This window comes from Arachis stenosperma, chromosome 5 (assembly GCF_014773155.1).
Source record: "Arachis stenosperma cultivar V10309 chromosome 5, arast.V10309.gnm1.PFL2, whole genome shotgun sequence".
In the NCBI taxonomy this organism is placed as follows: domain Eukaryota; kingdom Viridiplantae; phylum Streptophyta; class Magnoliopsida; order Fabales; family Fabaceae; genus Arachis; species Arachis stenosperma.
Window position 1 is genome coordinate 55106793 of NC_080381.1, and position 72089 is coordinate 55178881.

General features: G+C 36.8%; 1 protein-coding gene across 4 annotated transcripts; it reads right to left on the reverse strand.

Moving 5' to 3' along the window:
• Nucleotides 1-24414: 24414 nt before the first annotated feature.
• On the reverse strand, nucleotides 24415-33425 carry LOC130983142 (uncharacterized). 4 transcript variants are annotated; one of them, XR_009087263.1, is made up of 16 exons: nucleotides 33118-33424; nucleotides 32365-32693; nucleotides 31423-31500; nucleotides 30810-30865; nucleotides 30427-30546; nucleotides 29910-29980; nucleotides 29254-29347; nucleotides 28908-29111; nucleotides 28125-28376; nucleotides 27690-27798; nucleotides 27418-27485; nucleotides 27169-27238; nucleotides 27009-27083; nucleotides 26824-26915; nucleotides 24900-25185; nucleotides 24416-24825 (listed from the first exon to the last, which is right to left on the reverse strand). XR_009087263.1 is itself a non-coding variant. In XM_057907328.1 (15 exons), the coding sequence occupies exons 2-15, from the start codon at nucleotides 32680-32682 to the stop codon at nucleotides 25176-25178; spliced, it is 1617 nt and encodes a 538-aa protein (XP_057763311.1). In that variant the 5' UTR covers nucleotides 32683-32693; nucleotides 33118-33424; the 3' UTR covers nucleotides 24415-25175. The 4 variants fall into 4 exon arrangements, 3 of the variants coding, with proteins under 3 accessions (XP_057763311.1, XP_057763310.1, XP_057763309.1); XM_057907328.1 differs by having other exon boundaries at nucleotides 24415-25185; XM_057907327.1 differs by lacking the exons at nucleotides 24416-24825; nucleotides 24900-25185 and adding an exon at nucleotides 26027-26401 and having other exon boundaries at nucleotides 32365-32735; nucleotides 33118-33425.
• Nucleotides 33426-72089: the final 38664 nt, after the last annotated feature.

Genomic DNA, 72089 nt, shown 5'->3' on the forward strand with positions numbered 1-72089 from the left:
CTTTCCAATGCCTTTGGAATCACCTCATTTGGAATTTTGTGGCGCAAGTTATTCTTGTTTGAAGAAGGCATGGTCAGGCTGCCAGGTGAAACTTTTGCCCACGTTAGTGTCCACGTTAGTGTAACTAATGTGGCCATTAACGTGGGTCTTCCTTTGCTTCACAAACGTTAGTGTGGATCACCTTTTCTACTAACATTGGCATCTCCCCTTCCTTCCACATTAGTTCCCACGTTAATGTAACTAACGTGGAAGCTAACGTGGGTCTTCTTGCTTCACAAACGTTAGTGGCACTCACTTTTTCCACTAATGTTGGCGTTTTCCTTTCCTTCCACGTTAGTTCTCACGTTAATGTAACTAACGTGGAAGCTAACGTGGGTCTTCTTGTCCCTTGCTGACGTTAGTGGTGCTTACTTTTACCACTAACGTTCCATGCTCTCCTTCTTCAAAGTTAATGCTATTAACTTTCTCACTAACGTTGAGGCTTCTCTTTTCCTCCACGTTAATGGCCACGTTAGTGGCACTAACGTAGACACTAACGTGGCTCTTCTCTGCTTCTTGTTACCTGAAATAAATCAAACAAAGTGCATCAAACTCTTGCTCTTAATCATGGGATCATGCATAATCCAATTTATCATTCAATTCATGCATAATTCTCATGAAATCATTCAAAATTCACAATGTTTGCTTGAATCATGGGGTGAATGCATTTTCAACCAAATACTTGCTTATTTCCTAAAAAAATGTATAAAACCAACCTAAAGCATACAAAAAATGGCTAGTAAAACTAGCTAAGATGCCTTGGCATCAACTCTGAAAACACTACTACCATTGTCTCTTGTAGAGAACAGTTGAGGAAAAGGGATGAGAATCTATGGTTTCCAATAGGGTACTAACAGGAGGGGTAATAAGGCAACTCATGTGCTAGGGTTTATCAGGACAATCTTGTCTATTGTAGGCTATCTTTAGGTCTACAGTCTTTGTCCTTTTATTTTATTCGCCTTATAAAATCAAATAGTGGTAACAATCAAACACAAACAAGCTATAGAATAGCATCATGGAGAGTAATCACAGAAAATATGCTGCAAATAATATGATGCATGTCTATTATAGGCAGACCATGAGCTCAGGTGTTGGTTAACTACCTGCAAACCGACATTATATGGGAATAAGGCCTAGATATAACTTTTCAGTTATGTACGTTTTGCATATGTGTCTAATGGATAAAGCCATGTATATTTTGACAATCAGCAATCATCACAGAACTTGATACTATAATATGCTAACAATTGAAAAATATTGTTCAAACAATCAATGGGTGTTCCCACATTCAATCAAGAACTAAGCAAGTGGGATAAACCACTATTCTTGCCAGACATATGATCAGAAAGGATGCTCATTCTAAAATCTTAATTTTTAACTCTCTTTTTTAATAATAAAGATTTTAGGTTCATTTATTTGTAATGAATTCTTTCACTTTCTTCAAAGAATCCTTTTGTCTTTAATCTTTTAGAATTATACCAATTCAATCATTTCTTATTTTTAATTATCATTTTGTCTTCAGTCTTTTATAAAAATAATGGTTATATCCTTTAAATTTTAAAATTATCATCTTACCGCCCAATCTTTTATAAAATAATTTTTATATCATTTAAGCTTTAAAGTTATTGATTTGCCCTCAATCATTTATGTCATGATTTATGTTCTCAACGTTTCAAAAATTACTTTTTTGTCTTTGATCTTTTTTTTTTTTAATTATTGTTTTACCCTTATATATCATAGTTACTTTCTTATTCTAATCTTTTATCCTAATAATCATTTCATCCTAAATTTCACAATTACATTTTTATTCTTGAATTTTATCTTAACCACTATCTTGTGCCTATATTTTATCATAGTATCAATCTTTCTCCTAAACTTTATCATAATTATAGTTTTGTCTTCAAACTTTCTATATTTATATTTTTATCCCAGAACTATTTTTAATTATACTTTTGTACCTTTTTTTCTCTAATTTACTCTATGTTATCTATTTAGGTCTCTACACCCTTCTCACTTCTATTTCCTTTCTCTTTTTGGATGCATCACTTTTTATTCCTAAATCTTTCTTATTTTAACCCCTAAGTTATATTCTTAAGGATTTTAAGCATTTTTCTTAGTAACTATCAATCTTGCTCTCACTTTTCACTTTAGGACATATTCATAAAAGTTTTTCTCTTAATATTTGGAATTTACCTATCTTGATTTAATTTTTCTTTATTTACAAGTTAGCCCAAAATGTCTTAAACAGATTCATAAAACTTTCATATTCATCTTAACAAACCAAACTATTCATTTAGACTGACTTTTCAAATTCTTTGCTTGTTATATGGCCATTAGCATGGGCAGCCATTTCTTGGATAAGTTTATGAGAATCTTCTGAACTAACTTAGCATTACTAATAGTGTAACTTTGATTTCTTTTAGTTAACAATACTCATAAATCTAGTGAACATCTCATCAAATGTTTACACCTTTCTTCATCTTGCAATCTTCACATTCTCTAAACAAGATGTTGATAGTGGTTTTCTTGACTTGTGTTCTTTTATGTTGCATCTTTATTCTATCCAAAATCTCTTTGGTAATATCAGTACTCAGACTTGGGCAAGAGCTAGACCAGGAGATATTTTCACCTAGAATTAAGTTAGACCTTTGTTTTATGTCAGACCAGCTATCCTTAGAAATTACTATTCTGATAGATTTTCATGCTCACCCATAGTTGAGTTGGAACATTGTTCCCATTCTCAGCTATGTTTCACATGTCAAGATTAGTGAACTCAATAAAGAGTTTCATTTTGTCTCTTTAATATAGATAGTTGCCATCATCAAATAACGGTGACATGTTGAGAGATTATCCTTCAGTAAGGTGATTAGAGGTTTTCTTCATCATGGATTTTTGTCGCTAAAACTAAAAATGTGGATTGAATTGTGCTTTGAACACCTTTTATAAAAAGGTTTACTATATTAGAGGATAAAAAGGTTTACTATATTAGAGGAGTTTTAAAAGAATTATATGTTTTAGAAAATTCTTAATATTATTTTAATTTACAAAATTATATACTAGATCATAAGTATATATTTTATCCTTAACCCTAATATTTGGTTTTAATTTTATATTTAAATTTCATCATATGTTAATTATATCTCTAGATATTGACGTGTGACATTGCAATCGTACGCTAATGTATGCGTAGAATTTCTAACACACTCACTACTAGACCGGATGCGCTACTCTGATAGCAAGAAGTATTACGACTACTTTATATACTTAAAATTAAAATAGGAGCCTATGACTCGACACCGTATTGCTGATTTTTTTGAAAATCGGAAATAAATACTTTACCTTAAAAAAAAACAAACAGACATAGATCATATACCAAACTTCTTGCATAATAGCTTATAATATAATATACATATAAAACATATAACTCCTATCCCTCTTATAAAATTGCAATAACAAAGATGAGGGAAGAAAAATTATCTAATTAATACAATATCATATAAACCAAAATGCAGTATAACTCTTCATAATGCTCCTTCATCCGATTCCTGAAAAGGTAATGTTGTAAGGGGGGTGAGAACCTAACCACACGGTCTCACCACGGAGTTCCATAATTGTCATAAGAAGATATTTAATAAGAAAACTATTTTCAAGCTTAGTGATTATCATTGCCTTATGAATCTTTTAAAAACCAATAGCTAATCATTCAAAACCTTTTCAAAGAAACAATATTTAATCTTTTAGAAATACAAAACCTTTCTTTTCTTTTCTTGTAAGAAGATCTCAATCAAAAACCAACCACGCAATCAATCAACACAATCATCCATTCAGCACCAAAGTTCATTCTCAAAAGTAGCACACCAGAACAAACACAGGCAAAACAGATAAGGAAAACACAAGTTTAGATAACAGTTACAGCAAATAGTTCAGGTAGCAGTTAAGAACAGTTTAACAATTAGGCAAACCAAAACAAAATTCAAACCCAAGCAAAGCATACAAATGCTTATGATGCATGCCTATCCGATTGCTAATGAGCTCATCTGTCGGTTATACAACCAATCCGACAATTCCTGTTTGCTAAACCATTGGACTGTCCCCCAACGCGCATCCCTATGAGTCTATGCATAGTTTTTTCTCATATATATATCATAAACTATATGAATAATTCATTGAACATTCATCAATATCTAAGTCATTCTCAATATCATCATCATTCGTCAATCCATATCTCATTTCCAAAGTCATTCAAAAATCATATTTCAAAGTCAATCCTCATCATCCTTCCTTCCATTCCGTTTATCAACAATCCCAATTCAAAACATAATTCTTCCTTTGCTAAATAAATCAAACTTAAAACATATAGTATTTAAAACCAAATATTTTTAAATAATTACTTCAAATGAAACTTCCAATTTTATAAAATTTCGACAACATCTCTAAAACTCTAAAACTCGGATTCTGCCGCCCTTTTCGGATCCCAACCAGCAACCAAACCAAACGCCTGTTGATCATTCAAATCACTTCCAATTATCATTATCACAACAACAACACTCAACCCAAGAAAATTACAAAATCCAGAATTCAATCAACCAATCCTATAAATCGCAATTTAAACCAACTTCAATCAACAGCATCAATCAATAATTAAGAATTCTCGGTCTTCTCAAACAGTTTCAGACCAAACCATTCCTCGAACCCTTTTCGAATCATTTCCAAAATAGCAAATCATTCTCAATAAACAAACCGTTTGCAAATATCAAGTCCTTTCCAAATTTATTTTAAAATCAAATTCCAATATCAAATCGGGTTTAATATCAAATCAAATTTCAATATTAAATCCTTTCTAAAATCAAATCGTTTCCAAAATTAAACTAAATGCCAATATTAAATATCTCCCAATAATTCAAGAAAAAACACTTTAACAACATCAGTCAACTAATCAGAATATTCAACTTTCTCAATCGATCAATCAATCAATCGAACTAATAATCTCATTCATCCAAAGCAACTCAATTCAATTCATAAGACTTGAAATCACAAAAATGTATTTTACGCATTAATATCGATTTATAACAACTTTGGAAAGAAAAACAAGTTTAAGAAAAGCGCCCCTACCTCAAAGTCGAAACTCGCAAAACCAAAACACGTCAAAAACCCCTTTTCCTCGGCCAGCGACAACAGTAGCCGAAACCTCAGCTTTATCCACTATCCGTAGCAGCAACTGCAACTCTAAGCGCGACAAGCAACAACCGGAACTCGATCCTACGTTACCATCATCTCAGAATCTTTATCAAATTCATAACAGAGCAGACATACACTAGCGGTGAGGTTTTGAAAAAGATATACTTACTTAACAAAGGAGAAACATGGAGACGAAGCAATGGCAGCAGCTCCGAACTGTCCCCACAGCGGCTCCGGTGATGGCGGAAAAACTCAGCGGCAGCTGCAATAACATCGCAGTGATAACAATACCCCGAGAAATTGAAAGGATGGGAACCGAGAGCAAGAAAACTCTTTACCAACGGTAGTGGCGGCAACTAGGAACTTTGACAATGGCTACGACAGCTCAGGAGTGGCTCTGTTGGTTCAGCAGTAGCGGTGACTCCCTTAAATCTCTTCCGTCTGCATTTCTGTTTCCCTCTCCTTGCGTCGGATCCTCGTGGTGGCCTGACAACTTCAGAACGGCGATGGCAGTGGGTGACCCAGCGGTGGCAGAAGATCCCAGCCCCAACCGCGACGCCGTTCCTCTCCTTCGCATGCGATAGCTTCGACCTCCCTTTTGCACGCAACATGATGGCTCTCCTCCTCCTCTGGTTCGTGCGATGGCGGCAACGGGGTTTCGGGCGGCAGAAGCAGCGTAGAGCTCCGGCGAGATGGACCTTCGCGAAGGTGACAACGGAACAGAACGCGGCGATGACGATACAGATGACGGTGGCAGAGACCCGACGAAGCTGGCAGCGGCGGGTTTCTTCCACGCCTGCGAGTACAACAGTGGCGATGAAGAGGATCTGCAACGGCGACGCTGGCGGCGCTGGCTTCCCTTGGCGATGATGAAGACGGCATGGACAGCAATGACAGTGCGATGCCCCTCACGGCGCCTTCCTCTCTCGCGCTGCTCTGCTCCGGCGATGTGCTAAACGGCGAGACGGTGGTAACACAGACAGCTTCCCCCTTCCACCGGCGCCCCTCTTCCTCTTGGATCTCCTCCCTTTCTTTCTTTTTTTTTATTTCATCTTTTCTCTCTTTGTTTTTCTAAAGCAAAGCAATGGGTTTAGGTTAGGTTTGGGGAAGGGAAGGTGGTGGGGTAGAGGGTTAGAATTAGGGTAGTTTAGGTAATTTTAATAAAATTAGGGATATAGAATATTAATTAAAAATCTAATTTAAACTTTTAAGATTATTTTTAAAATATTATTTAATTATCAATTTATTAATTGGTTTTTAATCAAATATTTTAATTTAAAATTAGAGATAATATAATTAATTTTTTTGTTTATAAAATTAAAGTATTGTTCCGGGGCTTACCTAGAACCGGACGGTGGTTGGGCTTGTTTGTGAGGCCCAAGCGTTGGAGGAGGGTGGTCTCCGACTTGGTTTACGTCTGGGAGCCGCCTCCGAGTTGTGTATGTGAAAGAATGGGGGGTGGTACCTGCAAAGACACTCCGATGCCTAAGTCAGCAAGGGTGTAAGCAGGTCTAGAGAGTATTGGGACTTATGAAATACCTGAGAGGTGTCAGTGTATTTATAGTGGTGAACCCATAACCACCGTTGAAGTAGTTCCGCCATTTAAGGTGGATAACCGTCCCTTTATCTTAGGGAGGTTGAGATATGGCTCCTCGAAGTGGGTAGAGAGATTTTAGGGGCAGTTACTCATTTGAATGAGTGGTTATCTGCCAGCTAATCTTCGTCTCGACTTCTTTAGGATAAGTCGTGGTAAGAACCGACTTCGTAGGGAGGAGGTCGGTACAGGGCGAGGCTCAACCCTTTGGATTGGGCTTTTCATTTGGACCTGGGCCTTATCGTTGGACCAGGGTATGAACAGTGCCCCTACTCGAGCCCAATTTCTTTTAAGACTTGGGTTCGAGTATTCTACTCGGGGTCGTGGTCAACTTGTGAGGGAACCGACGTGATCGTTCGCAACCGACGTGACTTTTCGTGACTTTTGATTTTCACAGTTACGTCTAATCAAACGTCGCGTCCGTTAGGGGTTTGCGTAGGTATTAATTACCTTGGTAACGGTGCATTCATTAATGACCGCTTCCATTTTTACCATTATGCCCCTAACGTGCTTATAAATGTTTTCCCCTTCTTTCGTTGTTTTGTTTCTTCGATTTTTCAAATTTTCTTCTCATCTGTGGAGCAGTTTCATATCTGTTCGTGGAACACTTTTGTTGAAGGCTTCCATCTTCCTCTACCCCTTTTCAGGCAAAGGTTGGTTCTCTCTTCTCTTCTTTTACTAAGTGCTTCTGTTTTCATGCTTTTTATTTTTGTTTTAGAAAGAGAGAAGGTGACGTCGTAGGCTGCTTAATTCTATGCCCCCTTAGAAACTCTCATTTTTTATTCTTTTTTCTTTTTCCTTTGTAGGTTTTCATCGTATCTTTAGGAAAAATGTCTTCTATAGAATTACTTGCTCAATGGGTTGATGTTACGGTCTTGGGGGAGAAACCCTTGGTCGATACCGAGTTTATCACCCACCTTTGCACTCACCACCGAATTTGTACCTCTGAGGAGGACGAGCCAAAGTATGAATTGGTGGTCCCAGGTCTGGAAGACCGGGTTTGTTTCGGGAGGGACACTGAGGAGGTCCCTCATTTTTTCTATATGTATGAGAGTATGATTACCCGTTTGGGTGTTTTTCTTCCATTTTCTGATTTTGAAATAGCTGTTTTACGTCACTGTCGAGTTGCTCCCACTCAACTTCATCCCAATTCCTGGGGTTTTCTGAAAATTTATCAGTTTGTCAGCCATGCCTTAGACTTTCCGACTTCTTTGAGGATTTTCTTTTTTCTTTTCCACATGACCAAGCCCTTCAGTGAGCAAAATAACAAGCAGCAGTGGGTGTCCTTCCGAGCCATACAAGGTCGAAGGGTCTTCACCCTTTTTGATGAATCCTTCCATGACTTTAAAAATTACTTTTTCAAAGTTCAAGCCGTAGAGGGTCACTACCCCTTTTTCTTGGATGAGAATTCTTCTCCTCGCTTTCCTCTGTACTGGTTAGAGGCCTCCCCCTGTGAGAAATATGGTTTGGACGACCTGGATGAGGTGGAGGCGGCCGTTGTGGGGTTCCTCCGAGAAGTGTGGGGGAGGGCCCCATATTTGGATACCAAAAAATTTCTCCAGGGGTCGCCGACCTTTGTCCAGACACAACTAGGTAGCTTTTTTTATTGATCTACTTTATTTCCGACTTGTTTTTACCGACTTGTTTCGCTGACTTTTTGGCTACTAATTGTTTTCTTACAGAGATGGCGAAGAAGAATTCCAGTGAGTCTTACCAGAGAGTCCAGGAGGCCAAGGCGAGATCTCGTGCCAGGACCGGCGGTGCCAGGGTAACTAGCTCCTCTCTTCCTCCTCCTCCTCCTTCTCAAAATTTGGGGACCCCTTCTCGACCTATCGTTATTTCCTCCTCGGCTTCTTCTCAGTCGCCCCCTCCCCCCGACCTTCTCCTGAGCCAGAGAAGAAGTAGCGTAAGACTTTAGAGTCTAGCTCTTCTTTTGAAGGTGAGCCTAAGGTGGATGCTCCTGCATTTATCCAAAAATACATCTATCCTCATACCCGTATAGGTATGGATGATGTTTCTATCCGGAACCACCTCACTATTTTGGCTTAGGAGAGTGTCAGGGCGGCGGCGGTGTGGACTAAGTTTCTTGATATTTTTGAGAAGACTCCTCTTAACTCTCTGGGTTCAACCTCGAGGGTTAAAGAGTTGGAGGAAAGGCTTCTCATATATCAGAAAAATGACAAGGAATTGAAGGAGGAGGTCGCTAAGTTGAAGGAGGAGAGGGATGGTCTTCGGGAGAAGGAGAGCAAGTTACAAGCCCAATGCAATATGGAGGAGGGCTGGAGGAAGAAGGCGCAGAAGAGTTATTCGAGCTTGTTCAAGGACCTCGTGGAGGTGAGGAAGGACTTGTTGAATTCTCGGAATGCTTACGCCGAGTTGGAGGACTCTATTGCTGAAGGAGCCGAGGAGGTCTGGAGGATTTTTAAGGAGCAGGTCGGGGTCCTTGCTCCCGACCTGGATCTCTCTCCTTTAGATCCTGACAAGGTCGTCATTGATGGTGCCATAGTTTCTCCTCCTACTCCCGAGGTTGTCTCTGAGTCAGATTTGAAGACTCGGGGGCAGAGAATCATTGAGTCCCCTTCTCGTCCAAAGGATGCTCCGAGTTCCTCAAGGTCTCACAGAACCTCCTCTCCGTCTCCTATGGATACTTCTCTCCCTGGACCTGATGGCGCTCCGTCTACTCTTCCCGACTCTGGTGGTGATCCGACTACTCCCTTCGGCTCTGGTGGTGATGTTCTCTAAAAATTTATTGGCTATATGGGGGCCTGGCCTGTGGGTCCCCTCTTTTTTAAACTCTTTTTATATTTGTTGTGGTAGTGGTATGCTGACATTACTTTTGGTCTTTTAAGGCCGTAAACAAAATATTTATAAATATCCCCCTTTTTTGGATAAGGGTTCCCCTTTTTTGGATAAGGGTTTAAGTTACCTTTTGTGTGCATGCTTTTTTGTTTTTGACACTTTGGAAGATTTCTGTGACCTTTTCTTTAAAAACCTTTTTCTTTGGCTTGTCTGTCCTTTTTGAGCTTTTTTGCTTTAAGGACTTAGGACAGTCTTTTGGCCTTTTAATAGGTTTTTCTATCTCTTTTTCACTATTCCTTATACTCAACTTTGTGGTTTATTGAGTTTCTTAGGTTATTTTTGCGATTCGTTTTTTCTTCTACTCGGTTTTTCATTTCGACTTATGAGTCGAAGTGTTTCCGAGTATTTCTACTCGGTTGTTCGTTTCGACTTATGAGTCGGAGTGTTTCCGAGTTTCTCACGATCAACTTTTATAACCTCTTTACACCGACTTGTACCTCGTCGTTTTATCCTGATGACCATCTAGGTCGGTTCATGGGATTTTCACGCTTTGTCGAGCTTAAGTCGGCGCGTTTCGTAGAAAGAAAGAGAAAAAAACGAGAAGGAATTTATAAGAGATATTGTAAAAGATCTTTATTTATTTGGGAAGGTACTTTACTACTACTAAGGGCTTTTGATAGTCTATTTTCCCTTAGCCTCTACTGTGATGCCTTGTTAAAAATCCTTCTTCAGAAAAAATCCTTTGATTTTTGGGGAAAAATCGTGAAGTTAGGAAAAGAATACATCAGGGAGTAGAGTTTACTTTTAACTATAGTACCATTTTAAGTTACAAGCATGCCACGACCTTGGTAACTCGGTGCCGTTTAGGTCGGTCACCTTATAATAACCTTTTCCTAAGACCTCACTAATTTTGTATGGTCCCTTCTAATTAGCAGCGAGTTTTCCTTCCCCTGATTTGTTGACTCCAATGTCGTTTCTGATCAAGACCAAGTCGTTTGGGGTGAAGCTTCTTCGAATGACTTTTTTGTTGTACCTGGTAGTCATCCTTTGTTTCAACGCTGCTTCTCTTATCTGGGCTTGTTCTCGGACTTCGGGGAGCAGTTCAAGCTCCTCTTTGTGCCCTTGTATGTTTCCGATCTCATCGTGGAGAATCACCTTTGGACTTTTTTCACTGATTTCTACTAGTATCATGGCTTCTACACCGTAGACGAGTCGGAAGGGCGTTTCTCCAGTGGCAGATTGTGGCGTCGTCCGGTAAGCCCATAACACTTGTGGGAGCTCCTCAGCCCAGGCTCCTTTTGCATCTTGTAGTCTTTTCTTTAGTCCTGCCAGTTTGACTTTGTTGGCTGCCTCGGCTTGTCCATTTGCTTGTGGATGTTCCACCGAGGTGAACTGGTGTTTAATCTTCATACTAGCCACCAAGCTTCTGAAGGTAGAGTCGGTGAACTGGGTTCCATTATCTGTGGTAATGGAATATGGTATCCCATACCTTGTGATGATATTTTTGTAGAGGAACCTCCGACTTCTCTGGGCTGTGATGGTGGCTAATGGTTCTGATTCTATCCACTTTGTGAAGTAGTTTATTCCCACAATCAAGTATTTGACTTGTCCTGTGACCTAGGGAAAAGGACCTAACAGATCCATCCCCCATTTTGCAAAGGGCCATGGAGAAGTTATACTGATTAGCTCCTCGGGGGGAGCCACGTGGAAATTTGCGTGCATTTGGCATGGTTGGCACTTTTTCACAAATTCTGTGGCATCTTTCTGCAAGGTCGGCCAGTAGAATCCAGCTCGGATTACTTTCCTGGCTAGCGACCTGGCTCTGAGATGGTTTCCACAGATCCCATTATGAACCTCCTCTAGTACTTCAGTGGTCCTTGAGGTCGGTACGCACTTCAACAATGGTGTTGATATTCCTCTTTTATAAAGGATATTTTTCACCAGAGTGTAATGTTGTGCTTCCCTCCAGATTTTCTTAATCTCTTTTTCCTCTTTGGGGAGGATGTCGAATTTTAGGTATTCGACCAAGGAATTCATCCATCCGAGGTTTAGCCTAGTTACCTCTAGGACATCTCGTTTGTCCTCTACTTTTACCACAGAGGGTTCTTGGAGAGTTTCCTGGATCAAGCTTCTATTATTCCCTCCTGGCTTGGTACTTGCTAACTTGGATAGGGCGTCTGCTCTGCTATTGAGATCCCGGGCTATGTGCTTAACCTTAGGTTCTGCAAAGTGCCCGAGGTGCTCCAGAGTTCTTTCCAAGTATCTTCTCATGTTCGGGTCTTTAGCCTGATACTCTCCATTTATCTGAGAGGTCACCACTTGAGAGTCACTGTATATCATCACTTTTGCTGCACCGACTTCTTTTGCCAGCTTCAATCCTGCAATCAGGGCTTCATATTCTGCCTGATTATTTGAAGTTGGGAATTCAAATTTGAGGGATACCTCTATTTGGGTTCCCCTTTCGTCCGCCAGTATTATGCCTGCACCGCTTCCTGTCTTGTTTGAGGATCCATCTACGTAAAATTCCCATGCAGTTGGCTTCTCTTGATCTCCCGCGTATTCTGCTATGAAGTCGGTGAGGCATTGGGCTTTGATCGCTGTCCGAGTTTCATACTTTAAGTCAAACTCGGAGAGCTCTATTGCCCATTGAACCATTCTCCCTGCAATATCCGTCTTTTGGAGGATTTGCTTCATGGGTTGGTTCGTTCGGACTCTTATCGTATGAGCTTGAAAGTAAGGCCGTAGCCTCCGTGAGGCTATTACTAAGGAGTAAGCAAATTTTTCTAATTTGTGGTACCTTAGTTCGGGGCCTTGTAGAACTTTGCTGATGAAGTACACTGGATGTTGTCCGACCTCGTCCTCCCTTATTAGGGCTGATGCGACAGCTTTGTCTACTACGGACAGATATAGGACGAGATCTTCCCCAACTAGAGGTCGGGTCAGGATTGGAGGTTGGCTCAAGAACCTTTTGAACTCCTGGATTCTGGAGTCCACTCAAACTGGCTTCCCTTTCTTAATAAAGAGAACAGTGGAAGGGATTTTAATGCTGATCCTGCCAAGAACCTGGAGAGGGCCGCAAGTTGGCCATTTAGTTGATGAACCTCCCTTAAGCAAGTCGGGCTCTTCATTTCCAGTATAGCTTGACACTTATCGGGATTGGCTTGAATCCCTCTTTGCGTCAGCATAAACCCTAGGAATTTTCTGGCCTCCACTGTGAAGGTACACTTTGCGGGATTTAGCCTCATCCCGTGCAACCTTATGGTGTCGAAGACTTGCGAGAGGTCTGTCAAGAGATCAGCTTCTTCTTTAGTTTTCACTAGCATGTTGCCTACGTAGACTTCCATTAAGCTCCCGAGGTGGGGGGGCGAACACCTTGTTCATCAGCCTTTGGTATGTGGCCCCTGCATTTTTTAGTCCAAATGGCATGACCACGTAGCAGAAATTTGCTCGGGGCGTAATGAACGATGTTTTCTCTTGGTCTGTCTCATACATAGGGATTTGATTATATCCCGAGTAGGCATCCATGAATGACAAGTATTGATACCCTGAGCTAGAGTCTACTAGAGTATCAATACTTGGAAGTGGATAAGGGTCCTTGGGACACGCCTTATTTAAGTCGGTGTAGTCGACACACATCCTCCATTGGCCATTTTGCTTCTTGACTAGCACTACATTTGCTAGCCATATTGGATATTTAACTTCTCTGATGAAGCCGGCTTCTAGGAGTGTCTATATTTGTTCTTCCACCACTAGGGCTCGTTCTGGGCCGAGCTTGCGCCTTTGCTGTTGTACAGGTCGGGATCCTGGATACACCGAGAGCTTGTAGGACATAAGCTCGGGATCTATCCCAGGCATGTTGGAGGCTTTCCAGGCAAAGAGGTCAGAATTGTCTCTTAGGAGCTTAGTCAACCCTTGCTTCAGGGTTTCCCCTAGGTTGGCTCCTATGTTGGTATTTTTCCCTTCCTCTTTGCCGACCTGTATTTCCTCGGTTTTTCCTCCGGGCTATGGTCGCAACTCTTCTTTGGCCCTTGCACCGCCGAGCTCTATGGTGTGAACCTCTTTGCTTTTTCCCTTCAGGTTCAAGCTTTCATTATAGCACTTTCTTGCCAATTTCTGGTCTCCCCGCACCGTTGCTACCCCCGCTGTTGTCGGGAATTTCATGCAGAGATGGGGGTGGATACCACCGCTCCGAGTCGATTTAGGGTAGCTCTTCTGATTAGGGCATTATATGCTGACCCTACGTCGATGACTATGAAGTCTATACTCAGAGTTTTGAATTTTTCCCCTTTTCCAAAGGTAGTATGAAGGGGTAAGAATCCCAGTGGCTTTATTGGCGTGTCGCCTAGCCCGTATAAGGTGTCGGGGTAGGCTCTTAGCTCCCTCTCGTCCAACCCTAGCTTGTCAAACGCGGGTTTGAAAAGGATGTCAGCCGAGCTTCCTTGATCTACTAGAGTTCTATGGAGATGGGCATTGGCCAGGATCATGGTTATCACCACTGGATCGTCGTGTTCAGGGATTACTCCTTGCCCATCCTCCTTTGTAAATGAGATGGTAGGAAGGTCGGGCGATTTGCTCCCGACCTGGTAGACTCGCTTGAGGTGTCTCTTGCGAGAGGACTTGGTGAGTCCCCCTCCCGCGAATCCACCTGAGGTCATATGTATATGTCTCTCCGGAGTCTGCGGTGGTGGGTCTCTTCTATCTGTGTCATCTCGCTTTCTCTTCTCATGATTGTCCGACCTTTCCATGAGATATCTATCAAGTCGGCCTTCTCTGGCTAGCTTTTCTATCACATTTTTGAGGTCGTAACAGTCGTTTGTTGAGTGACCATATATTTTATGGTACTCGCAGTAATCACTGCGACTCCCCCCTTTTTTATTTTTAATGGGCCTAGGAGGCGGCAGCCTTTCAGTATTGCAAATTTCTCTGTATACGTCCACTCTAGAAACTTTTAGAGGAGTATAAGAGTGATATTTCCTGGGTCTGTCGAGACCGAGGTCCTCTTTCTTCTTGGGCTCCCTCTCCCTTTCTTTTATCGAGGGAGGGTGCCCAGATCGCCAACTCGACTCTCTCAGTCTGGCATTTTCCTCCATGTTGATGTACTTTTCCGCTCTCTCCTGTACATCACTCAAAGAGGTCGGGTGCCTTTTTGATATGGACTGTGAGAAGGGTCCTTCCCTAAGTCCATTTACTAATCCCATGATAACTGCCTCTGTGGGCAGATCTTGAATTTCTAAACACGCTTTGTTGAACCTTTCCATGTAATCACGCAGAGGTTCCCCGACCTCCTGTTTAACTCCCAGGAGGCTCGGTGCGTGTTTTACTTTATACTTCTGGATAGAGAATCGCATCAGAAATTTTCTTGAGAGGTCCTCAAAGCTGGTAACCGACCTTGGAGGGAGGCTATCGAACCACTTCATCGCCGCTTTTGATAGGGTGGTTGGAAAAGCCTTGCAACGTGTTGCATCAGAAGCATCAGCCAGATACATCCGACTTTTGAAGTTGCTTAAATGATGCTTTGGGTCTGTGGTTCCGTCATAGAGGTTCATCTCAGGGCTTTTGAAGTTTCTTGGAACCTTCACCCTCATTATGTTCTCGCTGAACGGGTCCTCTCCTCCCAAGGGCGACTCTTCTCGGTTGCCGCAGGAGTCTCGGGCTTTAAGGGAGGATTCAAGCTTTGTGAGTTTTTCTTCTAACTATTTTCGTCGTTCTATTTGCTCCCTGAGGTTTCGCTCTGCCTCTCGTTGTCATTCTAGTTGCTCCAAACGACCTTGGTGGCCGTGGACCAGCCCCATTAACTTGGTTGCATGGGGTGGCCCTTCCTTTCCGGACTCTCGTCCTTCCGAGGAATTTGCCTTTGGGTTTTTGAGCCCAGAGGTGCCTTCTTTATGCTGGTCGCTGGTTCCTTGATGAAGGGTCAGGTCTGTAAATCATGTTGCTTGTATGCGAAGTTTGTATTCGTAGGTTTTGATGAATGACAAACCAACAAACGACATGAAAGACAAACCAACAAACAACTTGAATGAACAAGCATGATTGAAAGATCAACCAACATTCAACGTTGAGGAATGAAGAGTTGAAAGCAACACAACAACAACAAGAAACTCAAGTCCACAACATTTGAAGACAAGTATAGTGTCTTAGGACTTAGGTAACTTCTTGTTAAGAACCAATTGCTAAATCTCTCAACACACACTCACAAAATGTTTTGATGCACATCTTGCAATTCGATGCTAGCTAAATGGTTTAAAAACTTATTTTCAAAGGTACAAAAGCATAGGAATTGACTCCAACAAGTTTGAGATCAATCCTAAGCATTTTGAAGTGATTTTAAGCCATTCTTTAAGGTTTGCATCGATGCACACTCATCTTGCATCGATGCAAAGCATGCAACGACTTGTTGCATCGATGCAAAGATGTTTGCATCGATGCAACCTAGCTGAAAATTCAAATTTCAGCGTCAAAGACACATTTGCATCGATGCAAAGTGTTATGCATCGATGCAAATAATTCAAAAACATAAAAAATGGCTAGTTTTGACATAAAGGCTCCATCCCATTAATTCCCCAACGTTTCTAAGGTTTGGGGAATCTATAAATGGATGGATTGAAGCCTTATTTCATAATTTTGAGTATTTGAAAACTATCTTGTTCATATTCTTTCATTCTACACATTTTTTAAAGTGATATAATACACAATTTGAGAGAGCAATATCAATTGGTTCAATAGTGCTAAACTTGTAATCATACACTCTTCTAGAGAGTACTCATTTCATCTCAACAATTCTTTGAGAATTGTTTTCTTGTACACCTTGTAAATTGGAGTGTGATCTCCAAGGTTGAGTCAAGAGTTATAAACACTATAGTCGGTGAGGATACCAAAGAGGTATACCAAGTACTCAAGGCAAATCTTAGAGAAGGTATCTCTAAGTGGAGTGGGTTAGTATACGAGTGGTGATCATATACCGTGAGGTGTTAGAAACTAAGGACTCGGACTGTAAAAGGTTTTGCGCGAGCACCTTGAAGCTTGGCAATAGTGGAACTTCTCAATTGCGATTGAGAAAGAAAGTGGACGTAGGACAAGGATTGTGCCGAACCACTCTAAATAGCGTTTGCATCTCTCCAAACTCATCTCTTCAATATTATTGTCTTTTACGTTTAAGCAAATAAATTGTGATCGAAAAGTAGCTTCGTAAGTACTTAAGGAGTGGCTTAAGTCCGATTGGTGAAAAGCTTGATCAATTTATTTGAGTTGGTGTCTATTGGAAAGTAAAAGCTCCTTATAAATGCTTAGCAATTGAGTTAAGCTCTTGGAAAAATACTAGTACAATAACACTTTTGTATATTGTCTTTAACTTTCGTAAAAAGATTCATTGTTATTGCAATACTCAATTCACCCCCCCTCTTGAGTAATTGTGCATAGGTTCTACAAGTGGTATCAGAGCTTAACCCTTTGAAAGACTTAACCGTTTAAGGGAAAAGATCATGGCAAGCACAGGCTTTAACAACAACAACACTAGCGAAGGTAACTCAACTACTAGACCTCCTCTTTTTAGCGGAACAAATTACTCTTATTGGAAAAATAAGATAAAAATTTGGATCCGTTCTCAAGATGTGAGAATTTGGAAAGTGATTGAGAATGGAAATCACATTCCAACAAAGACAACAAGCGCTAAAGAAGGAGAAGTCTCCGTCTCAAAGCAAGTACCGAAAGGAGAAGATGAATATAGTGACGATGATTGGAAGAAAGTGGCAATGAATGATAAAGCCATCAACTTCATTCATTGTGCACTTAACGAGCATGATTATATGAAGATCTCTACATGTGAAACCGCTAAAGAAATTTGGGATAAACTCCAAATCACTTACGAAGGAACCGACCACGTCAAAGAATCAAAGGTATTTATGTTGGTTCATGAATGGGAAAATTTTAAAATGAAAGATGAAGAGAGCATTGAAGAAGCTCTTGAAAGACTCTCCAAGATCTTCAACAATCTAAGCATGCTTGGCACAAAGTACAATGATAAACAAATTGTGACCAAGGTGCTTACAAGCCTTACACCAAAATGGAACTCCAAAGTGAACGCCATTGTGGAAGGAAGGCTCTATGATCAACTTACATTTGATCAACTACGAGGTAATCTTCTCACCTATGAAATGACTATGCTAAATAGACAAAAAGGTGAAGAAAGCAAGAAGAAAAGTCTCGCCCTTAAAACAACATCACTGCAAGAAGAGAGTGATAATAATGAAGAAGAAGGAGATGAAGAATTTGCACTCTTATTAAAAAGATTCAATAAGTTTGCAATGAAGAAAAACTTCAAAAGCAAAACAAAGGTACCAAAATGCTATGAGTGTGGAGAAGTTGGACACATCAAACCCAATTGTCCAAAACTTCAAAAGGAGGACAAAAACAAGAAATTTAAGAAGAAGGAGAAAGCATACATATCATGGGAGAACGAGGATGAATCCGACTCCGATGACGACGAGGTTGCAAATCTTTGCTTAATGGCAAGCGAAGAAAAGGTTAGTGATGACAACTTCACTTCTTTTAATTTACAAGATGAATATGATGCCTTACTTGAGGTGTACACAAAACTTACCCAAGATTATTCTCTCCTAAAGAAAAAGAATATGGATCTTTTAAAACAAAATGAGATGTTGAAAAACGAGAATATCAATCTTGGAAAAGATAAGTGTAGCACAAGTAGTGATCCATACAAATCTTGTAAAATGCATGAAAATGAAATTACAAATCTTAAGAACACTTTAGCTAAGTTCAATGAATCTTCAAAGAACTTAGATAAAATGTTGAAAAACCAAAAGCATGTTCATAATAAGGAAGGTTTAGGTTTTGAAAAAGGAAAATTTAAAAATACTAAAACTCCTATTAGGCAACCGCAAGCCCAAAAGGCAAGCATGCCTAAAAGGAATGAAGCCTTTAAACGTCCTCCTCAACATGCTTCATTTAGAAATTATAATCACAATGCATATAGATCAAAAGATGTTGCATTTAGGAAACAACCTAGGCAACCATTTAGAAACATGCATAGGATGCATAATCCAAATGTCATATGTCATTATTGTAATAAAGTAGGTCATATAGCACCCGTATGCTTTACTAGAATTAAACATATAAACTTTCGTAGTCAAGATACGAGATGGGCACCTTATGGGCATTATGCTCATACTAACCATCAAGGACCCAAATTCACTTGGGTACCTAAATCCAAATTTTAATTATTTTGTAGGTACGTGTTGGAGCTAAGGATACAAATTGGTATGTTGATAGTGGATGCTCCAAACACATGACCGGCGATGAATCAAAATTCACCGCAATAGAGCCTACAAACGGAGGAAACGTGATCTATGGAGACAACAACACCGGCAAAGTAATCGGCGTTGGAAAAGTTGGTAAAAATCCTTCTACCTCCATAGATAATGTTATACTTGTCAAAGGTCTCAAACATAATCTCATTAGTGTTAGCCAACTTTGTGACAAAGAAAACTTAGTCACCTTTGATTCAAAATGTTGTTTGATAAAAAGGCAAGACACTAATGAAATTGTGCTAATTGGGCACCGTGTTGACAATGTATACATGATTAATCTAAATGAAGTCTCCTCAAATGATGTGAAATGCCTTGTTAGTAAAAATGATGAAACTTGGTTATGGCATCGTAGAGTAGCTCATGCTAACATGGACCATCTTAACAAGTTGGTCTCTAAAGAGTTAGTAATTGGCTTACCAAAGCTACGTTTTGAAAAAGACGTCCTTTGCGACGCATGTCAAAAGGGAAAACAAGTAAAGGCCTCTTTTAAATCCAAAAACATTGTTTCAACAACAAGGCCATTACAACTTTTGCACATGGATTTATTTGGTCCTTCTAGGACTATGAGCTTTGGTGGCAATTACTATGCTTTAGTTATTGTTGATGATTACTCTCGATTTACATGGACCTTGTTCCTAGCAAACAAGAGTGATGCATTTCGAGCATTCAAAAGATTAGCCAAAGTTATTCAAAATGAAAAGAATTTGCATATATCATCTATTAGAAGTGATCATGGTGGAGAATTTGAAAACAATCTTTTTGAAACTTTTTGTGAAGAAAATGGCATTGAGCATAATTTTTCCTCTCCTAGAACACCACAACAAAATGGTGTGGTTGAAAGGAAAAATCATCATTTAGAAGAAATGGCGAGAACTATGCTCAATGAGGCTAATATTCCTAAGTACTTTTGGGCGGATGCGGTTAGCACCGCGTGTTATGTTATGAATAGGATTATCATTCGACCTATTCTTAAGAAAACACCATACGAATTGTACAAAGGAAGAAAGCCAAATATTTCCCACCTTCACGTCTTTGGTTGTAAATGCTTTATTCTAAATAATGGAAAAGATAACTTAGGCAAATTTGATGCTAAGGCTGATGAAGGAATCTTCTTAGGCTACTCTTTAACTAGCAAAGCTTTTAGAGTATATAATAAACGCATCATGACTATGGAAGAAAGTATTCATGTCGCTTTTGATGAAACTAACCGTTATTGTGCTAGAAAAGATTTTGATGAAAATGTAGAAAACTTTGATTCACTAAATTTGAATGGTGAAGACAAAGAAAAAGATTTAAATGAAGCCTCTACAAGCTCAACAAAGGATAGTGTTCAAGTTGAAGAAATTGAACCATCACAAGCACAAATAAATGCACTTCCAAAGGATTGGCGTACTTCAAAGGATCATCCTCTAGACAACGTCATTGGTGATGTTTCGAAAGGGGTAACAACTCGATCCACTTTTAGAAATTTATTTGCATATAGTGCTTTTGTTTCTCAAATTGAACCATCTACCATTGAGTCCGCAATTGATGATGAACATTGGGCTATGGCAATGCAAGAGGAGCTTAACCAATTCAAACGAAATGACGTTTGGGAATTGGTGCCTAAACCAAGTAATCAAACAATTGTAGGAACAAAATGGGTTTTTAGAAATAAACTCGATGAAAATGGTACAATTGTTAGAAACAAAGCTAGATTAGTAGCTAAAGGTTATAATCAAGAGGAAGGCATTGATTATGACGAAACTTATGCTCCCGTAGCTAGATTAGAAGCTATTAGGATGTTACTTGCTTTTGCATCCTCTTATAACTTCAAACTTTATCAAATGGATGTTAAGAGTGCCTTTCTTAATGGTTTCATTCAAGAAGAAGTATATGTTGAACAACCTCCCGGTTTTGAGGATTATGAAAATCCTAATCATGTTTTTAAACTCAAGAAAGCTCTTTATGGTCTTAAACAAGCTCCAAGAGCTTGGTATGAACGTTTGAGCAAGTTTTTAATAGAAAATGGTTTTAGAAGAGGGAAGGTTGATACAACTTTATTTATCTTGATTGAAAACAAAAATATCCTTTTGGTACAAGTTTACGTCGATGACATAATATTTGGTTCAACTAACGAATCACTTTGCAAGTTTTTCTCAAATCTCATGCAAAGTGAATTTGAAATGTCCATGATGGGCGAACTCAACTTCTTCCTTGGTCTTCAAATCAAACAAGGAAAAGAAGGAACTTTCGTTAGCCAAACCAAATATTGCAAGGAATTGCTCAAAAGATTTGGAATGGACAATGCTAAGGCAATGGACACACCAATGAGCACTACTTGCTACCTTGACAAAGATGAACAAGGTAAAAGCATAGATGTAAAGAAGTATAGAGGCATGATAGGATCATTACTTTATCTAACGGCAAGTAGGCCAGATATCATGTTTAGTGTATGCATGTGTGAGAGATACCAAGCTAATCCTAAGGAATCTCACTTAAGTGCGGTGAAAAGGATTATGAAGTATCTCATAGGAACATTAAATGTTGGATTGTGGTATCCGAAAGGATCCACTTGTGATTTGATTGGTTATTCCGATTCCGATTTTGCCGGTTACAAATTGGATAGGAAAAGCACTAGCGGCACTTGTCACTTGCTAGAAAACTCTCTTGTTTCATGGCATAGTAAGAAACAAGTAAGCGTAGCCTTGTCTACCGCCGAAGCCGAGTATGTAGCCGCCGGTAGTTGTTGCGCCCAAATTTTATGGATGAAACAACAACTTGTGGACTATGGACTCATGCTAGATCACATTCCTATCAAATGTGATAATACTAGTGCAATAAATTTAACCAAGAATCCGGTTCAACATTCAAGAACCAAGCATATTGAGATTAGACATCACTTCATAAGGGACCATGTTGAAAAGGGTGATGTGGTTATTAAATTTGTCGAAACTAGTAAACAACTAGCGGACATCTTCACTAAACCTTTATGTAAAGAAAGTTTTTTTAACATCCGAAATGAACTTGGTATCTTGGATTCTAATCTAATATGATTTATTTGAATTCATTGTATTTATATTGCTATTTTTGTATCTCTTACTAACTTAAGCATTGGAGATATCCAATTAGCCATTGTTTTGTAGGTTTATGAGTTGATGAATGAGTGATTAATCTTGAGGTAGATTGAAGAATTTGAAGATTATAAACAATGGAGGATCAACAAATTGAAGTTTATAATGGTTTAAGTGAGTATATACATGATGGAACTCAAAGGATTGAAGAAAGAACCACCAAAGGATGAAAATTTGGTGATTTTGGGCAAAATGATGCATGTTTATAATGATGATGATGAAGACCAAGATTGATTGTCTCCTCTTCATCAAGTCACTTTTTATTGCTTTATGTTTATTTGATTATATGAATTGTTAAACTAATTCCTAGTAAGCTAAGGATTTCTATTATGGTTTAAATACTTTAATATTTCCTTCATAATTTTGTTTAATGATTAATGCTTGTATGCTTATTTGGTGAATAACTCAAAATAGGCTTGGTACCCCTATTTTAAGTTAATGTGCATGCCTTGATATATTTCACTTCTTTAGGGGGAATTATGCATGCTTGTTATATATAAAAAGAGGAAATCAAATTCTTTTTGAAAGGGGGAATATCTCATCCTTGAGATTAATAGAGAAATTGAACTTAAAAAAAAATTCATTGTTTTATGCATGTTTCTATGACACATTTCAAACTCCTTTCTTTTTGATAATGTCAAAAGGGGGAAGAAAAGTTTGAGGATATTTGAAATTTTGAACTTTTGAAAAAGAAGAAGTTTGAGGATTTGAAAAGAAGAAATAAGTTTGCGAAACAATGATTTCAAAAAGACTTCCGCTAAAACTTTGATATCTAAATCGATTTCAAAAAGACTTCCGCTAAAACTTTGATATCTAAATCATTTTCTTTGATAAACGTCCTTTAAGGGAACAAATGCACATATTTAAGGGGAACTCCTGCAAATTTTTTTTTTGTGAAGTCTTCTCCAAAGCTTTCTATAAAACAAAGTGCATTATTGTTGCTTTCAAAATCATTTATAAATGCATATCCTCAAAATTGGTTTGTCATTATCAAAAAGGGGGAAATTGTAAATCATGTTGCTTGTATGCGAAGTTTGTATTCGTAGGTTTTGATGAATGACAAACCAACAAACGACATGAAAGACAAACCAACAAACAACTTGAATGAACAAGCATGATTGAAAGATCAACCAACATTCAACGTTGAGGAATGAAGAGTTGAAAGCAACACAACAACAACAAGAAACTCAAGTCCACAACATTTGAAGACAAGTATAGTGTCTTAGGACTTAGGTAACTTCTTGTTAAGAACCAATTGCTAAATCTCTCAACACACACTCACAAAATATTTTGATGCACATCTTGCAATTCGATGCTAGCCAAATGGTTTAAAAACTTGTTTTCAAAGGTACAAAAGCATAGGAATTGACTCCAACAAGTTTGAGATCAATCCTAAGCATTTTGAAGTGATTTTAAGCCATTCTTTAAGGTTTGCATCGATGCACACTCATCTTGCATCGATGCAAAGCATGCAACGACTTGTTGCATCGATGCAAAGATGTTTGCATCGATGCAACCTAGCTGAAAATTCAAATTTCAGCGTCAAAGACACATTTGCATCGATGCAAAGTGTTATGCATCGATGCAAATAATTCAAAAACATAAAAAACGGCTAGTTTTGACATAAAGGCTCCATCCCATTAATTCCCCAACGTTTCTAAGGTTTGGGGAATCTATAAATGGATGGATTGAAGCCTTATTTCATAATTTTGAGTATTTGGAAACTATCTTGTTCATATTCTTTCATTCTACACATTTTTTAAAGTGATATAATACACAATTTGAGAGAGCAATATCAATTGGTTCAATAGTGCTAAACTTGTAATCATACACTCTTCTAGAGAGTACTCATTTCATCTCAACAATTCTTTGAGAATTGTTTTCTTGTACACCTTGTAAATTGGAGTGTGATCTCCAAGGTTGAGTCAAGAGTTATAAACACTATAGTCGGTGAGGATACCAAAGAGGTATACTAAGTACTCAAGGCAAATCTTAGAGAAGGTATCTCTAAGCGGAGTGGGTTAGTATACGAGTGGTGATCATATACCGTGAGGTGTTAGAAACTAAGGACTCGGACTGTAAAAGGTTTTGCGCGAGCACCTTGAAGCTTGGCAATAGTGGAACTTCTCAATTGCGATTGAGAAAGAAAGTGGACGTAGGACAAGGATTGTGCCGAACCACTCTAAATAGCGTTTGCATCTCTCCAAACTCATCTCTTCAATATTATTGTCTTTTACCTTTAAGCAAATAAATTGTGATCGAAAAGTAGCTTCGTAAGTACTTAAGGAGTGGCTTAAGTCCGATTGGTGAAAAGCTTGATCAATTTATTTGAGTTGGTGTCTATTGGAAAGTAAAAGCTCCTTATAAATGCTTAGCAATTGAGTTAAGCTCTTGGAAAAATACTAGTACAATAACACTTTTGTATATTGTCTTTAACTTTCGTAAAAAGATTTATTGTTATTGCAATACTCAATTCACCCCCCCCTCTTGAGTAATTGTGCATAGGTTCTACAAGATCTGCGTCATTGTTTCCGGTATCTGGATTTTCTTGCTTGGAATCAGATGCTGTATGTCCATCTTCTGGTGAGTTGTCCGCCATTACTAGTTGATCTCTCGGGTCCCCGGCAACGGCGCCAATGTTCCGGGACTTACCTAGAACCGGACGGTGGTTGGGCTTGTTTGTGAGGCCCAAGCGTTGGAGGAGGGTGGTCTCCGACTTGGTTTACGTCTAGGAGCCGCCTCCGAGTTGTGTATGTGAAAGAATGGGGGGTGGTACCTGCAAAGACACTCCGATGCCTAAGTCAGCAAGGGTGTAAGCATGTCTAGAGAGTATTGGGACTTATGAAATACCTGAGAGGTGTCAGTGTATTTATAGTGGTGAACCCATAACTACCGTTGAAGTAGTTCCGCCATTTAAGGTGGATAACCGTCCCTTTATCTTAGGGAGGTTGAGATATGGCTCCTAGAAGTGGGTAGAGAGATTTTAGGGGCAGTTACTCATTTGAATGAGTGGTTATCTGCCAGCTAATCTTCGTCTCGACTTCTTTAAGATAAGTCGTGGTAAGAACCGACTTCGTAGGGAGGAGGTCGGTACAGGACGAGGCTCAACCCTTTGGATTGGGCTTTTCATTTGGACCTGGACCTTATCGTTGGGTCAGTATATGAACAAATATTAAATTCTAAAATTTCAATTATTTAAACTAAATCATATAAAATTTTCATTCTTTTATAACTACTCAATTTTATAGTTTAAATATAAAAAATAATTTAATAATTATAAAATTAGATAAAATTCTAATTAATTATCAAAATCTGATTTAATTAGCTCAAATAAAATAATTTCTAAAAATAAAATTTTTAATGAATAAAATAAATTAAAATTAACTTATAATAAGATTTATTTAAAAATTCTGGGTGAAACAGAATTGTCATGAAAACATCTTTATTAACAATGTTAACCTAAGGATATAATTGACGCATTTGTAAGTAGGAATAAAATGAAACAAATTAAATGTTAAAAATATTTTTAATTTTTTTTTAAATTTCAGAGAGAAAAAGCATATATTTACTGTAGTTTTATCTTGAACCACAATATGAATTGATGGGGGTGTTTATGTTACATTTTTGTTTTTTTTTTTTTCTTTTTGGTGTAATCTTACTAAGACAACTAAAATTAAAGGATTAAAATTCAATATTTAGTGTTTAAATGGCATATGATGCAAGGAGGAAAAATTATTGGCTACATAACTTGATTTCTTAGTCACAAAATTTATTGAATTATTTGATAGATTGCATTTGATAACGTAATATATTCATTCAAAACAAAAATTGATAATTCCAAAATGAAGAAACAAAACAAATGAGAAGCTAAATGATGACTTCATGCCAAATCACAGCAAACAGAGTCTACCATATGGATTATTTAGTATAATAAATTAAGAATATTGAGAGAAAAATGAGAATCCTCAAAGCCAGATTTTATTCAAAATTTTTTCATTTGAAGAGCCAATAATCAGCCATCTTCAAATAATACAGAAAAAAATCACTTTGAATTTTATTCATAAAATTTATTTTTTACTTACATAGAAACTTATCATTGCTTTAAAAAAATTGAAAGAAAAAAAAAAGATAATTTCTCGATGGACATCGCAAATAGATCCTCTTCCCACTCCCTATAATAATGGGACAAGACAAAATAATGAAGTAACAACAGCTGACACTTATCTATCAGACTATCATCATCTATTGATGATTGGCACTGCACATGATGACATGTTCATGGTCTGTGATAAACATATTTTGTTCTTGGATCTACCATGAGACCCTTTCCTCCATTCACTTCTAAATCATGCCTATGTGAAGAAAAACACCAAAATAAATTTTATTCCTTGGTATAAAGTAAAATTTCAAGAGGTATAAATTGAAGGTATGTTTGGTTGTGTAAAAAATAGGGTGAAAATTTTAAACATGATGCTCATCAATGAAAAATTTCATCCCCTTTTTTTAATCCTAAATCAAATATACTCTTAAGATTCCATTTGGTAAGTATTTCTGGACAATTATAAAAACAAGCAAAATGTTTGTCCTGAGACAATTTTCTCAATTTTCTCTCCATGCAAAAACCGAGGATAGTGGAAACCTAAATAAAGAACCATTCTGTCTTGTTTCTTCTTTGAAGCACTTACCAAACATAACTTGAAATTGTATGTTTTATGAACAAAATTATGAACAAAATAAATGCTGATGACTAAGAGAACAAATAACAAAACTCAACTGGAACACAAAATCTGGAATGGTCAATTGCTCACGAGGGACGTATCGGAAGAGCTGCAATAGTCTATCAACATATACCACTTTCTTCCATCCCTAAAAGTTCATCAACAATGACTAAGCATTTGGATATCCTGCAAATGCTATGCAGGTTTAAGTTCAACAAAATAATTTTGATGCATAACTTACCATATTGTCCACGAGCAACTGGAGTGCAAATACAGCTACTTTTAGCCCCAAAGATGGGTGAAGGACATATACCGCCTGTCAAAATATAAAGAACAAATGTTCAACAGTAATGCATGGCAAAATAAAAACATATATTAGCAAAACAAACATATGTGCATACATGTAGGTTCCGCTGGTGCTTCCGACCAAGTATTTGTTGTAATCTTCTCATCCATCCCAAGTTTGGTTGCCTATATAGGAAAATATACTGTAAACAAATTTGAAGCAACTAATTATAGGAATACTAATGTTCATAAAGTTTCATAAAGTAACCTACAGTGAAAACAAATACTTCATAAAATATAACTTGTTCTCTAGTTTTATTTTATAAGATCCATTTTTCTCCAAAAGAAAACTCTTTAACACTTACATCTGTAGTGATGCAGCAGAGTGGAAGTAGACAATAGTATACGGCTTCTGTATTATAGGCTCAAACTCCTGAAATTTAATATAAAGATAATTTTAATTATATTTGAAGAGTAAAAAAGGGAAGAGGAAATAACATAGGAGTTAAAACTTATGGCCATATATGATTTGTGAAGAGAAATAACATTCACAACATTAGATATTGAAACATTTTTAATGGCTTAATTGCCAAAACATAAATATACCAAGAAAATAGGTATAATCAGACCAAATCACCTTCACAACATAGAGCACAAATCGATCCAAATCAAGGCATCTGAGCAAAAAGTGAGCCCCCACAACAACCATGACAGGACGACCCTCACTGTCTACACCTCCATGGTAGCTGAAAAACATAAATACCTCTGAAATTAGGCATATTATCAATCTTAAAACTTGCATAAAATCCTCATACTAAATAGGATAAGTAAAAAAATAGAGATTTTATTATATTTTTTTCTATGATAGAAATCTAATGAGAATTAATTGTTATCCATAACGTTTCCTCTCCTTAGCAAATGAACACCATTTTTTTGGATAAAATCGAACAAAAGAACATGAATACCATCATTATATAAGACTCCAAAAATCAGAAAACTTTCACACTAGAGACTTCGTAGCAATTAGAAACTAATAAATCTAACATATGTGATAATGAAATAGGATACATACATAATTTTCATCTCTGCTATTTCAGAAAGATTCAAGGAATTTGCTTTAGAAAGATATCTTGAGTGTAGAGAATATTCTTCGGCAGCAGACAATGGAGGTCCACCAAGCTCGCCAAGTCCAAGAAATTTAGTAAAATTCCAGCTATTTTGGGCTTTAACAGTTTTCTCCCACTGCTCCAGACGTCTTTCATCAGGGTCTTTAATCAAAGACATGAAGGCAGGATCCAGAAATGAATCCAAATATGATGAAGTCCTATAATAGTTCAATAAAAATGAATATGGTGTTTAATCAAACAAAGAAAAAACTTAAAACAAAACGTTAGTAGTAGCAATTCATACTGTCATGTACGAACATAAAACCAGTGTAAGAGCAACTTGTAAACTGGAAGGAGATAACAAAACTTTATTTTGGCAAGTTTTTATGCACCTTTCGTACTTTTAGAGATGCTGAATGGACATTAAATATCTAGCAATAAATTATCGTGGCCATTGTTAATACTGAATGTTAGGGTTTGCATGAAAAATGTTTTCGCAAATGTCTCATGCAGATGTACTTTAGTTATATGATGCAATATTATTTAGAGAAATAAAGTGAAACACATCATGTGCTGTACACAAATGTAACATTATGTTAATCATATCAGGCCCAGTGAAAATCCATTGTTTATCTATGTTCATATTGTTAATGTGAATTCAGGTTTTGGTATACAATGCAACACACTGAGTTATGTAGAAAAGAAACAGATTATGCAGAAATCTCCTTAAAAGTTTAGAATTCACTAACCTACGAATTGTGCCTACATCACTAACAGGAACATCAGCTGGAGGTTCAGGAGGTCTTCGAACTTGTTTCTTAGGTAAAGGCTTGATTCTAATTTTACGCTCATCTATGACAGTCTCTCCATTCTCATCCCCAACATCTGCAGGAAGCTTTAACAAAGCTACCTCCTCCTCATGTTTATCCCGTGGAAAGTAAAGTGGAAGTAACCTAAGTAGAAACAAAATAAAGGTAAGAACAAATAAGTAACATAACACCCAATATAGAAACCCAAATAGACATTTCCACAAACTTTTGGGAAGTTTATGCCGCTCAAAATAAGTTAGGTATCAACAATAGAGAAACAAAGAACCTCTTATATATTTCGGTATCTAGTGTACTGGTAGTACAAAATACAACAGCAATTATGTTGTCTTTCTGCTTCTCAAGAAACCGTCTAACAGTCCCTGGCACAAGAAGAAAGCTATAATAAAACGATACCAGGTTATCAACATTGAAAATCATATATTATAGGACATAGGTTCACCATGGCATGATTAAATAAGTAGAAGGTTTTCAAAACTGTGTACAATAATGCAATCAAGCATAAATTAGGTTCTGAAAATGCATTTTATTAGATGGAAAGTTAAAATAAAATTAAGCAAACAACAATAAATTGATCGACAACTTCATGAGATAGGAGCTTCTTTTGTTTTGGGGGGCGGGGGGTAGGGAAGTGGGGTAAACTATGCCTATACTATATATGCTATTTTTCAGGTTATTGCCAGCAAAACCTGTTATTTTGATGTTGAATATCCAAGAAAAGTAAGGAACCACACTTTAAAATAAAAAAGTAATCTCATACTACTTGGTTTGAAAATTTAGATACCCCATAGTACCTAAGTCCCTAAAATAGTATGGAACAAGAATCATATATTATATCTTCAAAAGCAGTTTAAATTTAATTCCCAAAATATAAATATAATAAAAATCATACAAAAACAGTAAATTTACAAGAAAACAACTTACTTATAGCTACATGTGCAGCCGGTTCACGAGGATAATTCTTTGCCTCTGTATAAATACAGCTGAAAGCAATGCTGATATATGGCATAGAAGAAGCAAGTTTTAGATCATTGAAGTAACATTGGAGGTTCCATAGTTCCATACTAATAACTATTTCTAGAAAAATTGTGTTAAGTATCGAAGAGAAATGGAAAACCACACTTTAACAGCTAGCTATTAAGGGGGAAGAACTACTTAATGATAACATCAAGCATCCATACTCCCAATATTTGCTATTTAGTATTCACTTTAATCCAACCCATAGGTAACCCTTTTTATGGTGCTAACAACCCAAGCTTTAATACCATTGTTAAATACCTAAGTAAAATGAAAAATCACACCTTAAAAGCTAGCTATTAAAGGAGAAGAACCACTTTTCTTAAATACAACATCAAGAATTCCATACTAGTCGATGTGAGACTTTAGGCAACCCATAATACCAAAGTCCCTAACAAATTGACATAAAATTTGAAACTAAAACCTTTGAAGGCCATTTTCAATTAGAAGCTCCAAGCAAGACCGATAGCAATGACTTAAAGCATTTTCGGCAGCAGTGTGGTACTTCACAGCATACTTTGGTCCAACAGTATGAATAACTTTTCTGCGAGAAATTAATAAAAGGCATAAAACAACATATGGATGGAAACTTAATTTTGTGCAAGAGACTGCAGTAGTGCAGTATGATGTATTCATATAAGGAAGAAATATAAATTTATGAAAAAACAGTAGAATATATTGAAATAACTTGTGCAGATTAACAAATGATTAACCGTCTCCAAACAAAACACATAAGAAGAAAATATTGCTAACTAACATTGCTCTAATTTTACTTAACAAGTGATTGTCAGAGGCTAATACACAAACCTTGCAGGAAGGTTATATGCACAGGTAGCTTTAGCCATCCCCGTTCGGCATCCACCCTATCAAGAATAAAGACGTGCAATATCAATCCATAAAGATGTTAAGGCACTATAGTAACAACACTTAATACTGATGCAATGCTTACATCTTAGCCATTCTTCCTACCAAACTCCTGGCTCAAACAACAATAACAACAAGAGGCTTTTCTCGTATGAATCAACAATGCCATTTTGTTTTTTCAAAAACCAAGTTTTCAAAATTGGAACTTAAAACTGAGTCCTTCATATTTTTTTCACTTCTTAGGGATCTTCTTGGTCTTCTCTACCTCTAAATGTTCTGCACTTTCTATCATGCCTAAATGGCTTCTATTGGACTTTTTTGAATGTCTTAACCATCTTAGGCATGAATCTACTTTTCAAATCTCAAACGGTGTCAATCCTACTTCTTGTCTAAGTAGTCATTCTGAATTGCACTTTATCTTTAGGATTCCTCATCCACTACAACCATACTCATATGTTCAACACATTTATTTGATCACTACAATTATAAGCTCAAATGTCATCAACAATGACCACATGAAAAAATAGTTTTGCAAAGTAATTAATGTGATCTATACCAAAGTTGCGCACTCTTCTGCAAGACCAGGTCCAGCTGCAGCATGCAGCCCAGCGCTGCTATGTGCTTCATCCATGACCTGTGTTAAAGAATGCAACCAGGTGAAGAAACTAATTGTAATATAGATTCCTCATATTTACTAGAGGTCTTATAATATCATTATAATATTGCATAATTATAATGGTCTATGGTTTAGGATAGACAATGTGAAGAAAACTTGAGATCACTTATATTCAACTAAATTCCCTTGGCCACAAGTAAATACAAGTAACAAGTTAACTATTGTTAATGGAAAATAGAAATTAGCATTTGGTTATGTTTATTGGATAAAGGGCACGACGTAAGGTACCATTATTTATCAGCAATAGAATCATCACTAACCTAGAATTCTACTTCATTGAAAACCAAAAAGAGAGCAAGCGCCTCTATAAATAAGCATAAGTTCCTTCTCAAGCCCTTATTGTCCTATTTTGAACTGCACAAATTGTTGTCAAAAGAAAAAGACAGCACAAGATGGTACCTCGGGCATTGCAAAATAACCAAGAACTAAACCTTATTCCACTGGGTATCATCAACTATATGGTAATGAAGCTATAGTATCCTAACGTAAATCATGTTCATCTTTAAAGCCATTTTTCCCCTTGATCTTTTTCTACCTCTAGTTGCTAAATTGCTCTCCACCTAATCTATTATGCTTACCGTATATTCTAGCAGTCTTCTCTAGACATGTCCAACCCAATTTATATGAGATTGTATCCTTATTTTGGTTTCACCATAATAAGGACAATTTTATTTTTAATCATTCCTTCCTAATTTTATCTTACCTAGTTGCCAAATTTTATAATTACCCTCATAAACAATGTTAAACACTTTTATTGTAGCACTAAATAGAACAATAATGACAATGATAACAAATAACAATAAACAAGAAATCATATCTCACCTCATTTGTTGAATTGACCACAGCATCCACCTCAAGGTTCCACGGATTTCCCCTCCACAAGTATATCTTCAAATTAACTTCATTGTCAACAGGAAACCTCGACACAGAGCCAATGCCACCACTGTCGGCTTCTGATTGGGAAGTCAAAGGATCAGGAAAGTACGGATTAGAAAATGATGAATCTCCATTATCATCATATCCCACAGATTGCTCAGCATCAATCCACCGCGGAATTTGATCCAGAGTCACAACGGAGATCCCAGTTTCATTAGGAAATCCAACCTCAGGTGTGGCTGAATGAGCCACAGGCACATACATTGTAGGCACTTCTATAAATAGCACCAATCACACTATTCAGTTTTATATTTTTTCTGTCAATGCCACAACCACCCCACACAATCACAAACTCAACTATGCAATCACCATAATCATAATCAACAGTAATAACTCTACTTCCAAATTCGAACAAATATGAGATTCTAAAATAAAATTTCAATCATTCTCCTTCCAAATTTAAACAATGATATCTAAGATAATTCAAGTGTAATTCAATTCTTCAATTATTATGTTTTGGCATCCAACGAAAAAAGCACAAAAGAAAAAAATAGCACAAATTCATAATTTAAATTTGTATGAAATGGTAAAAATCTAATTTGAGAATAGTTTTATCTCGCAATCCCTTTGAACTGCATGTGAAAAATTCAGAAGACAAGAATGGAAAACCTTAATTGGATGACAGAAAGCATGAAATACCTGGAATTATAATCTAGAGTCAGAAAAGAAAGTGTTTTTTTCTTCTTTCTCCTCAAAGTTAGTTTTGCTGGGATCAAATGAGAAACGCAAACTATTTTTCTAATTTGTGTATTTACGTATAGTTAAAATTAAAATAGAATGCAAATTTTTTAATTTATTTTTGGATAATTAATAAAAGAAAAAATTAAGAGTATATAGCTTTTTGTATTCACTATTTATCAGCGGCTTGCGGATGACGATGGGTCGTAAGTTTTTTGAAATTTTGAGACGAAAATTGTAAAGAAGTCTTGAGGTGCTAATCATTTAACCAACATCGTCGTTGCTAATTAACTGACATTTGTACAGAAATTAACACTTTTTTATATTGGGTTGTTCTATCATTTATTTGGATTCATCTGTACCATATGGTTATATTATATGACACGTGGATAGTTGTCTCCCTTTAAGAGTTTGTTTGGGATTTTTTTAATGATTTTTTTAAAATAAAAATAATTTTATGTTTAAATATTTTATATCAAATTATTTTTTGTTTATTTATTATATTAAAATGTCTTTTTTAATTAATTTTTTTTATAAAAAGTACAAATTATAATTTTTATAAGATATTTTTTATTTTTATTATTTTAATTTTTATCACTAAAATTTTGTCCGCTAAGAAATAAAAAAAAATATTTTTTAATAAAAAAGATTTTTCTTAACAACTTGTCTTAAAAGCATCTAAATAAGTATTAAAAAATATGTTTTAGAGAAACAACTTCAAAGATTAGCATGTGGGTTTGTTTTTTCTTGGAAATAAATAAAAAAAATTTATTTTCAAAAAGTTAGTCAATTAGTTAGTTTAAATGTGTCTTTTAAAAAGTTAGTTAAGGTGAAAAGAACTGAATTCAGTTTATTTTATTTTATTTTATTAGAGTGTAGTTAGATGGAGCAACAGTTATTGAAAAATGAGCATACGCTTTATAAATTGGATCAGGCTAAATATATTGCAGGCAGACTTGATCTAGTGGTACACTTCTTTTATCACTCTTGTTTATTATATTGTAATAACATGTGAATTTGTAATTTTATGTGTTCACCGTTTTTTTTAACTTGTTTATTTTATTTGGTAGGCGCCTTAAATCTTGTGCACCAGACGGAATTTGATGAGACGCCTGCCTTAGCAGATTAGGTCATATTTCAGATGAGCTGGGTCTCAGCATGTGGCGTACATGGTGGAGTTTGAGCGTGATTGACCATTGGCGTTAGCGTTGATAGAGAGATGGAGACCTGAATCCCATATGTTTCATCTGCCATGCGAGGAGATGACTATCACCCTACAAGACATGGCGTACCAATCGGAACTCAGAATCAAGAGTGATCCTTTTAGTGGCTGCATCGGTAGGTGGGAGCAGCACCATGATGGACGGTCCATTGAGGACTTCTGTCTGTAGCTACTGGTACTGTTCCGAGCCCCAAAGCTCGAACGAGGACAGCAAGATGTTAGACCTTTTGCATTAGGCATAGGAGGATGTCTCGATGCGAGGTCTCATGGACGATGTCCTGGTCCACGTGGTGGTAGGCGAGGTCATGGCCAGCAGGATAAATTAGAGTTTTACGCATATAAATGTATAATGTACAACAGTTAGTTTTGATAAAATATTAATTTTGTTATAATTAATATTATTGTTTTAAAGTTCAATCATATATTCCATTTTCAAGTTATCAAACGAAGTGAATTACATAGTACAATGATACGAGAAAAATTGCCAGTAAAGAATTTCTCAATGAAATCTTGTTGCAAGTATAGTTCTAAACCAACAAACAATCTTCAATCAAGATTTAATTTGTTTGTCACAAGTACAAACTCCAATAAAAATAACCGAAGTATTTAAACCTCGAGTCGTCTCTCAAGGAATTATAGGGAAATGTACATGTTATTGGTTATGGGTTGTATATTTTTGGGATTTTGGAATAAGAGACAAGAAATGTAAAGGATAAGAAAGTAAATGAAACTCAAATGATAAAAATATCTTGGCAAGGGTTGATGGTTAAGGATCTCTATCCTTGTTACTAACCACAACATGATAATTGCAAGGATCAATCCCATTAAGTCATCCTCTAAGAAGTGAAGAAAAGTCAAATGGGCTACATTAATCATAGTCCATAAGTCCTAGCCAACTCACTAATTGATTTAGTGAAAGACTAGCGTCAACGGACACCAATTGTCAATCACTTGGACATTAGCAACTCAAGGGTTCCTAAGTTACCATCCCAAGCCAAGAACATAAAAATCTACTCTAACATCCTACCAAGCATTTCATCAAACAATTGGAAGGCATAAAAGGAAAGTAAGATAAAAGTGTAAGAAATGTAAATCTACAACTACCAATTGCAAGAAAAGAAGAATAGCAAAGCAATTAAATAATAAAAGAAATCAAACATAAATTGCATTAAAGGAAAATAAAAGGAACAAGAGTGCATAAACATAAAAGTGACTAGAATAGGAAATTAACAAAAGAACTAAGAAGAACAAGGATGTAGTAACAATAAATTGAAAGAAAAACAAGAATTAAACCTAGATCTAAGAGAATTTACCCTAATCCTAACCTAATTTTAGAGAGAAGAGAGAGCTTCTCTATCTAGAAAACTACCTACAATATGATGCTAGCTAAAACTAATTGCTACCCCCTTGTCCAAGCTCGAATTATGCATGAAATAGCTTCAGGAATGAGTTAGATTTGGGCTTGGGCAGCTCAAAAATCGCTCCCAACTAATTCACTTTAATGAGGTTACGTGATCAGCGTCACTAGCCAAAATCCCTCTTCACACGTATGCATGGGTGACACGTGCGCGTGGCTTGCAAATCTCTTCTCACGCGTACGTGTGGGTGACGCGTGCGCGTGGCCCTTAATTCTCCAAATGCTCATTTCTTTATGCAGCATGCTTTTTTCTTCACCTCTTCCATCCAATACTTGCCTTATAAATCTGAAATTACTCAACACACATATCAAGGCATTGAATGGAATTAAGTGAATTAAATTTATCAATTTAAGGGTCTAAAAAGTATGTTTTCACTCTTAAGCACAATTTAAGAGAGAATTATAAAGTCATGCTCTTTCATTGAATAAATGTGAGATAAGTTGATAAAATCCCCTAAATTAAGCACAAGATAAACCACAAAATTAGAGTTTATCATACAACACTTACAATAATAGAGTTATTCATCCTAAAATGACACTTATAAATAACATCGACTAGACGATGCCTCTCCACTGTCAAGAGCGATACAAGTCTTTCGTGTGTGACCGAGTTGACGACACACTCTGCACCTCTTCTCCTTGCTATACTCAACATCATCCATATTGTTACGAATCCTGAAGCTAACGGAGCGACCTCTCTTCACTCTCATTATCATAGGGTTAGGACGAATACGGGCCCTGTCATAAGATGGCCAGTCATCGAGCAGCTGTATTTTTATTTGGAAACTCAATATAAAGTTCGTTGGGGGTATGGCGAACTTGCCTTAAATTCTAAAAGAAAAAATGTATCTCAGAAATTAAAGTTCAAACAATTTGTTTTTGGAAATAAATTTTTTTATTTATTTCAAAATAAAAAAAACCAGCATGTGGAGTCATATATAATTGTTTTTTTTTTTTTTTTTGGTAAGAGTCGTTTATAATTGTTACTCTGTTTTAACAACTGAAGATGTGGACCTTATGTTTGGTTGCGGGTCATATGGGCTTTTTTAACTTTTAATTTCCTAGATGAGGAAAGGTGAATGTGAATATGTGATTTAACATTGGGTTTCTTTTATTACAAAAAAAAGTTGGATTTCGTTCCTGACCAAAAAAAGATATTGGATTTCTTTTCCAAAACAAAAAAATGTTATAATAAATTCATCAACTTGTATGTAGATATGATCATATGAAAAACACTTTTAAGATGACTTGTGATAACATCAAAGCTATTTCTTTAAGATAAATACTATCATGAAGATTTTATTATTGTCTTTAAATAAAGATATTTCTTTTTTACAATTAGATGATAAAATGTATGGTTTAATTTTGATATGTTATAAAAGTGTTATTTTTTTAAAGTGTGGCTAAACAAACAAAGTACATTTTTAACACAAGAATCTTCATAAAAAGATGTTTTTAGCATCTTCATTTGAGTAGTTGCCTTTCTTTAAACCCGAAACTTTTGATTTTGTTTCTAAAATAAAAGGCAGAGATATATCTCTTGCTGGCGAGTTTGCTTTTTAACAAGGAAAATTAAAATATGAATTATAAAAAAAGACACTTTATATTAATACAATATTATTAATTATTTTATTAATTATTTTACATATATAATATATAATATATATACTAAAATCGGATAAGAGTAGATATTACTTAAAATCAATCTTATTCTGTCTTGTTCCACCAAAATTTGTCTTGACCGAATATGAGCAAAATGAATACCTATAAATTCGAATAGTATTATCATCTTTAGTGTGAGTTTTATAATAAAATATGCTATCCATGTATTCTCTCACAATTTATAAATAAAAAAGAGGACAAATATGAAAATGAAATTAATTTAGGACAAACAAATAATATACAATCTAATTTATTTTATTTAGGTAAATTATTCTATTAAATATTATATATATTTATACATAATTATAACTAAATTGATGGATAATTTTTGCTATTCTAATAATTTAAAATTATTTTATAATGTAGAATTTAGCATTTGAATTTTATAATTTAAAATTTAAGATTTTGTATTTAAAATTTAAAATTTTTAATTAATCTAATAATTGTTTTCATCCTTCGCAAATGTCATAGTATTCCTAACTGTCAATTCTTTCATAATATCGTACCCAATTTTAGGTACACAATACACACTCACACACTCCTCACATACTTATCAATTTTTTCCTTCTCGGTTGCAGCTGATAGGACTCGAACCCGAGACCTTTGTGATGGGGAGAGAGCGAAATGCTGTGTGAACTATGGTTTATTGGCATCAATTTCGATTAAACTACTACAAAATATGTACTGTATATTATCCCATTCGCATATTTTGAAAAATACTCCGATCCACATAAAGGCCCAATAAAACACTATACCGGTAACACTGTGTCATCCTGTTATGAAAATTCAGCTGAACCTCATTCAAAGCAAGCTGTCTTGCTGACCAAAAAAAAAAAAAAAGCAAGCTGCCTCCAACAGTTTTTGGCATAGTCACTATCATGCTTCTTTACCTATCGGGTTAGGAAATATCGTGGACAAAAAATATCTTTATATCTGACTATCTGTACAACTATAACATGTGTACCCTGCAATTGACCTTATTTATTTGGTGGGTTACTCTAGTGTACAGATACAATTCTATAAAAATATACAGAAATTCCAAATCTTTCAATAGAGCAACAACACGTGGTGCTTGCAAGTGTCAGATATAGTAAACCCACTCTCCTGAAGCTGGCTCGTTCAACTAGAGATAAATTTTTATAGCTCAATAGGATTCTCTATGTAGCGGGCTCCATAATTAAAAACCAGACCTTATTGTTGTCATTTTTTTGGGTTTAGACTTCTAGCATCTTTATCATATGCTCTGTTTAGGGAGCTCTGCTTCTCTCAATAGGAGAGTCTTCTGAGAACTGGAGTTTTTCAGCCTTGTTTTTTCAACAAACAAATCTACACTCTTACATAACCCTCATTCCACTTGAATCGTCAAAACCACTGAAACCTGAAACACACATCATTCTCTTCATTAACCTCTGAAACCTGAAACACACAAAATCTTCTTCATTAACCTTCAACATGAACAACATCGAGGGAAAAGTCATAAAGTTCAACAAGCCGGGAGAAATGGGATATAAGAAAGATGGCTTAAATGTGGTGGAAAAGTTAATAAGTGACAAGGAGATGAGCTTCAAAACTTACAAGAATGCTTTACTAGGAATGTGGGAAAACCCTCAAGGAAGAAGATACTATTCAGCTTCAAAGACAGGAAGAAAGGGTTGTAGATCATTCAGAATGGACCATGGAATGTCAAAGGTAATATGATTAATCTCAGACTATGGAGAGAGGGCAAGTCAGTTTTTGAAGTTGACCATGATTTCATGAAATTTTGGATTCAAGTGCATGGCATTCCACTTGAATTCATGGAGAAAGAAACTGATAGCCTTATTGGAGAAATGTTAGGAGTCTTAGTCGAAGCTGAAGAACCAAAGACGGATGGAGTCCTCAAGAGGCCATATCTGAGAATTAGGGTGAGCATCAATATCACAAAGGCATTACCTACAGAATTTTGGTTAGATAGAGAGAATCTGCCTCCACTGTAGATTTTTTTCAAGTATGAGAGGTTACCGGACAGCTAATGCTTCAACTGTGGTATACTAGGGCATGAGAAGAAGTCATGCAAAAATCCAACAACCATGGCATGTTGGGATCCTACAAAGAAGAAATATGCACCGGGACTAGGAGCAAGTCTGGGTCGAACAGGATCAACCATGGGAGGAGGCACCCCAAAACAAGGAGGACGGAGTCAGGATGGGGAGGTACAGGCACGTGAACAAATGAACCCTGAGAGAGAGAGAGTAGCAAAGAACGAAGCTCTGAAGAAAGTAGGATGAGGCAGAAAGAGTTTTGCAGCAGAAAATCCAGGAGAAAAGTGTTTGGGAAAACCAAATGAGGAGAGAAGAAGAGATGGCAGACGCAGAGGAGCAGGTAGAAGAAATACCAAGAATCCCTGATTTTCAGGAAGAGGGGGATACGCATCATGAATTAGGAACAGCCTATAAAATCAGCAATCTGATTAAAGAGATAAGAGAGAGGAAGAATGAATGGGCCAATTTTAAAAAGGCCCAGATGCAAGAAAGGAGGAATCAAGCAAAGAAATCAGATGGAAATGGTCAAGTAAGGGATATTGGGCCCAAAATAGGGGCTTTTAATTAGCAAGCAAGGAATGCTGGAGAAAGTGGGCTGAATAATTACACAAATGAAGGGGAAGAAGTGAACAGTTATAAAATAGAAGAATGGAGAATAGGCCTAAGAAAGAAAGAAAAGGAAACCATATGCCAGGAATTAAAAAGGCTGATGTTAGCAAGGAAGCAGGATGAACAAGGGTATGAAGCCAGAACAAAAGGAAAAGAAAAACAAGAATTTCTGAAGGGGGAAATAGAGAAGAATGCAACAAGAAGACTATCCAAAGAAGCTCAGAAGGCTGAACATAAAGGAGAGTGCCAAAAAGCAGAGCCAAGGGAGAATATCTACTATGTTGAGTTAGCAAGTGATGAAGATGAAGAAAAGGAAACGGAAGCACAAACAGATTGGAAAACGCGACTTGCAAAGAAGTTGGAGCTGAATTTGAAATTAAAGAGGAAACGAGAAACCAAACATATTCCAATGCTAACTTATAGGGAGAGACAAGAGGAACAAGAGGATAGAGAACCCAAGAAAACAAAGAACAGCACCAACTCTAATGGTTCAGGGGAGTATCAGTTAGCTAGGTAAGTTACTGGTCAGATTATAGAAATTCAAATAGCTGAGGAGGCGGGCCTTATCAAGCCCCAACCTCAGCCATGAGTATCATCAGTTGGAATTGTTGGGGAATAACGGCTGCCCTGACAATTTCTGAGTTGTATAACCTTTGTAAAAAAGTAAAGCCGCTTATAGTATTTTTAATGGAAACCACGGCCAGTCAAGAAAGAATGAGTAGGATAAGAAGAAGGCTGAACTTTGACAAGTTTTTTTGTGTAGAACCCTGGGGCTTGTCCGGTGGGCTATGTTTGTTATGGAAATCCAATATTAATATCGATGTTTATGAGTGGTGTGATAATTATATTAAAGCTAGTATTAACCTTAATAATGTTATGAAATGGCAGGGTGTTTTGTGTTTGGCAACCCAGTTTTCCAAAAGCGAAGGAAACTCTGGCGGGAGCTTACGGTAAGTAATAGGAATAGGGAAGAACATCAAGCTGTTTTGGGGGATTTCAATGATATCCTAAGTCAAGATGAAAAGGTAGGCCTTTATCCTCAACCAAAAATTTATTTGAATTCCTTCAGAAGATTTGTAGATGACAATGGTTTAATAGATATTGACCTTAAAGAAAGTAGGTACACATGGTACAACAACCCAAGAAATAACTTTGTCACTAGGGAAAGACTTGATAGGGTTTTAGTGAATTGGAAATGGCTGAGTTTACATCAGAATGTTGTTCTAAAAGCTGCTCCGGCCATAAGTTCGGATCATTGTGCCTTAATTTTAGAAACACAGCCGAAAGATCGGATAAAAAAATAAGTCAGATTTGAGGCTTTTTGGACAGAGCATGAGGAATGCGAAGAGGTTATTAAGAGGACTTGGCAGCAGGATGATGGAAACAGAAACTGTTGGAACCAATTTATTAGAAAGAGGAGCAGATGCATAAGGGAATTGAAGGAGTGGAGCAGAAGAAAGTTCAAAAGAGCAGATAAAGAAATAGAAAAAAAGAAGAATGAGCTACATCAAATACAAAAGGGTGATATGACGGACAGAGATCAAATAAGAGAGAAAGAACTAAAGAATCAGATAACTGATCTTTGGAAACAAGAAGAGAAATACTGGGGGAAAAGATCAAGGTTGAAATGGCTTAACTGGGGAGATAAAAACACAGCCTTCTTTCATGCAACAACCATACAGAGAAGAATGAAGAATAGAATTGATAAATTGAAAGACGAGGCTGGACATTGGACACAGGGAGAAGCAGACATTATGAGGCTAGTAGAAACACATTTCACTAAGCTGTTCACCTCGGAAGGGGATAGGAACATGGAAGACTGCATAAAACATATACATACGAGGGTCACGAGAAAGATGAATGATGACCTAATGGCAAAGATCAAAGATGAGGAAATTAAGGACGCAGTCTTTAGCATGGGAAGCTTAAAAACCCCGGGCCCAGATGGATTAAATGGTCTTTTCTTTCAACAACATTGGGATATTCTGAGTAAAAAAGTGTGTGGCGTGGTGAGGCAGATTTTTGAGGAAGGCAGTTTACCAGAGGACCTAGGTGAAACAACGGTGGTTTTGATTCAAAAAGTGAGGCAACCAGACAGCCTGAATCAACTCAGACCCATCATCTGCTGTAACTTCATATATAAGATTGTAACAAGAGTCTTGGTTGGAAGAATGAGGAATGTGCTTGATGTTGTCATATCCCCGGTTCAGAGCGTTTTTATAAAAGGAAGGCTCATACAGGATAATATAGTGGTAGTGCAGGAAGTGTTTCACAAATTAAACAGAAAAGGAAATCACTAAAGTAATGACATAGCCATCAAATTGGATATGAATAAGGCTTACGACAGACTGGAATGGAATTTTTTGCAAAGGGTCATGGAAAGGTTCGGTTTCAGTAAAGAATGGGTGAAGCTGATGATGAGTTGTGTTAACAGTGCCACTTATAGATTTAAAATTAATGGAAAATTGTCGGCCAAGATCCACCCTCAAAGGGGACTCAGACAGGGAGATCCGCTATCGCCATATCTCTTCATCTTAGCAGCGGAAAGCTTTACTGTTCTCATGGAAAGGGCTTTGACGGACAACCTGATTTCATGAATAAAACTAGCTCCAACTGCACCGGTCATAACCCATTTGTTATTCGCTGATGATTGTATCATTTTTGCAGGTGTGCAAGAAGAGGAGATTTATCAATTAATTCAGATCATAAACAAATATACAGAGGCATCAGGACAGAGAATAAATACTGAGAAATCCGGACTGATCTTTGGAATCCAGGTATCGATTCAGAGGAGAGTAAATACTGAAGAGATCACCGGAATGGCGTCGTGGGAAGAGCCAGGTAAATACCTAGGATTACCAGCCACTTGGAGCAGATCCAAGAACAAGGCGCTAGAGTGGATTGAAGAGAAAATCATAGACAAAATGCAAGGATGGAAAGAGAAACTTTTAAATCAAGCGGGAAAGGAGGTTCTGATAACGGCTGTTATACAGGTGATTCCGGTCTATGCCATGAACATCATCAAATTTCCTAAATATTTTTGCAGGAAAATTGAATCAACAATTGCAAAATTCTGGTGGACCAACAATGATAAGGAAAGAAGCATTCATTGGAAGCGTTGGACAAAAATGACCAAGAGCAAATTAAACGGAGGCTTAGGGTTTAAGGATTTTGAAAGCCAAAACATAGAACTCTTAGCTAAGCAAGCTTGGAGACTGGTAAAGGAGGAAGGTGCAATATGGGCTCGGATTCTAAAGGCCATTTACTACCCAAATTGCAGCTTTTGGGAAGCGGGAAGAGGAGGCAACACATCATGGATTTGGAGGAGTATGTTGGAGGGTAGAGATTTTCTCAGAAGGAAGGGAAGGTGGAATTGTAGGAAGTAAAGCAGGGATAGATATTTGGGAAGATAATTGGGTGGTAGGAATAGACAAGTTGAGAAGAGTCGGAGAAAATCAGCATAGAAGAGTGAGCGAGCTAGTAAGAGAGGGCGAAGGCTGGGACTTAGACAAAATTTGGGATATTTTTCATGATAATGAGACTGAGCTGATAACAAGAACGCCCATTAGTTTGATCAACAAGAAGGACCATTTTGTTTAGCCGTATACGAATGATGGACAGTATTCAGTCAGATCTGGATATCAGGCAGCGAAGGAGGAGAAAGATACAAGGGAAGTCACAATGCTCGGAAAAGCTTCAACAAGTCAGAATTCAAAGGAGGTATGGGGGAGGATTTGGAGACTACCATTACCGGAGAAGGTTAAAATGTTTCTATGAAAACCAATGCATGAAATTTTACCAGTGAACGCGAATTTATATCAGCGCAAAAGTGCTCTCACTCCCAAGTGCAGCATATGTCATGAACAAGATGAAACAATAGAACATGTATTGCTATTATGCCCGTGGACTAGAGCGGTATGGTTTGGATCTAGTATTCAAATCGTGCCTACGGCTTATGATGTGAAATCTTTTGAAAAATGGTTGATGAACACTATTGACAAAATCAAGAGTCTGGCAGGAAATGAACAAGACAAAGTTTTGTGCAAATTAGGATGTGTTTGTTGGTGCATTTGGAAAGCTAAGAACCAACACATATTCCAGCAAACAAAACTCAATCCACAAAATACAATAATCCATTTAGAACAGATTGCAGCAGAATATCATAATGCAACAAAAGACCTCAACAAAGATAATAGAGCTATGGCAGATAGGATTGGAGAGAGTCGAAGAATTACCTGGAGGCCTCCTCCTCGCAACAAGGTGAAAGTAAACATAGACGCGGCTTTTCAAATGGAGTCAGGAATCGCAGCATCAGTAGCAGTGTTAAGGGACTGGCAAGGAAAAATCATTACCGGAACTTCATCAAAATTCAAGTCAACATCAGCTTTAGTAACTGAAGCACAAGCATACAGAGAAGCTCTTATTCTCACAAAAAATTTACAGATAAGGAACTGCATAATTGAATCAGATTGTTTACCTCTGGTTCAAGCGATCAGGGCAAGAATGCCCTTAGCTGAAGCAGACGCAATCATTAGGGACATTCTGCAACTATTGAAAGAGGCTCCGGATGTGGAAGCTACTTGGACTCCAGGAGAAGGCAACACCTTAGCTCACCAACTGGCAGCGATGGCAGCAGTAAATCAGCTACAGAAGCAGTGGACAGTTACTCCGCCTGTATAGGTCAGGAATATTATCAGAACAGAAGCAGGATTCGCAATTCTACAGAACAATCAACGCAACCGAACTCAAGAAAATTAGGTTTCAAATTCAACCAACCTTCAAGGAAATCAAAGCGACGAAGGATCACCTGGGAGGGTGGAAACGGAAACCTGGAACAGCCATGCAACTCAGGGGGAACGGCGACTTCAGCACCCGATCTTACCTCGGCAGATGAGAGCCATCAGCAGCGACACTATACACATCAGAAATAGACCAAATGGAGGAAACGATGCCACATTTAATCAGGGGAAGAATATCTCTCGGCAAAGGGGTAGCAGTGGACACATTGCGGTGGTGAGCTTTGCAAGCTCAGGACGTTGTCAAGGGCACCAGGGTGAGCTTCGGCGATGGAGGCAAGTCGTGCCGGTAGAGTACAACACGCACAAATCGAACGGCAGGCGAACCGAAGCAGGTGACACAGCTTCGGAGGACACACAGCAGCTTCCTGATCTTCGCACGATGGTTCGGTGATGATGGCGGATCAACGACGCCTTCATCTCAAGGAAGAAGAGGGTGCTGTAGGTTAGGTCGGGCCTGGGGGTTAGAGAGCTGAGCGGGTTCGGGTAGGGTTTATGGGTCTGGGCGAGTTCGGGTTCTGGGTCTAGGCCGGGTTAGTCTTCTGGCCCATGGCCATGTCCAAAAAAAAAAAAGACTTCTGGCATCTTTAGAAAGATAATGCATGGTTTCATTCTAGAAACTTGAATATTGGGTAATATACTCTAAATTTGGTACGGACATAAATAAAAAATAAAATAAAAAATAAGAAGAAAATTACATTAGACATGGAAAAACGAACAAAAAATTTTGTTAACATATATATCGAAACATATAGATTTAAATAATTGAGATTATTAAATACTAAATAATCTTTCATTTATTCATTATCAATACTAATATAGTTATTAATTTATCTTTTTATAAATTAAATCACGTAATAATAATTGTGAAATTAGTTAAGATAGTAAGCATATTATCTTTTAATCAGAAATTTTTATACATGTCTTTGAAATAGCGAAATACGCTTTTTATAATTATATATGATGAAAGTATTTTAAAAAAATACACCAAATTCTCCATATTCCTTTATATATTTTATAGTTTATCTGATAATTATTTAATTATTTAATAAAAGAAAAACTGAATTAATTTTTGATTTAATAACACCACCACCGATAACAACAAAATTTGTTGGTTAAATTATTAGATAGGTAGATAGAAATACAAAATATTTTATTATTTTATATTTGAGAATTAATTATCAAAATATAGTATAATATTTTTTAGTTTAAAAGTTTAGTTAAAAAAATTCAAAAATATAAACTTAAACTAAATAAAATTTTTAATTGAATGGCATTATAATATCTATTTTTTAATTATATATATATATATATATATATATATATATATATATATATTGTAATTTTGGATAAAATTTAATAAGAAAATTTTTATTGTTCTATGAGAGTAAATTTAATAAAATATTTTTTCGACGCATGAAGAGAAAACACATAAGATTAGAGTTATCAATTATGCTCAAATCTAATTACTGAATGGAGCTATTAACACTATATTTCTGAATAGCTTTGGCTTCTCGTTATCCTTTGATGCTCAAAAGTATTGGCGGAACTAGAACTCGGATGGTATTATCGATTCTTTTCTTTAGGTTCTTGTTGATTCTTGAACACAGTTTTCATTTCTTTTGGTGCTTTGTACCTTTGAGCCTAGCCATGACTCTAAATGTTTTGTTTTCAAGTTAGCTTGATACATAAACACCACAAGCACTTAATTGGGGGAACCCTTTGTATTCGACTTTTTTTTATTGCTTTTATTCCCAGACAGTGGTGCTCAGAGCCTTAAGCACACTCTTTAACAACATTGAGTCATGACTTTAAATGTTCAGTCTCAAGGATTGCTTGACACTTTTACACCACAAGCATATAGGTAGGAAAAACCACTCTTTTGAGCTTTTAGATCAATTTTGACCCTCCTAACCATTGATACTCAAAGCTTTAGACCTTTTTCTTTTTATTTTTCTTTTTATTTTCTTGTCTTTTTACTGTTTGTTTTGCTTCAAGAGTCAATCTTTTTTATTTTTTTTTCAGAGAATCAATATTCAAAAAATAGAGATAAGGCCACTACATCAAAGTAAATAGAATGACTCATAATATAACTTAAGATCTTATGCATCTTACTACTTTTTTTAATATTTTTTTAAGCTTGATATGAAATACATAAGACATCTTTAAATAAAATAAAAAAGAAACTACTAGAAAACAAAAGAAATCCTAAGAGTGATCATGAAACTAGAATAAAAGGCAGATAAAAAATTGAAATACTAGGAAAAACATGGATAAAATAAAGATAGGGAGAATGGAACTAGACCACCTCAGTGATGGTGGCTACTACTCACTCCGAAAAATCCTCTGGAGTGTTTAAGCTCCTCAACATCACGCCCCTACCTCCTCTGCTCCTCCATCAATCTCCTTTGATCTTCCATCATCTGATGGAGGATAGCAGATTGGTCCTGATGCTCCAGCCTCAGCTGATCAATTGATGATATCAGCTCCCATAGATATGTGGTCAACTATTTCCAGTAGTCTCGGGGAGGGAAGTACATCCCTTGAGGCATTTTTGGAATATCTTGTGGAGGTGGTGGAGCTGGCTCTTGCTGCGGTCCTTGTATGGGCTCCCTACCATGCTCCATACCCTTCCTTGTGATCGGTCTTTCCTTATCAATCAGGGTATCTCCCTTTATATGAGCTTCAGCTACTACACATAAGCGGTGATTGAGATGAGAGAATGCCAACCTTACTTGAGTGGAGGGCTTGTCAGCTACTCTGTAAATCTCTTAATGGATCACCTCATGCACCTCCACCTTATTATCGAGCATAATGTAGTGAATCATCACTGCTCACTCGACTATAACCTCAGAGCGATTACTCGTAGGGATGATTGAATGTTGGATAAACTCCAACCATCCTCTAGCCACTGGCTTAAGGTCAAGCCTACCCAGTAGGTAAGGCCGACCTTGAGCGTTCCTCCTCCACTGAGCTCTAGGTACGCAGATATCAGCAAGAACTTAATCCAGCCTTTGGTCAATGTTGACCCTTCGAGTGTATGACTGAGGGTCATTTCATGGCTTTGGCAACTATAGCACCACCCTCACACTCTCGGGGCTGAAATCTATGATGTGTCCTCTGATCATGGTGCGCCAATTTTTGGCTCCGGGTTCACGCTTGTATCATGCTTCTTTGTGACCCAGGCGTTGGCATAGAACTCTTGCACCATCAATACTCCCACCTCGGTTATGGGATTGGCAAGAATTTCCCAATCCCGCCTCAGAACTTGGTACAAGATCTCCGAGTACTCATTGTCCTTCAGCTTAAAGGGTACCTCGGGAATCACCCTCTTCTTCCTCACCACATTATAAAAAAGGTCTTGATAGGCCTTATTGAGGAATCTTGTGGTCTCCCGTGACTCGGAAGCGAAAGCGGGGGCTTTTCCTTTTCTTTTTCTTGAGGACTCTCCGATTTTTGGTGCCATAAAGGTAAGATATAAGAAGAAAAAAGCAGAGCTTCCAACACCAAAATTTAAATATTTTGCTCGTCTCCGAGCAAATAGAAATACAAGAAAAGGAAAAATAAAGAAAATAAAAGAAGTAGAGAGAGGGGATAGGGTAGGCTTCGGCCTTTGGGAGGGAAGAAAAGAAAAAATGAAGAAAGAAGGTGTGTATGGTGATGAATCTGTAAGAGGAAAAGAGTAGTGAAGGTGTGTTAAAGGTGGATGGAGTGAGGGGGTATATATAGGAGTCGGGTGGGTTCGGTCATGGGGAGGAAAAATTAGGGGAGAATTTGAAATTGAATGTGAATGGTGTTGGTGAGAAGAGAAATTAATAAGATGGATGAAAGGTTAATTGGTAGAGTGAAAGGTGGGGTGAGGGAATCAAGGAAATTGATGGGGTGATGTGATGGATGAATGTAGATGAAAAAGTGGGTAAGAGAGGAGAGAGAAGGGATAATAGTGAGTAAATGGTAAAGGGGTTGGTGGTTGGGTAGTATCCATTGGCCTAAAAGCTTCAAAATTCAACTCTGCTGCCTCCCCTCTGGGCGTTCAGCGCCAAGATTGGCATTAAACACCAGTGGGGGACCCTTTTTTTTTCTAGCGTTCAACACCAAGGATGGGTGTTGAACGCCCTAGGGGGACCAAGAATTGGTCCTAGACTGCTCCTGTATGGACGTTAAACGTCCACCTTGCATCCCCCCTCTGGCGCTGAACGCCAGATTTGGTGTTCAACACCAGCAGGGGTATCTTCCAGGGTGTTCTGTTTGTCCTGTTGTGCTTTTCTGTTTCTGTTCTAAGTGCTATACATGATCACAAATGTTAGAAAAATGAGAAAAACTATGAAAATCAATAGAAAATAAAATAATATGAAATTAAACTCAAATAAACTAAAATAGCATAAAGGAAAATAAGAGTAAACTATAGGATACATAAGGTTGGGTTGCCTCCCAACAAGCGCTTCTTTACCATCATTAGCTTGACGAACAGCTCCTTCTACGGAGGTTCATAGGGGCTTATATCTTCACCCATCATGGTGAACTTCCTTCCTATGCTCTCATGAATCAGTTCAACATGCTCCAAAGACAGGATTCGGTTCACAGTGTGTGGTATGATTGGACTTCTTGTGAAGACAACTCTCATGCTAGGTGAGAAGTCTTCAGTAGGAATCTTTTTGTTCCTCCAGCCTTTGGGTACTTTCTTCTTGGTGCCTCCTTCCTCAATGGTTGGTGGTGAATGCCCAACACCACACTTAGATTTGATGTCAGAGGATTCTGTATGGCTTTGCATTGAGAGAGAAGGTTGAAATACTAAGTGTTGTACAATAGTACCTCCTTTATTAGAGAGAGAGTGAGAGTTGGGCATTTTAAACATTATATAGTCCTCCCATAACCATAGAATTAACTCACTTTTCTTGACATCAATCAAGGCCATCCCAGTGGCTAGAAAGGGACTTCCTAGGATGATGGAGTCATTCTTGTCCTCTCTAGTGTCAAGTATCACGAAGTTCGTAGGGAGGTAAAGGTCTTCAACCTTTACAAGGACGTTCTCCACTATTCCAAATGCCCGCTTTAGGGACTTGTCTGCCATCTCCAGTGAGATCTTTGTGGGCTACACCTCTTGGATCCCCAGCTTCTTCATTATCGAGAGAGGCATAAGATTTATGCTTGATCCAAGGTCGCATAGTGCCCTCTCGAATGTAATGGTCCCTAGAGTGTAAAGAATCAAGAAGCTTTCGGGATTTAGCATTTTCTGGTAGCTTCTCTTGCACCAATGCACTACACTCCTTGGTTAGCACCACAGTTTCATCTCCCCTTAGGGCCTCCTTCTCAGAAATTACACTTTTCAAATAGGCCATATTAGGGGGTTTTCTTCTCCAACACCTCAGCAAAAGAAATATTGACTTGTAACTTCTTGAGGACAGCCACGAATTGAGCAATTTGCTCATCCTCAGTCTCCTTTTGCATGTCTTGTAAGACCCCAGATTTTGAAAATTAAATAATAAATTATTTATGATTTATTTTATTTATTCGAAAGCAAATTTTTAGAAATTTTTGTATTAATTGAGTACTTTTAATTATTGATTTAAAGCTTTAATGATTTAAAAAAACAATGGGGATTTTATATGTGCTAATTTGAATAATTAGATTTTGAACTTTATTTTATAATTTAAAAAAAAATTAATTTGATTATCTCTAATTATTGAATTAGAGTCTTTATTTGAAAAATAAATTATAAATTGATAATTAAATAGTATGTTCATAGTTATTATTATTTGATTAAAATTAATTTTAAATTATTACTTTATTACCCTAATTTTATTAAAAATACGTATACTAGCCATAACTCTTTTTCCCAATTGAAACCATAATCCTAAATTCCTAATCAAAAACCCTAATTTCCCTTTCCCCAAACCCAGCAACATACCCACACATACCCCCCCACCTGTTCACCTGTTAGTAAGCCACGCTCACCTTTTCCTGCCACTCAATCGCCCACCTCCAACCATTCCCAATTTACACACACACAGCACCAAAACTCTCTCTCACACACAGAAACGGTGAAAAGAGAGAGAGGAGAGGAACGAGGGAGAAGGAGAAGAGGGCAGGGAGTCACGCCGCCACCGTGCCGTCGTGCCCAGCTCGTGCTCCTTGCTGCCATCATCAAGGTCACCACACGTCGCATCGCTGAAGGAGCTTCACATTAGTCACATCGTACTTCTTGGTCGTCGTTCAGCTGGGCCGCGAAAGGAGAGATGGTCGCGTGGAGGAGGAAGGGACCGCTGGGTGCCGTCGCACCTTGCCTCCGTCGCTACTGTCACCGTCGGTTTGCCATGGCCGCGGTGAGGAGCGCGGATGAGAGTCCGTGGAGGAGAAGAGGGAGAATAACGCGCGAGGAGAGAGAGAGATATATAGAACACATGCAGAGAGAGAAAAGGCGTCACGGGGTGGTTTTCGTCGCCGTTCTGCCGCTGCTGCTCTTGCCGCCATCGCCGTCGGTCGAGCTTGCCGTCGCTGGCGGTGTACCGGCGTCGTACCCTTGCTACCGAATGTTATTGATGTTGTCACTTGGGCACATGGCTACTGCTGTTGGGTTCACTGTAGAAAGGAGTCCGAGCAAGGAGAGGAAGAAGGTGGCCATGTAGTCCTCCGCTGCTGCTGCTACTATCAATGTTACTGGAGTTTACAATTGCTGCCATCATTGGTGATGAACTGGATTGTGTCCTCTCTGTTGGATGATTGAATTGGATACGTTGTTGCAATTACCTTTCGTTTTGGTAAGCTTATGAAGAATTGCTCTGGTTCTGCCCTGTATCACCTTACTCTGCAACTGTTTCTGATTCATTTAGTTTTTCAGAGTCATTATTGTCATTGTACAGTGTTGCTGCCCTTGTCTAAAGCTATTGAATGTTTCTACTGCGAGAATATTACTAAAATCGCTACTGCTGCCACGAATTGGGGATAAAGGGAATTCCTGCGTTAAAACCTGCTATTGCAACATCGAGGTAGGGATTTGTTTTAAAAATAAATGTTTTAAGTTATGAATGCCAATAAAATTAAATGAGTAACTACAAATGGTTTATGGTTGCTTGGTGTGAATAATTGTTGGAATTGAGTTGAATCATAGCTGTAATTGGTGATTGGTTTAATGATTTAATGTAGTGATTATTGATGATATTGTGTATTTTGAAGTTATACTTGTTGCTAGTACTTGTTGATGATGATTTTGTGCATGGAATGTTGCTATGGTTGCTGGAAATTCATTTGATGAATCAGAACTTGAGATATGTTGTTATAGATGAGATGCTGAAGAATGGATGCTGTGATAATATGGTTACGTTGCACCTATGATATGAAATTGTGATATATTGAATTAAGAGTTCTTGGGCAACTTTGGTTAGTGAAAAGAAAGATAGAAATGTAGTTTTAGATGAATCCTAGGCTTGAATATAGGATTTGGAATGTGAGGTTATTGGAAATACTTTGTGAAGAATTTCTGCAGAAATCTGCATAAATGGCAGCAGAACGAATGCCTTTTTGGGAGTAGTCCAGACCTAATTTTTAGTTAAAATTATTTTTTTGTAAAAATTTAGTGTGTCTTGAATGTTCCGTAAAAATTTCAGGGAATTTGGCCAAGTGGTTTGGAAGATATGATTTTTTGACGTTTAGTGGTTGCTGCAGATTTTTCTGGTTTTCTGGTTCTGTAGTACCAATTTTCAGACGCTATAACTTTTAATTAAACAGAATTTTGAGTTGATTTCAATAGGATTTTAATGATATATTAGTCTATTTTAGTTGAGTACAATTTTCATGTTCATATTTATTTTGTAGACTTAGATAAGTCACTTGGAAGGTCGGTTGTTTGCTGGAAACTCTGAACTGGTTTATGAAAATAGGGCTCCACTTCCAATTGATAATTAATTAATCAAATAAAATAATATGAACCTGAAACTTGTGGATTCTAAAACTTAGGGATGTTGACTATATTCTCACCAAAATTTAGAACCAACGGATTAGAATTGAAATTATTATGGAATTTATAAAAAATATGGATGCTGTCTATTTTCAAAATTTTTGTAAATACAACAGCAGAATTTTAAAGCTTGTATAAAATTGAATTCTAATACAAATTTAGTAAAACCTAACTTAAATTAAAGATTAAGATCTTTAGAATTACCTTACCAACATGGTTTTAGATTTAGACAAACTTAGGAAAGGAAAAGGAATGTAAGTTGCCCATATGAAAGGTTAAAGTTAAAGACAATGATATTGAGAGATATAGTGAAGAAAGGAAAATGAGGAACAAGGAATGAAATAAAAGTTGAGAATTATATTGAATGGGCCTTTGTGCCGAGTGCTAATGCGGAAGTGCCCGCCTAACTGATAGCCTAAGATTACTAATGCGGGAATGTCCGCCTAACTGATAGCATATTGTACGTTTAATTTGGCTTTTGTGCCAAACTGATAATGCGAAAGGGCCCGCCTAACTGATAGCTTGAGATTGCTAATGCGGGAATGTTTGCCTAATTGATAGCATTGTTCCTTACTGTGATACACATTGAAATGTTATTATAATGAGGCCTAATTGACACGGGTAACCGTGATGCCAATGTGTCTAATTGACACAGTAAATGGACCATATTCGGGATTCACTTGGAGTAATGTCGGGTTGCGGGTAGATAACCGATGCATGAGCTCATGACCTGCTTAGGATAGACATGCATCATATTGATTGCGCATTTGCATTTGGTCTTGTTTTGCTTGTTATATTTTCTCTGTGATTGTGCTGCTTGACTTGTTTGTCTTATTGCGATTTGTTTGTGTGTTGATCTGTTTCATGTGCTATTAGTTGGTGTATTGAGGTGACTGAGAATTGGGATTTGTTTTTAGTTTGAAAAGTTAAAGAAGGTAATTAAGTATATGAAGTAAGAGTAAGAAGTAATTCCAAAGGTTTTAGAAAGAAGAAAATAGTATTGTTAAGTAAAGTTAATTATTTGCATGTTAATCATTACTTTTACGGCATTCCCATTCCCTACTGAGAACTAGTGGTTTGTTCTCACCCCAAAATCTTCCACCCTTTCAGTGACACGGGTTCGGAGACTCAATTTGAAGCCGTGGGCAATTAGGAGTTTTATTTAAGTTAAGTTTATGTGTTGAGTTGCTTTTATAGAATTCCCTCGCCCTTGTTATTTAAGATTTTATTTTATACAGAGGGATAGGAGTTGTAACTGAGTTTCTTTTGTATTCTTTTGTATGATATTTATTATTATTAATAACTAAGTGACTAGTATTTCTTGGAGATCTTTGATATATGATTTTAAGTAATAGAAACAAAAGTTTTCGGCTTTTTCCTAAAAATTGAAACGCAAAATCAAACTAAAGGCTCAATATTAAATAGTAAATAAGAAAAACAGGTCAGTAACGCCTTGCTTTTGGTACGATCATGACGTGTTGAAAGTTAGGGTGTTACATTATGGTATCAGAGCAGTTCGTTCCCATTAGAGCCTTGGGATTGGACTGATTATACTTCATTGCATACTCTGAGTGTCTGTAATGCTTAGTGACTTGTTCTGATAACAAGAATTTTGATTTGATATGCATGACTATCTGATGATTAACGCTGTTAGTCTACCATTGCATACCTCATGGTATTAGGTCTGGCCAACTTAATACTAATGATTTATGTATATGGGAACACTAATGGGTTGTCATGGACGAAATAGAGCTAATAGGCAATGTGAATCATATGGTTTGGAGATGTTAAAAGTTAAGTATTAGGGGTTGCTTCATTTCAACGTATAATCCTTATTCGTGCTAATATGGTTTGGTGTCAACTCTTCCTTGATTGCTTGCAGTGAAACTCCTTGTTTTGAACTTCTTTCTTGAGATGTGTTTTGAATAACTCCCGACCATATTTTGTCATTCATAAGATATGATTTCTTTCACATTTGAAAAAAAATGAATGAACATGCCAAACCTCCACTACAAGAAAAAAGGCCTATGGCCACGCTTTTTTCTTGCCACGCTTTAAAAGCGTGGCCAAAAGTGGTCAATGGCCATGCTTTTATGAGGGTGACAATTGATTAGGAATTTGGGTACGCTTTTTTTGCCACGCTTAAAAAGCATGGCAAAAGGGGTCTATGGCCATGTTTTTATGAGGGTGGCAATTGATTAGGGATTTGGCCACGTTTTTTCTTGTCACGCTTAAAAAGCGTGGCCATAGAGAGAAACAGAGACACTTTTAAAGCATGGCGAAAAGTTTTTGATCTTGGCACATTTTTAAAGCGTCCCCATTTCTAATATCTCTATTAGTACCCTAGAGAAGCGTGCTGTAAAGGTTCCACTAAAAAAAAGAAACTCCCTTCCAAACGTGCTACACTCACCCACTAAGTCACTAACTCATCAGATTTTACTCTTCTCCCCTAATGCTCTGAAAACCCTAACACTCAGATAGAGCTCATCTATAGCGCTTGAACTCTCTCATCTACCGGGGCTCCCTTCGTCATCTCCCCTAACCCGTCTCTGCTGGCGCTCGCACTCGCTCAGCGCTCACTACTCACCGCGTTGGTTAGCCAACGGAGGTCGCCTTTTCTTCCTTCATGCCGCCAGTCTCTGCCTCCGTCCTCTATCGTCTCTTCTCATCTGCTCTACAGCCTTCGCTCCTTGTGTGCTCTGCTTCACCCTCTGTTGTTTTCACCTTCCCTACCCTCTTCGTAGTTTATGTCATATCTCTCTAGCCTCTCTGTTTCTATCTATGCATCTAGAATGCAGCCTTAGGTAAATTATTTATTGTTCTTCTTTGCTCTGATTTTTTATTTTGATTTTCATGGTCACCAGGAACGGTGGAAGTTTTGGTTTGGTGAACGAGGACCTTCTCTAGAACATTCTGGCGAGGCTCCGGCTCGTTGGTTTGCTTCAACTGCTTGCGTAAGCAAATCATGGAGCTCTGTCTGCAATCGAATCCTTACTCGTCCAAAGCTCTCTTTTGCTCTTTCTCTCAATCCTTCACTTTCCGTGAGTTTTACCTATTTCCCCAAAATCAAAAGATTTCTTAAAAGCTAGGGTTAATTGAAAATGGAAATGGAGCTTTGTGATTATATTAGCTTGTTGTTGGAGTAAAATTTTTGAATTTGTACTCATATCCAAAGGTGTTTGACACTTTGACCTCATATCATCATGCAGTACTCCAGGTGGAACACTGGCAGAATCTTATTTCTTTGTTTGAGCATTGTGTGTGGATTAAATCCTATATTTAGTGCTTGTATCCCCAATTAGATTCCTCAATTAGATCTGAATTTTCTTTATGGAAGTTCAAAATTATTCAATGTTATGATTGTTTATCCATCAAGTCCAAAGTAAAAAGGCATCTATCATTTTGCAACAGGTGATATAAAACCAATGTTATTGTGATTTCTGGTTGCAAGTTGTAAAAGTAGTGTTTTAAATATCTTAAATTTGTGTCTATGATTACAGAACATTTTATTTCTGGAAATTATCTTTTGTTGTTTGAGTATATATTTGTTACTAACTTTATTATTGCTTCTTAATTTGTATGATCCAGTATGGTAAAGATTATGAGTTTGATGCTCCAGTGAAGCTCCTAGAGAAACATCTACATGCTATGGCATAATCTGTTGATGAGCAACTTGTTGTTGTTTCTCAGGTCTTGGCCTATGCTATCCCTTATTTTAATTTTTTTTCTTTTTTTTATTGGATTTGCTGTTTAACATTTGCTCTTACTTAAACTTTACTATATAGGTTTTGGTGTCTGACATTAATATTGGATATGAGGAGATAGTTAACACTCAGGTAAGAGAACATTTATTGATATTAAATTATTAATTGTTATAGATCTTAATCAATAGTTGATTTGAAATGCTTACCCCTTCTCTTTTTGGATTCATATATGTTCTTGCTTTCAATGGTAAGCTTGTGAAGAATCTAAAGGGCTTGGTGATAAGCGGATAATTTATACGCTTTTTGGCATTGTTTTTAGGTAGTTTTTAGTAGGATCTAGCTACTTTTTGGGATGTTTTTATTAGTTTTTATGTAAAATTTATATTTCTGGACTTTACTATGATTTTGTGTGTTTTTCTATGATTTCAGGTATTTTCTGGCTGAAATCGAGGAACCTGAGCAAAAATCTTGTTTAGTGGCTGACAAAGGACTGCAGATGCTGTTGGATTCTGACCTCCCTGCACTCAAAGTGGATTTTCTTGAGCTACAGAATTTAAATAGTGCACTCTCAATTGCATTGGAAAGTAGACATCCAGAGCTTTCCATCAATATATAATAGTCCATACTTTGCTCGATTTTTGACTATGCAAACTGGCGTTCAAACGCCCCTTCTCTGCCTTATTCTGAAGTCAAAACGCCAGAATTGGCATAAAAGTTGGAGTTATAACGCCCAAACTAGCACCAAAGCTGGTGTTTAACTCCAAGGAAGATCTCTACACGTGTAAAGCTCAATGCTCAGCCCAAGCACACACCAAGTGGGCTTGGAAGTGGATTTCTGCACCATTTACCTATTTTTGTAAACCCTAGTAGCTAGTTTCATTATAAATAGGACCTTTTACTATTGTATTTTAATCTTTTGATCATCTTTTGATCTCTTGATCACGTTTTGGGGAGGCTAGCCTCACGGCCATACCTGAACCTTGTTCTTATGTATTTTCAACGGTGGATTTTCTACACACCATAGATTAAGGGTGTGGAGCTCTGCTGTTCCTCAAGTATTAATGCAATTACTACTATTTTCTATTCAATTCAGCTTATTCTTGTTCTAAGATATTCGCTGCACTTCAACATGATGAATGTTATGATCCGTGACACTCATCATCATTCTCACCTATGAATGCGTGACTGACAACCACTTCCGTTCTACCTTAGATCGAGCGTGTATCTCTTAGCCTCCATTCCGAAAGATCAGAGTCTTCGTGGTATAAGCTAGAATTATTGGCGGCCATTCCTGAGATCTAGAAGGTCTAAACCTTGTCTGTGGTATTCCGAGTAAGATCTGGAATGGAATGACTATGACGAGCTTCAAACTCGCGAGTGTTGGGCGTAGTGACAGACGCAAAAGGATCATTGGATTCTATTCCAACATGATCGAGAACCGACAGATGATTAGCCATGTGGTGACAGTGCATTTGGACCATTTTCACTGAGGACGGGAGGTAGCAATTGACGCCGGTAAAACCCAAACATACAGCTTGCCATGGAAAGGAGTATGAAGGATTGGATGAAGACAGTAGGAAAGTAGAGATTCAGAAGGGACAATGCATCTCTATGCACTTATCTGAAATTCTCACCAATGAATTACATAAGTATCTCTATCTTTACTTTATGTTTTATTTATCTTTTAATTATGAAAACTCCATAACCCATTTGAACCCGCCTGACTGAGATTTACAAGGTGACCATAGCTTGCTTCAAGCCGACAATCTCCGTGGGATCGACCCTTACTCACGTAAGGTATTACTTGGACGACCCAGTGCACTTGCTGGTTGGTTGTGCGGAGTTGTGACAAAGTGTGATTCACATTTGAGAGCACCAAGTCTTTGGCGCCATTGTTGATGATCACAATTTCGTACACCACTTGGCCACCATGGTTGAGAATTGTTATGATGAGTTTTTAAAGTTTGATTTGGAATACCAACAGGTTCTCTCTCATGGACTCAGTCGTGTGAATTTTTTTTGACTTTCTAAAGTTTTCTGAATTAACATTTAATCTAACTTTCATGTATCAGTAAGCTGCCCATTCTTCTCTTTACCCATTCTTTACATATTTCATTTAAGCATATATTTTTCTAGTTTCTTATGTGGAATTTGATTTGTCATATCAATTAGAAGTTGTTTCTTTCTCTATCTTTTACATAATTAAATTGAAAGTAAAACCACACTTTAGTCCTATGAAAATTTTCATTTAAAAACTTAGCCTATAAAAGATTAAATGTACTCACTTTAGTCCTTGTAATATTTATGTTTCAACACTTTAGTTTGTAAAAGATTATAGGCTTAAATAAGTTTTGGTCCCTGTAAAATACTCGATTTTTTGTTTCGGTCTACTAAATTTCAAAAGTTGTCTATTTTAATCCTTCTTGTTAGTTTGCTTTAAAGAGTAGTTTCTATATTGTAGAAAATTTAAGAAATACAAGACTGCTAAGGAGACAAAGGTGGCAATAAGATAGTCAAAACAAGAGTGTATGAGAGTCTTTATCAGTATTTGGTTACGAAGGATGAGGATTTGGATCAAATTAAGTCATTAAGGACAAGAATGGTGAGATTTTGCAATGAGAATTACTTCATGAGTATAAAAGTCTCTTGGTGCTTTTGCAATGAGAATTACTTCATGATGTGATAGTTACTACAATAGGCACTTAGCGCATGTGTATTTAGTATGTAATAATACTAATTTCTGTATTTTACTAATTTTCTATTCGTTAATGAAGTTTATCTAAAAGTAATAACACTGATTTCAATTTCTCAATCATTCATTTCATCTACAAGAATTGAATACACGAGTTCAAGCATTCAGGCTACTATTTTGTTTAGATTCATTAATAAATAATTAAAGGCAATGACTAAGAATAATATGTCCTGTTTTGTCCTGTTGGAGGGTTGTTGTTTTAATTTGTCCTGTTTTGTGTGTTGATTTTCATATAATGTGCTCCAATTCCAGGATCAACAGCAGTCTTGATCTTCACTAAGAGGGGGGGGGATTAAACTGAAAATAATATCAGTGCATTTATAATGAAATGCTTCTTGAAGTTTTGGTCATAGAATTTAACTAGCTTCTTTTTTTATTTACCGATGTCATTTTTGATATCCGAATTCCTGCTCTCTATTAGGCATTCAGTTCACTGTTTTCACTATACAAGCTGCTTTAACTAATTTACTTAAATTACTGAGATCGATTGAGAGGACTATCATATTTATTGTAGTTCAAGGCCAATTTGAATGAACTTCTCAGGGAACAAGATTGCTTTGATGGGCATAAACTCTTACTATAATATTTTTTTCTCATGTTTCGAGGATTTATATGTATACTCAAGCTTATATAATTTATTTGGTATAGATATGGAACCATTCTTGTAAGCTGTAACATTGCATTATCATAAAAAAAATTTGCTGATATTCTCTCCTCTGTTTTCATCAGCCTCTTTCATGGTATAAAATCAAGTTAAGAGCTGATATAAATGTTGCTGGTAATGATACTGCTGTATTCTTTAGCGTATTCTTGAGAAATAACTTCTAGCTAACTTCTATGTATCTTCATGTATACCAGTACTTACTGGCATTGTTTTATCGACCTTTTTGTTTGAATGAAAATACTAATGTTCTTCAACGCTGTTTGATTTCTGCAATCTGCAATTTATTCTATTCTTTGTATCCAGTTTGATAGGACAGGAAAGATACCTATATTGAGGCTCCGAGATTGAGAGTCATATGTAAGGAATAAGACAAAGGAGTATGATGATATTGCAATGAAGTATTTATCCTATGTTCTACTTCTCCTTGTTGCTGGCTTCTCCATTTAATCATTGATGTATGAGCATCACAAGAGTTGGTATTCTTGGATTTTGTCTTCACTCACAAGCTGTGTCTACATGTTTGGTAAGCACTCTTCTAGTTCATTCAACTTTAATTGTATTCTGCAATGGTAAGATTGGGATCATGACCACATGCTATTCTGCAACTGCCACATATACCAAGCATATATAATATCCTTTAGGATTATATGCATGTAATATAGAACACCTTCTGTGAAGTAATAATTAACCTGTGATTGTGACTGTGATTAGCCTTAACTATTCTCATCATGTCGAGCCTTTAGACAGCAATATTGATCTTCGTTTCTGTGAAGTATAATAACAAAGAAGAAAAGGATATGAATGTAATTATGCAAACAAAATTAGAATCAGGGTAGTTAATATTCTATTAGGTTCTGTTTAGTTAGTTAGTGATGTTAGTCTTGCTGGCCAAGGCAGAGGTAATGCTTGTATATATAAGTGTAGAGCATGTATAATGAGTTAGGCTACTTGTTCTTCATTTTTACCAATATTGAATAATCTTCTTCAAGTTTACAGCTTCATCATCTCGAGCTTTCTTCTTTCTTTCTTTCTTTTTGTTTCTTGCAACACACTCATTGGTGTTGCTTTCAATTTCCTCCATACAATAATCCCAAATCACAAGTTATTCTTTCTCGAATGATTATGTGATTTGAAACATCCATGTTTTCTTTGCAAAGTTACCATGAATATTAGTATATTACAGTTAGTAGTTAGGAACTCATAAACTTATTGTCTGATGGGCTCATAGAAGCTTATTGTCAACTTTTGGCAATGGTGAAACAGGAACTGCAGCAATACAGGAATAACCAGAGAAAGTTAAGCTCTACTCAAGAAGAGACTCATGATCAATCTCGCTGTCTTATCTGCACACGGGACTACAGTTGTCAAACAGTTTATTCAAGGACCAAACTGATGAATACTTTGATTGGAAGGGGGAAGCCACAGGAAGCTCAGTCCATCTTCAATAGTTTAACAGAACAAGGACATAGGCCAACTTTTATAAAAGGAAGTAAATGTCACACTTAGAATTGTAATTTTTATTTTCTTGTTATGACTTTGATTTTTGGTACTTTGTGATCAAAGTCTACTTTTGTGGTGACAAGTTTATATATAAGGTTTTTTATGGTAAAGTTTATATTTTTATGGTAAAGTTTATATATATGTTGGATTGATTAATATATACATAATTTAGTCTATGATTTTAAAATTATATATAAATTTTGCACGAAATATTAGGAAGATTAAAAATAAAAAAAAAGATTCTGATATAATTTATGGATTAAAAATGAAAAAAATCTGATATAATTTATGGCCACGCTTAAAAAGTGTGCCTATATCTTATTATCGGGCTCAACAAGCACGCTTAATAAATGTGGCCATAACCAAGCATAACCATATATTTACTCTATTGGCACATTTAAAAAGTGTAGCCATATCTTCCCCTATTGGTACGCTTTTAAAGAGTATCCAAAGCATACATTCTGGGATGTTTTAAAAGCGTGGCGATATGTGCACTTTTCAGTATGCTTTTTAAGCGTACCTATCACTACAAGAAAAATACCCATTCAGCCACACTTTTTAAGCTACATTTGAAAAGCGTAGCCTATTCTATAAGAGAAAAGGATACACAATTGTGGCATCGTTTAAAAAGTGTAGCCTTAGGTATTATAGAAATCACTTATAAAGCGTAGCCGTAGGTTGATATCTATATATTCACTTTTCGTATAAAAGGAGACGCTTTTAGAGGGTAGCCTATTTGTTAAGTTTTGGGTGCATTTTAAAAGCGATGCCTAATGTATCTAGTGCAAAAAAATTTAACATAACTCACAAACACTTAGTAATTTTTTGTTTCCTTTTCACCAAATCACATATTACACTCTAGGGCATAGTTATCAAACCCGGCTCGACCCGGCCGGTTCGACCGGAAACCCGGTCACCCGGTCATATGGTCGGGTTGAGCCATTCGTTGAACTGTTTAAGTAATAAACCCGATAAAAACCGATTGACCCGGTCGGGTTTCATGAAAACTGGTGACCCGGACTGGATTAATCTTTTTTTTTAAAAACAGTGTCGTTCTTTGTTCTCTCCCTCACTTACCCTCTTTGCGTGGTGCCCTAACCTCGAATCAGAACCTATCTCACCTCTCTCTTCTCTTGCCACTTTGTCCCTCAAGCCCGTCGCCAGCTGACGTTAGGATTTTTGCTAGTAAAGAATTTTATAAAAATAATCGCGTTGTAGATATAGATTCTAAACCAACAGAAATCCCTTCGTGCAAACGTTTTGGTTGTCACAAGTAACAAACCCCTTTAAAATTGATAACCGAGTATTTAAACCTCGGGTCGTCTTCTCAATGAATTGCAGGGAGGTATGTTCTTATTATTGGCTATGAAAAAGGTAAAATTGGGGTTTCGGAGTTTGGGCAATGGGCACAAGCATATTTAAATGACAAGTAAAATAAATTAACAATAATAAAATCTCTTGGCAAGGTATGAAGAACTGGAAGTCCTATCCTTGTTATCCTTATCAATTGTGATGAGAATTGGATTTTTCTCCCACTTTGTTAACCTCTAACTATGAAGGTAAGTTAAGTGGATGAATTGATTCGAATCTTCAAGTCCCAGTCTTTCCTTAGGAAAAGTTAGAGTTATTGGATCTCGAATTAATTCTTGAAGAATTCCAATTTTCAATTAGCAATGAGTTTGATAACTCAAGAGTCACCAATTATTTAACCAAAGCCAAAAGGGAAACTATCTAAATTAAATTAAAAGCATTCATAAATAAAACAATCATAAACTGAAATACCTCAAATAACATTAAATAAAATATTCAAATCTTAACATGAAAAATTTCATAAGCCAATTGGGCAACATATCTAATACAAGCAAGCATTAAAGTATCTGAAAATAAGAGATAACTATCAAGTAAAAGGAATATTGAACCTGGGATCGAGAGTTACTCCTAAAACTAAGAGAAGTCCTAAATCCTAATCCTAAAGAGAGAGGAGAGAACCTCTCTCCAACTAAACCTACATCTAAACTATCAAAAGTGAATTATGAAAGCCTTCTTATGAATGAATGGATTCCCCCACTTTATAGCCTCTAATCTGTGTTTTCTGGGCCGCAAACTGGGTCGAAAACAGCCCAGAAATCGCTGGAGAAGAAATATGCCACGCTGATTTTCGTAGATGCGATGCGTCCGCGTGGATGACGCATTCGCGTCACCTATCTGTATGGCCACTATGGCAAATTATATATCAAATCGAAGCCCCAGACGTTAGCTTTTTAACGCAAGTAGAACCGCGTCATTTGAACCTCTGTAGCTCAAGTTATGGTCATTTTAGTGCGAGAGGGTCAGGCTGACAGCTTTGCAGTTTCTTCAACTTCTTGTATTCCTTCCACTTTTGCATGCTTCCTTTCCATCCTCTAAGTCATTCTTGCGCTGTAATCCCTGAAATCACTTAACACACATATCAAGGCATCTAATGGTAATAAGAGAGGATTAAATAAAAGAAAATAAAAGCCAAAGAAGCATGTTTTCAATCATAGAACAAATTCTGGGAAGGAATTGTAAAACATGCAAATCATATGAATAAATGCATGAAAGTTTGATAAAATCTACTCAATTAAGCACAAGATAAACCATAAAATAGTAGTTTATCACCAGCTCCTAAAGCTTTGGTCGCCTCCTCAAGCTCGTCGCCGCTCAAGCTTTGGTCGCCCCCTCAAGCTCGTTGTTGCCTCAAGCTCTGTCGCCCCCTCAAGCTCGTCACAGCCTCAAGCTCTGTCGCCGCCTCAAGCTCTATCGCCGCCTCAAGCTCACGTCGCCGCCTCAAGCTCGTCACCGCCTCGAGCTCGCGTCGCCGCTTCAAGCTCATCGCCGCTCAAGCTCTGTCGCGCTCTATCATAGTTTGTAAGCTTGCTTTCCTGCTTCGGCCATCAACGCTTCCTCGGCCCTGAGTCTGGGTTTAGGGTTTCAGCTTCGGCTCGGGTCTTCCATCAACGCTTGCTTCGTCTCTCTGCCTATGTGAGTTTCATCTTCAGCCCTGTTATTCCTCTTTCAATTTTATTGCTATAAATTATTAGTACATCTTGAATTTATTGCTCAAAGTTGAGTTTGTTGCTGAAATTATGATTTAGCTAATGTTAATCTGCTGTAAATCATATTTGGAGAATTGAAGTTTTTTTGTTGCTGCCTGAAAGTTATCATAGTTTAAGTTTTTGTTGCTGCCTGAAAGTTATCATAGTTATCATAGCTGAATTTTTTGCTAGAATTCTAGAAGTAGAATTTGTTGTCAGCTGTAAGTTGGATTTGATGCTAAACATATCATAAATGTGGTTGTTGCTGGAAGTAGAATTTGTTGCTGGATAATTGAGTTGAGTTGAATTTGTTACTGATCCTTGTTGTTGTTGTGTTGAATTTGTTCTGATCTCTGATCTTTCTCTCTTTTCTAACTCTGTTATAAATAAAACTCTTGTATCTCTCTAAGAAGTGTGTATAATTGATTCATTGATGGATGAATAAGATGAAGTTAATTCCGTTCACTTCTTTCTTGAAGCTCTCTCTTCAAACTCTTCTTTCTCTATTTCTGATGTTCTGCATAATGTAATGTTTCTTATGGAAGATATAGATGCAAATTAAAATGAGAAAAATATTGATCAAGCTCTAAATTTGTCCTATAAATATATACATGAAACTCCAAATCTGTTTATGTGTTTCTTATGCTCTAAAATTATATTAGAAACTAGTTTATTATCTCTTTTTACATCATTAGTTATGTCTAAAAATTAATATTTGATTATTGTTATTATGTTTGTAAAGACTTACATTTTAATTTTAGTACATAATTTTAATTTCATTTATATACTTTTATATTTTTTTAGATTATGACCGGGTCAACCGGGTGAACTAGTGACCCATCGGTTGAACCAGTAACCCAGTGATCCGGTCATATGACCGAATTGATTGCCGGTTCGGTTCTGATAACTATGCTCTAGGGACTGCACACAGCCCTCTTCTCTCAGCACCACAAGACGCAGCACACCCTCGGTCCCCCTCACGACTCACGAACGGTGTCGCCACCTTTCCTCTCTCAGCCCTCTCTCTGCCGCGCCTCTCACCATCTGCCATCACCCTTTCCCTTTCAACCCTCTATTTGTCTCTCACCAGCCACCGTCATGGCTTTCGTCACCACTCACCCGCCTCAGAGTCACGACGGTGCTGAAGCGGTACTATAGCAAGGTATACTTTGTGCATCCAAATTCCCTCTTTCTATTTCCATTTAGTGAGGCTGAGTTATTTGCTTTTATTTATGGTGATAGGACATTCGAGGTGGTGCTCAATTCCCAGAGTTATATATAGTTAAAGCTTGCTGAAGGGTTAGTGAATATTTTTTGTTGTTGTACAACAACTCTATTATTTCTGTTTCATTAGTGCTTCTGATCACTCTTGCTAGTTTCATTAGTGAATTTAGTTTATTATGCATATTATTTTTTATTATAAGCCATAAGGCATATTATTAGTGCTTCTGGTCACTCGTGCTTATGATCACTTTTGATTCTAAATTGATGATTCCATTGTTGATTTTATCAGAGAAAACATGAATTCAGAGGAAGCTGCACAAATTCCTAGAAGAACTAGTAGGCTTCATCTTCTGCACAAAATTCTGCTTCATCTTTAGTTAAGTTTTGTTTGCTTTCTATTTCTTTTTGGTCTTTAGTTTCATTCTATATTATTATTAGTTAACTAGTTTCAATTTCGTTCCTTGGGTTTGAGTTTCTTCTCCAAAATCTCTGGTTGAATCATGGATAAGAGCATGTTAGCTGGTTTTGAATCACTTCTAGAAGCTGATCAGTAAAGAATGGCATCCATGATGGAATAGGTTCAAATTTGTGACAGGTACCTCCTCTTCACTCTATCTGTTAACTAATTCCATGTGTTTTGATTTGTGCTTCATGTTCCTAAAATTCTAAGTTAGGTCAGCACAAATAGTTTCAATTGGGACAAGCTTTGAAGGTTTATGCTTATATCTTGAGCGCTATCCATTTCTATAAACACAACCTGCAGATTCCCATAGATTTCTGATTTGCTGTCTTTCTGCTTATATCTTGAGTGCTATCTATCTCTAATTTATGTTGTTATTACTTGAGTTTTCTTTTTTAATTATTGTAGTTAACTTGTTATTACTGTGATTCTATTCTGTTGGTTGATTCTATTAGTTGATTCTTGTTCTTGTTATTTTTCTTTTTCCATATTTTTTTAACTATGATTTTCTATTTAGGTTGTTACTATGATTTCTATACTGCGTGATTTTTTTGTTGCCATCATCTTCTAACTGGTTCTCACTGCTCACCCAGCACCACCAGCATCTGCTGTCTTTGCCGCCACTCCTCTGTTTCTTTTAATCTTGAAGTTTACTGTCTTTGCTAACTAAATTTTCTATTTCCCTTTTGTTGTGCCAAATTGTTGTAACATGTTGATAGCACCATTAAGCATAAACAAACATTTGATAGATTTCTGATTAGTCAGAAACCCCTTTCCAACGTTAATATGAGGTTCAACCTTTTTTTTAAAGCTTCATGGATATGCTATAGTATTGCTATATTCCTTTACATAATATCTAAAATTTTGCTTTCTTTATATAATCTTTGAAATCAAATAGTGCTAAAAAATGTTATCACTATTACTCACTTGCAGAAGATTTTCTCGACACCTCAGAAGACAATTGGAGAATTGAAGGAATGTAAAGAGGTTGGTCATTTTTTATTATTTTTCACTTTCTTTTTATGTTCATCATTCAAGTCTAAATTAAAATACTAATGCTTTTTTTATTGTTACTTTTCTTTTAGGATGGTGATTATGCTGTGTATGGTACAATTATGGGAGTAATTGGTGGACCTGATTGGTTTGTTGCTCAATGTAGATGTGGCACTGAAGTTTTTCTGAAGCTTGGGTCATACTAATGTGAAAAGTCTTCAAAGCATGTTGATTTGTTTTCCTTGAAGTTATAGTGTTGGTATGAGGTTTATTTATGTTTATTATTTCATTTGTATATATTATATAAACAGGTATAGAATTAAGGTGAAAGTTATTGATTCCTCAGGGAGTGCAACCTTTGTCATATTTGAAAAGCTTGGATGCCTTTTGCTACATAAGTCCTGCACTGAGATTTTTATTATTTAAAGAAATTATTTAGTATAATTATGTATTTATTTTTATTTTATAATATTCAACTTATTTAAATAAAAATACAAAATTATTATACATGTAATCATATTATTAATTATTATGTTGTATTAATAATTATTAGAAAATTATATATATATATATATATATATATATATATATATATATATATATATATATATATATATATACAAATAGAAAAAAAAAACGAGATTTAAGGCTACACTTATATATAGTAGCTATAGTATATATATATATATATATATATATATATATATATATATATATATATATATATATATATATACAAATAGAAAAAAAAAACGAGATTTAAGGCTACACTTATATATAGTAGCTATAGTATAGAGGAAAAAAAAAGAGACCTAAGGCTATACTTATATACAGTAGCTATAGTATACCAAAAAAAAGAGGGACCTAAGGCTATACTTATATACAGTAGCTATAGTATACCAAAAAAAAAAGAGGGACCTAAGGCTATGCTTATAAAAAGTAGCTATGGTATACAATGGGGCTACGCTTTACAAGTGATGCAGTAGCGTTGAAAAGCGTAGGCTATTCTGGAAGAATGAAAGCTGAAAAGCATAGCCTTTGGTCCTGAACAGCATCACTTGAAAAGTGTAGCCTATTCCCAAACGCCAAAAGCATAGCCCTTGGTGTAGAAAGGCGTAGCCTTTGAGAATAGGCTACGGCCGAATAGGAATCACCCCAAAAAGCGTAGCCGTAGCCCAAAGCATCATTTTTTTCACTTTTAGCTACACTTTTCAAGTGTACCTGAATGGGTGTTTTTCTTGTAGTGTATAGGTTAAGACCTATGGCCACGCTTTTCAAGCGTGGCAAGAGTTGAAAGCGTGCCAACAAAAAAAGCGTGCCAATAGATCCACAAAAGCGTGGCGATAGAGCAACCGGCACGTTGGCGGACGTGACCCTTTCAAAAGCGTGCCGATAGCTCAAAAACCGTGGAGAAAAGCTATCGATACGCTTTTTTGCACTTTTCGGCACGCTTTTAAAGCGTGACAGAAAGCTTATTTTCTTGTAGTGCTCTTTGTTTCTTTTCTTTGATGTTTTTAAAAGTGATGTTCATGCAAATCTTTTCTTTCTTATATCAATTTTCGAGGACGAAAATTTTTATAAGTGGGGTAGGATGTAAGACCCCAGATTTTGAAAATTAAATAATAAATTATTTATGATTTATTTTATTTATTCGAAAGCATATTTTCAGAAACTTTTGTATTAATTGAGTACTTTTAATTATTGATTTAAAGCTTTAGTGATTTAAAAAAAACAATTAGGATTTTATATGCGCTAATTTGAATAATTAGATTTTGAACTTTATTTTATAATTTTAATGAAAATTATTTTGATTATCTCTAATTATTGAATTAGAGTCTTTATTTGAAAAATAAATTGTAAGTTGATAATTAAATAGTATTTTCATAGTTATTATTATTTGATTAAAATTGATTTCAAATTATTACTTTATTACCCTAATTTTATTAAAAATACGTATATTAGCTCTAACTCTTTTTCCCAATTGAAACCCTAATCCTAAATTCCTAATCAAAAACCCTAATTTCCTTTTCCCCAAACCCAGCAACATACCCACACATACCCCCACCTATTCACCTGTTAGTAAGCCACGCTCACCTCTTCCTGCCACTCAATCCCCCACCACCAACCATTCCCAATTTACACACACACAGCACCAAAACTCTCACACACACAAAAACGGTGAAAAGAGAGAGAGGAGAGGAATGAGGGACAAGGAGAAGAGGGCAGGGAGTTGCGCTGCCACCGCGCTGTTGTGCCCAACTCGTGCTCCTTGCTGCCATCATCAAGGTCACCACGCGTCGCGTCGCTGAAAGAGCTTCACATCTGTCACATCGTGCCTCTTGGTCATCATTCAGCAGGGCCGCGAGAGGAGAGACGGTTGCGTGGAGGAGGAAGGGACCGCTGGGTGCCGTCGCACCTTGCCTCCGTCGCTTCTGTCACCGTCGGTTCGCCGTGGCCACGGTGAGGAGTGCGGATGAGAATCCGTGGAGGAGAAGAGGGAGAATGACACACGAGGAGAGAGAGAGAGATAGAACAAATGTAGAGAGAGAAAAGGCATCGCGGGGTGGTTTCTGTCGCTGTTCTGCCGCCGTTGCTCTCGCCGCCATCGTCATCGGTTCAGCTCGCTGCCGCTGGCGGTGTACTAGCGTCGTACCCTTGCTGCCGAATGTTACTGCTATTATCACTTGGGCACATGGCTACTGCTGTTGGGTTCACTACAGAAAGGGGTCCGAGCAAGGAGAGGAAGAAGGTGGCCATGGAGTCCTTCGCTGCTGCTGCTACTATCAACGTTACTGGAGTTTACAATTGCTGCCGTCATTGGTGATGAACTGGATTGTGTCCTCCCTGTTGGATGACTGAATTGGAGACGTTGTTGCTATTACCTTTCGTTTTGGTAAGCTTATGAAGAATTGCTCTGGTTCTGCCCTGTATCACCTTACTCTGTAATTGTTTCTGATTCATTTAGTTTTTCAGACTCATTATTGTCATTGTTCAGCGTTGCTGCCCTTGTCTAGAGCTGTTGAAGGTTTCTGCTACGAGAATATTACTAAAATTGCTGCTGCTACCACGAATTGGGGATAAAGGGAATTCCTGTGTTAAATCCTGCTATTACAACATCGAGGTAGGGATTTGTTTTAAAAATAAATGTTTTAAGTTATGAATGCCAATAAAATTAAATGAGTAACTGCAAATGGTTTATGGTTGCTTGGTGTGAATAATTGTTGGAATTGAGTTGAATCATAGCTGTAATTGGTGATTGGTTTAATGATTTAATGTAGTGATTATTGACGATATTATGTATTTTGAAGTTATACTTATTGCTAGTACTTGTTGATGATGATTTTGGGTATGGAATGTTGCTATGGTTGCTGGAAATTCATTTGATGAATCAGAACTTGAGATATGTTGTTATAGATGAGATGCTGAAGAATGGATGATGTGATAATATGGTTACGTTACACCTATGATATGAAATTGTGATATATTGAATTAAGAGTTCTTGGGAAACTTTGGTTAGTCAAAAGAAATTTAGAATTGTAGTTTTAGATGAATCCTAGGCTTGAATATAGGATTTGGTATGTGAGGTTGTTGGAAATACTTTGTGAAGAATTTTTGCAGAAATCTGCATAATTGGTAGCAGAACGAATAACTTTTTGGGAGCAGTCCAGACCTAAAACTTCAGTGTGTTTTGAATGTTCCATAAAAATTTCAGGGAATTTGGCCAAGTGGTTTGGAAGATATGATTTTTTGAAGTTTAGTGGTTGCTGCAGATTTTTCTGGTTTTCTGGTTCTGTAGTGCCAACTTCCAGAAGCTATAACTTTTAATTTAAACAGAATTTTGAGTTGATTTTAAAAGGATTTTAAAGATCTATCAGTCTATTTTAGTTGAGTACAAGTTTCATGTTCATATCTATTTTGTAGACTTAGATAAGTCACTTGGAAGGTCGGTTGTTTGCTGGAAACTCTGAACTGGTTTATGAAAACAGGGCTCCACTTCCAATTGATAATTAATTAATCAAATGAAATGATACAAACCTGAAACTTGTGGATTCTGAAACTTAGGGATGTTGAATGTATTCTCACCAAAATTTAGAAGCAACGTATTAGAATTGAAATTATTATGTAATTTATAAAAAACATGGCTGCTGTCTGTTTTTTGAATTTTTGTAAATACAACAGCAGAATTTTAAAGCTTGTATAAAATTCAATTCTAATCCAAATTCAGTAAAATCTAACTTAAATTAAAGATTAAGATCTCTAGAATTACCTTACTAACATGGTTTTAGAGTAGACAAACTTAGGAAAGGAAAAGGAATGTAAGTTGCCCCTAAGAAAGGTTAAAGTTAAAGACAATGATATTGAGAGATATAGTGAAGAAAGAAAAATGAGGAACAAGGAATGAAATAAAAGTTGAGAATTATATTGAATGGGCCTTTGTGCCGAGAGCTAATGCGGAAGTGCCCGTCTAACTGATAGCCTAAGATTGTTAATGCGGGAATGTCCACCTAACTGATAGCATATTGTATGTTTAATTGGGCTTTTTTGCCAAACTGCTAATGCGACAGGGCCCGCCTGACTAATAGCTTGAGATTGCTAATGCGGGAATATTCACCTAATTGATAGTACTGTTCCTTACTGTGATACACATTGAAATGTTATTATAATGAGGCCTAATTGACACGGGTAATCGTGATGCCAAGGTGTCTAATTGACACTGTAAAGGGACCATATTTGGGGTTCACTCCGAGTAACGTTGGGTTGCGGGTAGACAACCAAAGCATGAGCTCATGACCTGCTTAGGATAGACATGTGACAAATGAATTTCTGCCGGTAAAGAAATTCATAAAAATAATCACGTTGTAAGTATAGTTTCTAAACCAACAGAGAATCCTTTCGTAC

Excerpts from the sequence above, each read along its gene's own strand:
- LOC130983142 (XM_057907327.1), bottom strand. The coding sequence starts at position 32,682 with ATGTATGTGCCTGTGGCTCATTCAGCCACACCTGAGGTTGGATTTCCT. Across the intron at positions 31,501-32,364 it reads TGGTCAATTCAACAAATGAG|GTCATGGATGAAGCACATAG; the intron begins GTGAGATATGAT and ends TCTTTAACACAG. Across the intron at positions 27,084-27,168 it reads AGCACCAGCGGAACCTACAT|GCGGTATATGTCCTTCACCC; the intron begins GTATGCACATAT and ends ATATTTTGACAG.